Source organism: Schistocerca nitens, chromosome 11 (assembly GCF_023898315.1).
Source record: "Schistocerca nitens isolate TAMUIC-IGC-003100 chromosome 11, iqSchNite1.1, whole genome shotgun sequence".
Taxonomy (NCBI): Eukaryota; Metazoa; Arthropoda; class Insecta; order Orthoptera; family Acrididae; genus Schistocerca; species Schistocerca nitens.
In genome coordinates this window covers 79,974,260-80,046,348 of record NC_064624.1, presented here as the reverse complement: position 1 = coordinate 80,046,348, position 72,089 = coordinate 79,974,260, and the positions used below count along the sequence as shown (strand labels likewise).

The 72,089-nt window shown below is 41.0% G+C and overlaps 1 protein-coding gene across 5 annotated transcripts; it reads right to left on the bottom strand.

Moving 5' to 3' along the window:
- Positions 1–14,813: 14,813 nt before the first annotated feature.
- On the bottom strand, positions 14,814–65,669 carry LOC126213011 (cell division cycle-associated protein 3-like). 5 transcript variants are annotated; one of them, XM_049940571.1, is made up of 6 exons: positions 65,548–65,669; positions 64,882–65,161; positions 50,399–50,521; positions 48,441–48,557; positions 33,172–33,273; positions 14,815–15,923 (listed from the first exon to the last, which is right to left on the bottom strand). In XM_049940571.1, the coding sequence occupies exons 2-6, from the start codon at positions 65,041–65,043 to the stop codon at positions 15,612–15,614; spliced, it is 816 nt and encodes a 271-aa protein (XP_049796528.1). In that variant the 5' UTR covers positions 65,044–65,161; positions 65,548–65,669; the 3' UTR covers positions 14,815–15,611. The 5 variants fall into 5 exon arrangements, with proteins under 5 accessions (XP_049796530.1, XP_049796528.1, XP_049796526.1 ...); XM_049940569.1 differs by lacking the exon at positions 65,548–65,669 and adding an exon at positions 65,263–65,467; XM_049940572.1 differs by lacking the exon at positions 65,548–65,669 and adding an exon at positions 65,263–65,467 and having other exon boundaries at positions 64,882–65,158.
- Between the last annotated feature and the right edge of the window lie 6,420 nt (positions 65,670–72,089).

Sequence of the window (72,089 nt, the reverse complement as noted above, 5' to 3'; positions counted from 1 at the left end):
CTCTTTCCTAACTCTCATAGTACCTGCAGTGGATCCTGATGCAGTTTGGAATTCCTGTGTGATGGTCTGGATGGATGTCTGCCTATTCCACATTACGGCCCTTCTGCTGGAGAAAAACCAACGTTTCGGTCATGGTTGCAGCGGCCTTCTTTTGGGTCTAATGTTGCGTTCTAGCTATGCAGTGTCCTTTATATTTTGTTGTTACTGTTCACTGCACATGCCATTACATCATAATTTTAAAAAGGTAGTTAGTTACATTGGACAGTTAAAGAAGAAGGAGAGGGAACTTTATTTTAATAGTTTATTGCGGTGGAGGGAGAACATAACCTCTGTTGTCTATTGGCTCTTGCGTTTTGTGCCATGATTGGTGGTCACTGTCAAATGAGAAGTTGGCTGCTGTTTACCAACTGCTGGATGTTGGCCGTGCAGCGGCAGTTACTCGCTGGTAGTGCTCGTGCCTCATGTTGACACTGTGGTCTGTTGGGCTCTGCTGGCAGCCAAAATGGGGCAAGCTTGAGTCCATCCTCCCTGTTCATGTTATTAGGATGTTTAAGTATTCTGATGGCTTCTCTGATTTTGCATTTCGCCATAACTAGCTGCTTGGCCAACACACAGGCTTCGCTGAATTTTATTTCTTTTCCACAGTCTTGCTGATGTTCTGCCACTGCAGATTTGTTGTGTTGCCCTAGACAAATATAGCACTCATGTTCCTGAATGCGCGTTGCTATTGGCTACCAGTCTCGCCGATGTACGCCTCTTCATATTCGCATTCCACCTTGTAAATGCCAGCAGAGTGTAATGCATCTACCTTGTCCTAAGTGGAGCCTAGCACGTCCTGGATCCTATGACCACTATAAAAGACAGGCTACACCCAGACGCAGCGAAGGTGTTTGCCTATTCGGTCAGTAACATTTTTCAAATAAGGTAAGCACACTGTTGGCTGCAGTTCGTCTATTTCTTGTTTATTTTTCTTACTTGTATTCATCGCCAAGGCTGTGTGGATCGACTTATGGCTGTAGCCATTGGCTAGAAACGTTGTGCATAGCCTTTTAAGGTCAGGTGTGATGTTTTGAGCATCACTTAGGTGCTGCGCACGGATTGCCAAAGAACGGATGACAGAGTTCTTCTGCGCTGAGTGGTGGTAGGATTGGGCGTGCAGATACCCGTCTGTATGTGTAGGCTTGAGATATACTCTGTGTCCCAGTGTGCCCTCCGTTCTCCTGTATACTTCAACATCTAGAAATGGAATTCCACCATTCTTTTCTACTTCGAGCGTGAACTGTATCTTCCCCTGCATATTGTTCAAATATTCGTGAAACTTGTGTAGCTCCATTTCACCATATGACCATGTAGTGAATGTGTCGTCCATGTATCTGAACCAGTAACATGGGTGTAAAGGAGCTGAACTGAGGGCTGTTTTTTCAAAGGCTTCCATGAATATGTCGGCTGCCAGCGGAGACCCCATTGCTACGCCGTCTGTCGGCTCGTACTATTTTCCTTGCCATTTGAAGTATGTTGAACTTGGGCACAACTCAACTAGGTCGCATCTGTCTGGCGGGACATGCTCCTGAAGGATGCGGATAGTTTCATCTACTGGCACATTCGTAAACAGTGATTTCACGTCAAAGCTGACCATGATGACTGTAGGTAAAATTGTTTCTCCCTTCAGGTGTTCTACAAAGTGCGTCGAGTTCTTCACAGAAGAGTCCGTCGTGCCAACTAGACATCTTAATTTGCAGGCTAGATACTTTGCCAAATTGTAAGTAGGCAAATTGATCCCATTCACTATTGGCCTCAAAGGATAACTTTCCTTATGTATCTTTGGAACACCGCAAATTCTAGGAGAGACTGGTACTCAGGGAATAAGACTCTTGGCTGTGTCAACGTCAATTCTCGAGTCCTTAATCACGGCCTGCCTCTTTCGAATAACTTCACCATAGGGTCCGCCCTTAGTTCTTTGTAGATGGGCTCATGTAATAATTCTTTCATCTTGTCTTCATACTGCAAGGTGTCTAAGATGACAGTGGCATTGCCTTTGTCTGCTGTTAATATCACAATTTCGTCGTCGTTCTTCAGTTTCTTGATAGCTACCCTTTCCTCTTGGTTAAGGTTGTGTTACAGTGGCTTGGTATGTAGTAGAACTCAAACGGATTTCTGTCTAATTTTCTCAGCTTCTAGCACAGATGTGTGCCGGAGTGCTAATTCCATGGATTCGATAATTTCTTACGTGGGAAATCGCTCAGGTGTGACGGCAAAATTTAGTCCTTTAGCTAATGCTTCTGTAGCTGCGTTGCTGATTGATGATATGAAACGTTCACCATTGTTCGATATGTATTCAGTCGAGGTGCAGTGTTCCGTGTCATCTTAGCTAGCTGCTCAAATTTCTTCTTCTAGCAAATGGCAGCGGTTTCACTAGTTACATAAGCTTACAGGTGAGTGATTCTGTTGACGTTATTCCAGCTGGTAGGCGATAACATAGATGATAGCAGAAGATGTATTTTCAGCAACTGTTTGTTGTCGGTTGGTTGTTTGGGAGAAGAGACCAAACAGCGAGGTTATCGGTCTCATAGGATTAGGGAAGAATGGGATAGGAAATCGGTCGTGCCCTTTCAAAGGAACCATCCCGGCATTTGCCTGGAGTGATTTAGGGAAATCACGGAAAACCTAAATCAGGATGGCTGGATGCGGGAGTGAACCGTCGTCCTTCCGAATGCGAGTCCCTGTATGTGGTTGAAGTCAAGTTCTCTCTGCACCAGCTGAATACGCTCCTTCAGAAGAGATTTACTGGCTCACCTGTAGATGCTTCTTGCTTTGTGAGTGTCAATGTTATATTCAAACTGAAGATATTTAGGTACAATGTCATGATCCCAACAACTCTTCAAGTAGATAAGATCGTTGAGAAGTTTCCCTTTCTTCTTCCTGAATGTTTCCAGTTTTCGGATGTTGCTGTGTGTTTCCTGCCCACGCAAGTGGCCGAAACGTTCGTTTTTCTCCAGCAGCAGTAGTTTTTACATTCTGACGCAGTACCAAACCCAGAAAACTTTTATGTTGACTGACTCTGGCCGCGGAAGCCTACGCAATTATATTACGGTCCTTGTTAACTGTCGACGATCTCTGTCAGTCAACAGACGAGATTGGCCTGTACGCTTTTGTGCTGTACGTGCCCCTTCACATTTCCGCTTCACTATCCCATCAGAAACAGAGGACCTACGTATGTTTAGGAGTGTGGAAATCTCATTTACAGGCGTATGACACAAGTTACACCCAATCACTTTCGAAGACCGTGAGTTCCGTGGAGCGCCGCATTCTGCTCTCTCACGATGTCTAACGACTACTGATGTCGCTGGTATGGAGTACCTGGCAGTAGGTGGCAGCACAATGCACCTAATTTGATGATCACATAGTCTAAGTCTTTCTTACCCACAGAAAAGATGCCAAGTTTTTTTGGGATATACAAATGATGGTGAAGGGCCATGACTATATACAGGAAGCTAATTGTAACACCCCCTGGAATCTTCATGAACATTCAAAGCATATCCAAGCCAGCAGTGAGCTTATATGTATGGAACAGTCTCAGTGGTGTCACCGAGGTACGAGTCTTGTTGGGTCCATGTTAGTCATTTCTGATGTATGGTGAATTGGAGAAAATCTTCATATGGATTTTGTTGTGGCCAATGGGAATAACAGAGCATAACTTGGGGTATCTGCAATTCTGTGGATCTGTGCTAATTGTACTTGAAAGAGAGAGGCTGCTTCATCATACCCACCATTAGTTTTCTAATGAAAGAGTGACAGGCACGGTAGCGTCACATGATCCTTTGCCATGTAAAGTGACATAGGAATGCACACTGCACTGACACTGATCTCACTCAGTTCGAAAGATATGTTTGCAAAATTCTTGCAGTATTTGTACTGTGCTGCAGCACCATCTGGGAAGTAATAAATGCACTTGGGAGTTGTGTGGATATCACTAAGTTAACAAAATGACAATGGAAAAGATAAAAACACACAGTGTCATGTTTAGGGCACTCTGATATGATAACAAATGGAATTTAATCAATTGCACGTGTTTCTGGATGTCTATAAAAATAGTGCATTGTTCCAGTGAAACGAACACCTGGACGTCATGCTGCAGAACAAATGCATAAGTATAAGTGAAAGTTGGTAACATACACTAAAAGTAAGGGTAGTGGCTCAAGTTTACAAAAGAATGAAAAGGAATTTCTATCGATAGGCGATATGTCACTGAAAAATGTCACTGTTCTAGGATGCAAAATTGATGTCCATCCTGGAATTAAAATACAAAAACTAAACAAGCATTTAAAAAATATGGGAAACTCAAACAGAATACTGCACAAAATGAACTTAAGCACAACAAGAGTGATGTGCTAACACACATTTGGACAAGTTTGATAAAAAGTAGCAGTGAAGAAAAAATCACCGATGAGACAAGAAATGATTTGCTCAGCTAGAAGTATCTGTGAAGGTTCCAAGCCCATGCTCAATTGAATAATAAAAAGATCTGTAAGTGATAAATATATCTGCAAAATAAACTGTGCCATAAAAGAAAAATGTGATGGGCTTGGAGAATTGTACATAGATCCAAATAAATTCCTAAATGAAAATTGCCTCAGAAAGAATGGTCGCCATCTAAATAGATTGGGGTCTCTGATATTAAGTAGGATGGTTACAGAAGTTTACAAAGAAATAATAAACAAGGGAAACTAAAATAGCCCGATGAAGGTGAAAAACTAAAAAATCCAGAAGTATCATCCAAAAAATGAGGAAAATCAAAATGTGGACCTCAAAACCAATTTTTTAAACATCCAGGGATTGACCAAGGAATTGGTATTGAATGACTTTTCATCAGAGAATAATGTTGACTAGTGTTTAAGTGAACACTGTGTCACTGAAGATGAACTTCCAGTTCATAAGTTAAAAAATTATAGCATATTAAACAGCTACTGCATAAGAGTTCACAAGAGAGGTGATGTAGCAATCAATATTGGCAGATCATTCGTTTTCTCATTAGGTAACTTGGATCTAGAGGATTTGTGTGAAGAACTGAAATTTGAAGCCACTGGTATAGTTATTAGCAGTATGAAGCTAATACTAGTATCATTGTACAGGTCTCCCAGAGGTATTATTAGTGTACTGTTAGAAAAATTGGACATCCTTCTATGTGCACTCACTGAGAACAGATTTACCAACTACGATATAATAATAGGTGGTGATCTTAATTTTGATTTTGACATGTCAACTGATAAGCACAGTGTTGTTGTTGTGGTCTTCAGTCCTGAGACTGGTTTGATGGAGCTCTCCATGCTACTCTATTGTGTGCAAGCTTCTTCATCTCCCAGTACCTACTGCAACGTACATCCCCCTGAATCTGTTTAGTGTACTCATCCCTTGGTCTCCCTCTACGATTTTTACCCTCCACGCTGCCCTCCAATGCTAAATTTTTGGTCCCTAGATGCCTCAGAACATGTCCTACCAACTGGTCCCTTCTTCTTGTCAAGTTGTGCCACAAACTCCTCTTCTCCCCGATTCTATTCAATACCTCCTCATTAGTTATGTGATCTACCCATCTAATCTTCAGCATTCTTCTGGAGCAGCACATTTCGAAAGCTTCTATTCTCTTCTTGTCCAAACTATTTATCGTCCATGATTCACTTCCATACATGGCTACACTCCATACAAATACTTTCAGAAACGACTTCCTGACACTTAAATCTATACTCGATGTTAACAAATTTCTCTTCTTCAGAAACGCTGTCCTTGCCATTGCCAGTCTACATTTTATATCTTCTATACTTCGACCATCATCAGTTATTTTGCTCCCCAAATAGCAAAACTCCTTTACTACTTTAAGTGTCTCATTTCCTAATCTAATTCCCTCAGCATCATCCAACAGTGTTAGTGATTTGAAAATCCTAAAACAACAGTTCATTCTACAGTATTAACTATAAATGCACTAGAGAATGAGCATGCTTAGATAATATATTTGTTACATTTAAATGTGCCCACGCTCGATGTGGTATAACAATGTTCCCTTTGTTTACCACAATCAATGTCGTTACTATATACTAATAGGATCAGCTTACCAGTTTTAGTGATGCCTTGGTCAATTCAAGAATGGTGATCACTAGGTCAATGAGTGATGGAAAAATCGATAAGTTCCAGGAAATCCCTTACCGATAGAGATGGTAATCACTGTCTATCAAATAACGAGACAGCTAAGATATTTTTGGAATGTTTCTAAACTTATGTCTGTAAAAATTTAACGACAGATTTCCCATTAGAAGATGTGAAGTAACAGTGGCTGTAAAAAAGGGTGTCGACACACACACACACACACACACACACACACACACACACACACAAACGATTCTCCCTACATTGTGCTCATTCGACTGCCAGCCTTTTCCCAGCCCAGGGTGGGGTGGGGTGAGGTGAGGGATGGAGGGAAGCGGGAGGCAGGGAGGGGGTACTGGGGAAGCATCTAGCAATTTGTGGGAGGATGGGGAGCCATCCGTGGGCCAGCTAGGAGTGCGGGTAAAGGGGGCAATGGCAGGCAGCTGAAGTGGGGGGAGGGGGGGGGCAGACGATAATACCTTTCTAAATTATGATAATGATCTGAATGAGCTAAAAGATACTATGCCCATGCACTGGGTCAAGTGAGTTCCTCCTGAATGATGACAAAACACAAAAAACCGTATTTAGTCTAAAGAACAAAAGCCTTTTAAAGATCCCAATAATATAAAGTTCTTGGGGGTATACTTAGACGCCAAACTGTCCTGGGAGTAACACACAAAATACATTAGTGCTAAGTTGTCTAGAATAATTTACTTATTAAGATGTCTTATCAAATGTGTATTGGCAGCCTATGCTAAAGTATCTTATTTTGCATTTTTCAAAGTATTATGTCATACGGATTTATTCTCTGGGGAAAGTCTAGCCCTGTTCAAAACATATTACTTCTGCAGAGGAAAGAAATTAGAGTCATTGCATGTTCTGAACATGAAGCACATTGTAAGCCCTCATTCTCTGAATGTAAAATAATGACTGTTATAAATCTGTATACATACCAAGTGTTAATCTACACAAAAGAGAATTTGCACGAAGTAAAATGTAGGAATCATACTCGCAGTCACAACACAAGAAAAAATAAGTCCATACGTATGTCACACCATAGACTGTCAATCAATAGCTATTAGCTAGTAGGCCATAAACTATTTTGTAAGCTTGCACAGATGGAACGAGACCTTCCAGAGTGGGGCATTTAGGAAAGCATTAAATAAATGACTTGTTGCCAACCCTTTTTATCAATTAAAAAGGGTTACTTTGCCTGCAACATGAAATTGTAAGCTAACAACTGACACATAGTACTGTTCTATTTACTAATGTAATGATTACACTGTATAAAAAATTTCTCTATTGCTGTAATGGTTTAATGACAATAAAATTATCTTATCACATATAACAATGTATTCATTGTCAGAAAGTGTCTCTTTCAGACGTTACCGACATTAAGACCGTTGGGCGGTTGTGAAGGAGTGCAGCAGGAACTTTCATTCATTTTTTCCCAATGAGGTTTTGCAAGAAGCCTTTGACAGCAGATGGGCATGTGTGGAGAGTTGACCTATCTGTGAATGTCCACAGTTTGTTTGTCATTTCATCAATTCCGTTTTTGTCAAACAACTCTCCTAAGGATGTCATGAAAGAGTGTATCTGGGCAATTTTCACTTGTTGACATATAACAATTTGGCTGTGCACCATAACAAATGTAGATGTTAAGTTGACAGTCGGCATCATATGTCAACTTTTTCAAACTGGAACCTTCCAACACGAGCTTCACATTTTCGTGAACACTTCAAACACACACACTATGATTACCAGTTGCACCAGCCAGAACAAACTTCTTGGGTCACGACAAAATTTGGATAATTCTACTTTCAGTCCTATATGTGTGTTTTGAATGCTTGACACCGTTTGTTCAGGTTTCCCATCATCAGTCATTTTTTTTTATGAACCCTGGAACCATTTTCCTTGACTGAAATAAAATACGTCTTCCAGGCAAACTGTGACTTTCATAATCTCATTTGCAGAATTCTATGACACAGTTCACAATATGTTCACATAGGACATGTCTAGGTCTTGGGTTATGAGTTACTAAGATACCACATTCTTTGACTAATTGTTTTGCTTCTCTTGCTAAATGGTTTACAGGTCAAAATTAATTTTCAAATCTTCGAAAGCTCAAACTTTTTGGAAGAAGTGTCAATATTTAGATCATCTCACTGCTTGTGTTTCTAGTACTGAATTTCTCTTTCAATTGCATTATAATTTCCATTCCACATTTGTTTCACCCTCTGCATTTTCTTGTATTTACTTTGGAATATTTCAGACAATTTCTTGAACTTTTTCTGTGCATATATTTTCTCTCTCTCTCTCTCTCTCTCTCTCTCTCTCTCTCTCTCTCTCTCTCTTCTCTTTCACCAGTGACTTACCAATGGGCACCACACTGCCATTTAATGCAACTCAATCAATAGCTGGTGCTACAAATGTATCTGACTCATCTGGCGAATTATGCACATTTGTGATTCCTATCCATTTCAATGTAGTTGCTTGAGCCACAGACCCTCATTTCTGTGTCAGTTTTTCCCTACATCTATCACAAATTTTGTGGTCTGTCACCATGCCACTGATCATATCAACCATTCACTTTTTAACTTTGTATATTACAAATGCTTGCTACTAGCCAGTTCATATCACTACCATTCTGTGCATCGCTATCACACTATGTTTTTATCAGTTAACATGTTTTTCGTTACTTTGTGCCATTTTGATTCAATCTGTATTGCTTTACTGAATCGCACAGCTGTTTCAGATGACTCTGTGTTTTAATCATAAGCTGATGAGCCATAAATACAACTTTCCTAATATACACATTTTCTGTTAAAACCAATTACCAGAAAGAAAACAATACAACACACTGTTGCGTTTAAAATCAGAAATATGGACAAAATACTGATACAGTTCATCCTGGATTTTCCACTGTGATTTTGGCTTATGCTTTTTCTTCTATCCTAATGCACTGCTTCTCTTTGTCACTATTTTCTAATGCATTACTATACTCAAGTATCCATCCTCCTTCCCCTTCTTCCCCGTGTTTCTCTTGTCACCTTACAAACTGCACTGCTCTACTTACGAGCCACGGTGATTGTTGGTGCAGCACCTCATGTCCCACGTTGCTCCTGCCGATATCATTACTCCTATACCTTCATATTGTTCACTTTCCCTGTGTCACCTGCACATGTTATTTTTCCCACGCCTTTCCTGTGCCACACGAACATCTCATCCTACCAATTCCTCCCCAGCCCCCAGTCCTTCCACACTATTGCAGTTCACACCTACTAATTTCACGTTATCACTCACATCTGCCGTCCCCCTTCCTCACACCTATTCATCCACAGACCTGCAACTTACATCACAAATATTTTTATTTTTTTATTTGATCTCATTGTGACTTCACGCCAACTTCAGTTGGTTTTTGCCTTTCAATGTTGGCCTACTCCTTCAAATTTCATCTGTTTCATTCTAGTCATGATTCTTCCCACCTGTTTAAGGGCAGTCTGGCTCCAGCTGCCAGAGACTGATCATGTGTGTATGAGTTGCATTTACGTGTGCATATGTTGTCTATTTTTGACAAAGGCCTTGTTGGTCGAAAGTTAACTTTCCAAAGGTCTTTTTGTTGTGCCGTATTGCGATTCAGCATCTCCGCTATATGGTGAGTAGCAACTGTCCTTTTCATAATATAATATTTTCCATTGTTCAATTATTTTGGAAAACTAATATGAGAACATAAGAAACACCAATCAGTTGATATGGTAGGAACCACTAAAGATGCAATTCTGTACCCACAAGAATTTTTTGATTCCTGAATACAGCCTGCTTTCACCCAACAATTTGAGTTGTACTGTACTACTATGCTCTTTCAATCCTCCAAAAGTCTGTAATGGTACCTGTTTGCAGATTAAAACTATGAGAAGTAATGTCATTGAAGCCAGTAACCTTACAGGTTCAGAAGCTGGATAGGTCACCGTGCTCCCCCATATACTAAGGATCCCAACCGATTTACCTATTTCTTTTAAGTGACTTCAGTTCCCAATCAAGGTTTCATTTACAGTAACAATAAACAGGTTACAAGGTCAGTCATTCAAATAAGTTGGAATGATTTACAATCAGTAGGTTTTTCACATGTTCAGTTGCAAGTTGCCCTTTCACAGACCGGTAGTTGAGGATGCCAGTCCATATTATTCTCATACAGTACATAATAACTGAAAAATGTTGTATATCGTGAAGTTTTGTTATTGTACTGTGAACAAAAAATAAAACAAAACCTTAAAAATAATGAAAACCAAAAATGAAAACTAAGGAGTCTTTTTCACACACATTCTAAATGATTTATTAGAATTTTGGGTTCCATACCTACAAAGCAGGCAAATTCACGAGGAGTCGAAAATTCTGACACCTGTCCAAGGGACACTGCAGAGCAGGACGTATATTTGATTCCCATACATTTTTAGCAGTTGCAAAGCATTGCCACGTTCGCTAATATATTACAACAATTTACGTATGTATGTTTGTTTGACAGACACTGAACACTTGTTAATCCACATCACAGTGACAACAGAATAATGTGTGCGACTTTAGACATTTTACTATTTGTACCACCAATTTCTTTACATGCTCCAGGCCTGCAAATTTAGCACAAAGTGTTTTTTATGTGCAATGAATCCCATCTCTTGATTATTTTAATTGTTTGCTCTTTTGCCGTCAATTCTTTCTGTGTGACATTGTGATGATGTTTCATAGCAAATATGAAGTACCTATTGCTTATGCGAATTGAGAATTTTCATCACTCTCTTCTGTCATTACCACTCATTTCAAACAATTGAGACAACAGATCGTTACACTGCCTATTTTTGTACAAAACAGCCACTGGACCTGTGAACATCCTTCATACCACGAAGAAATAGCGAAGGTTAAACAATGCTGACAGCACAATTCTGCCAAACTCAGAGTTGGGCCAAACGAAAGATGCCGCATCACATTAGCAAATGAAATGAGAAGCTGTTCCTTCTACTTCCGAGGAAGACCGAGCAAATCCAAGTGACAGGTCGGGCCTTGGTCTGCCCACAACGCTCATGAGTAAAGTCTGACACAATGAAATACTGATGTAATGCCTGTAAGTGGTTGCATGCCGGGCATCTTTCATACTGCATGATACAACTGTATATGTACACACTTAAAACTAAGTTTTGTGTGAAAAAGAGTGTATCTTTGGACTTAATGAAGCATAGTCCCTCTATGTTTACACTAAATTTCAGATACTCTCACTGATCTGTCACTCCCACTAATCCAGCACCCATGTGTGCAAAGAATGGCTGGATTAATGGAAGTGTAGCATATTCTCCTAAACCACTGTATCAATTTCAACCAAACTTGGTACACAGATAACTTAACATCTGATAAGAAGCATAGTGTGAGCAAGAACCACTTACTATCCATAGGGGTAGAGGGCACAGTTGAAAATGGGAAGAGACAGACACATGACTCAGGAAAGCCTGGAGCAATTTCAAATATAAAAATACTGTGTGGGTAATATACCCTTATCTACCATCCACAGAGGTCGGGGGAGGGGGCGGGGGCAGGGCAGATGTAAAAAATATTTGATAACTATCAATATTAGAATCACCAATTTCTAACAAATGTAGCACATGTATCACTTGCAACCTTGACAAAATTTCTGTGATAGTTATCCCCACACCCCTGCAGTTGAGAGTGTGGCTGGAAAGGGGTGATCAAAGCATAGATCAGGACAGGTGGAGCTATTCCAACTAATCTCGTACATACACGACTCATTTCTTTGTATGAAACTACTGTGGGAATAAATACCTCTAGCGATGGGGGAGGAGAAGTGGGTTATCTGTAAATAGGTCATAAGAAATGTTCTAGGACAACCTACTGGCATTTGTTTCCTGTATTCAGTTGACTCATCCTCTCTGGAGTCATATGGAGAGAGCAGAGAATCAGACATATATGTGTGCAATGTATATGACAATTTTCATACACATATATAGACAATAAAATGTCAGCACCAGTTGCACTTTTCTTTTTGTTTAACAACCATGATCAGTTTTGGCCCACAAGGCCATTATTTAGCAGTGTATGTCAGGTGTCCTGACTGCTGTTCAACGTCCTCCCAGACCACCTGACGTGTACCACTCGCTAATGGCCTTGTGGGCCAAAACCGTTCACGGTTGGTAAAATAAAAAGTGCAAATGGTGCTGCAATTTTATTCAAAAGCAATACTACAGTTTTGAATCTAGCACCAAAATGCACCATGAGCCAGAGAAGAAACTAGAAAGCATGTACAATAGTTACAAGATATAATCAATTTCTTATTCAAGCAAGATTTCATGAAAATTTCATTTCACATAGGATAGCTTTTAGACTGTTAATGATAATGGTTTCTTATGGAAACATTTCCTTTAAAAAAATATGAGGGGGGTTTGAAAAGTTCTCAGAACAGAACAGAAAAAAGTACATACGTCACTGAAACTTTTTTGTTTTTCCATGTAGTCTCCTTGTGGATTAATGCACTTGGTCCAACGATGTTCCAGTGCCTTGATCCAATCTCGAAAATGAGTTTCCTCCAGGCCTGCAAAACAGTTTTTAATTCCAGCTATCAATTGTTCATTTGAAGTGAATCTTCGTCCACCAAGAAAAATTTTCAGTTTTGGGAAGAGACAGAAGTCTGATGGAGCCATATAAGGTGAATAAGGCGCATATGGCAACAATTCATACCTTAGTTCATGTAATTTTGCCATGGTGACAGCAATGTGCGAGTGCGCATTGTCTTGATGGAAGACGACTTTCTTCCTTGCTAAACCTGGCCTTTTTTCGCATATCTTTCGTTGCAATTTGTCCAGAAGGTTAGCACAGTATTCTTCAGTAATTGTTTGCACAGTGGGGAGAAAATCTACAAACAGAATTCCTTTTGCATCCCAGAACACTGATGCCGTGACCTTTCCCACTGAAGGAATTGTCTTTGCTTTCTTTGGTGGCAGAGAATCAGCATGTTTCCACCGCTTTGACTTATTTTGTCTCTGGGGTATAGTAGTGCACCCATGTTTCATCTGTGGTCACAAACCAGCGCAAAAAGTCTTGTCTGTTTCTTTTAAAACGGGCCAAACATTGTTCCGATATGTCCATTCTCATGCGTTTTTGATCCAGCGTGAAGAGTTGCGGCACCCATCTTGCAGAATTTTTCATTTCTAAGTCTTCAGTTAAAATGTGATCTACCCTTTCAGATGACATCTGGCAAGCGTGAGCAATTTCATGCACTTTCAACTGGCAATCCTCCATGACCATTTTTTGCACTTTTGCAATGATTTCTGGAGTAGTGACACATATTTGCCGACCACTGCACTGATCATCATCTAAGCTCTCCTGAACCAATTTAAATTCATTTATCCACTTAGTACCAGTTGAATATGAAGGAGCAGAGTCCCCAAGTGTATTCTGGAAATCGGCATGAATGTCCTTTTCTTTCATACCTTTCTTTACGAAATACTTAATCACTGCTCGAATGTCAATTTTTTCCACCTTCGCATATCACTGCACGGGAACAACAACAGAGCCACATCACTGCCACAGCTCTCTTCCAAGAGCACTGACATGGCACGTGTTTACAGGCAACAGCCCAATGAATATCATGTGAACAACTCGTTGTGCTAGCATTGACCTATCATGGTGATTCCGAGAACTTTTCAAACCACCCTCGTATTTGGGATTTACTGTACAGGCAAATCATGTGAAAGTCAATTCTCAACTTTGGTAATCTCCTTTCATAGCAAACTTCTTCCCCATAAAGTAGTACAGATAATTTTACCTTTTTCTGGTCAAACTGCTATTAGACAGACAGATAGACTTACGTGATTACCTACTGAATCTCTGTATCTTAATAATTTTACCTTTTTTATACACCTAAAATGTAGCAATCTTGTGTTTTGTCAATTTATAATTTTCTGTACTTTGTGTGTATATAAGTGTCACACACAAAGCCTAAACCAGTCCACATTACATAGTCCCAACGTAAACATTGTGTTATCAGTCAGTCAGCACCCTGCAGTCTGAATTTATAAATCTATCTTAGTGAGGATGCAGTTATGAACTCTCATACAATTTATGTCACATCATGGAGACATTATGTTAGTTGATCAGTCAGTCCACTCTTGGGAATGAAACTATAAATGTTACAGGGTTTCCAGAATCTAGTATTTACTATGCAATCCATCTATGGTTTATCATATCCAATTTACTATGTGTGTCAGCTTCCTTACCACTGAAGAAAGTTGTGTTAAGCTATGTATAAATTAGCTAAAGTGCTGACCTGTGATTCGTAACTTTTACAAGTACTGTATACAAGCTGATCATTGTTGGTTTAAAGCAATAAATTATACAAGTGAAAGAAGTGAACTTGACTGTGTTGTGATGTTAAGTCGTCGTCATTTACTGTGACGACCCTATCAATTACCTAAAGAAGGTTTTTGAAGGTGGACATCAATAAGAACCACGACACAATAAAAGGTTAGTGACTTAACAGCCTGAAGTATGCCATTTTGATTTGACTAGAGATAGTATATTTGGGTTGATATAATCTCAAATTAAGCTAGTGAAATTAAATTTCAATGTTCTCACAATTTGCACATATTCCATGTAGCAGAACATGGTTCGCAGTTACTGAATAACGTCTTTATTAAATTATGTTAGTTTTCAATATTATACAGCGCTTTATGACATATATGAAATACAGAATGTAAAGTTCTGGCAGAATGCAAATAATCTAGGAGTGAAGGTGACAAGTCACTACATAGTGGAAGCATTAAGCTGTTGCCAAGCCTCATTTAAAAAAAAATGGTTAGCCTTCCGATGAATCCTTTTTCGAGCCAGAGTACACATACTTAATCCCCTCCTCCCCCTCCCCACCACACACAGCTACACCGTGCTTGAACCACACATAGGAAGGTAGATTGAGGTGAGAGGATATGTCGGATGGAGTGGGTGAGTAAAGAAAAGAGGTTGGCAGCAGAAAGAGGATTGGTGAAAGCCAGCTGGCAGCTCAGAGAGAGACAGCAGGTATCCAGAATAGGAATGCGGGAGAGAGAGGTTGCAGCTCCACAAGCTAAGGAAATGACACATTGGCACAGGAGCCAGGCATTTCGTGCAGCACACGATGACGATGACATGGGAATTGGATTGAGTGGGGCTAACGGAACAGAGTAAGGGCAATGGGAGACATTGAGAATGAGGTGTGGCTACAAGGCGTTAGTGGATATTGAACCCAAAAGGATTACGGGAACAAAGGATGTGTTGCAAGACATCTTTCACACAGATTGCACTTTGATCACCTTATTGCTTAAAACTCCCCTGAAGTTTACAACATATAACCTCCAAAAAATAGAGTCTTTATATCAGACAGGCACAATACGAAGAATAAAAACAAACTATGAGAAAAGTTTTCAATCGATACAGTGCAACTGTCAAAACCGAAGGGCCGTGTCCTTTGTAGGGAGTGCAGGGGGTGCAGACACTTTAATCGGCTGGACTGCTGGGTCGCACTGGGCACCCTCTACATTCGTGGGTGGACAGTTCTCCCCCTCCACCTCCACCTGCGTCCGAGTGAGCTGCAGCACCCGCTTCACGGCCAGGCGCTGCCGCACTTGGAGCAGCTGCAGCGGTGACATCGGCCGCTGGGCTTTCACCTTCGCAGACAGGCGTCGGCCAGGGAGAGCTCCCTGCGATCCGGTCGGAGTATTCCCTCGGACGTGAGACAGCGGTGCACGACTGCGGGCCTGCAGTGATAAGCTAATGTTAAACCTGATGTCACTCAAATGTAGACAGATCATATCTTGTGGTACAAAATAACAACATAAAGGAGAGACATCAGAATTTAAGTATACAGTGAATATTACTCGCACAAGAAATGCAAATGGCATCATTTTCCTCCTTGCAAATATATATTTTTCTAGAGTCCTCCCATCCCTAAAATCCAATTGCTGCATAACCAACAGTAGATATTGGAATGTTCACGTATTTGGCTGGGTGACATAATCCAAATTGAGATATATTTCAGCAAACTGATTTGCTGCTATCTTCACGGGGTCCCGAGGACTGACTGTCCCTTGCTGGGTGCTGTCTTATATACCCTCTCCTGCTGTCCAACACAGGCTGGTGCTGGGCTGGGTGTGGCTCTGCTGCTGAGGTTGTGAGGGAAGTGCACTGGCGGGACATGAGCCAACTGCTGGAGTGAAGCAACTCCTATATGGCGTGGTCCCAGCTCTTCAGTTGGCACGGTGTGAATCTGTCATCCCACAGCCTACAATTCTGCTTTGAGCACGCTCAAGACTTGAGGGATGGGGACGGTGCCCAGCGGGAGACAGACAGTAATAAGGATGGCACGAAGATGGCAACAAGTTTTTGCCAAAGGATAGCTCTATTTGCAATATGTCTCAGGAAAATCAACTGTATGTGATTAACATATCTTCTACGCCTGAGGCACAGGCAGGATTAACCGCATTTCGCCAATTGCTAAGGTGCTATTCCAGTATAGGAGAGCCTCGGCAATAGTGATGTGAATTATTTAGAAGGGAACAGCAATGGGCTGAGGCACAAGTTGGATTTGTATTGGGAAGGGAGATGTACTACAGTATTCCGTGCAGTCGTGGTAATCAGAGCACCAGTGAGGCGTAACACCTACCACATCTGTCTAGTAAGCAAAAGACCTGGTTTCAAATCCTGGTGCTGGTACAAATTTTAATTCATTGCTTTGGCCTACATCATTATCATAAATAAAGATGAGATTCAATATGTCTCTAGAATATCAACTGTATATGTTCTGGCAAAGCTTGAATTCACCTACTGTAACGTCTACAGTTCTTAGTCACAGTAACAGAAGTGTTTTCTGACTGCCTAATGGCACTAAACATACAATAAACAAAGTGGCAATTCTAATAATTGCAATTATTCCCTAGGTAAGTCAACAAATCAGCTACAGCAACATACAGAATTTGAGCATTATTGTTTGGTAGGGTGAAGTTTGCTGCACTTTCTTAGAACTGGCAAATCTCCTCCATCACTACTTTTCTATTTTCGCCCCATGTCCCAATACCAACAGCAATAAAAGTGAAACTTCCTGGCAAATTAAAACTGTGTGCCAGACCGACACTCGATGGTAGAGCACTTGCCCATGAAAGGCAAAAGTCTCGAGTTCGAGTCTCGGTCCGGCACACAGCTTTAATCTGGCAGGAAGTTTCATATCAACGCACACTCCGCTGCAGAGTGAAAATCTCATTCTGGAGCAATAAAATTGGTCATGGCACTGTCAAATCACAGTACGCACGATTCGACCTGAACATTTCTTGTGGAAATGTTGTGCAGACATTACGGTCATCCTACTCAAGAAGCGCAAGCTCTGTGCATGAGGGTGGCAAGTTTGTCATTCGACACATCATGCTGCTCTTGTCACCACCCTCATGCAGACTTCAAGCTGAGTGTTACAAGAAAAGCCTGCAAACTTAGCAATGGCACAGATACTGTGAGTAATAAATGTTACAGGAACTGAGGGTTAGTGCTATTTTAGATTAGGTCTCAGCATTAATGATGATAAATTAAAACAGAGGTTGCAAATAACATGGTCAGACTGTGGTGGTAGTAGTAACAGGAATGAGAGCAGCACATTCACTGTTGTTGGTTGACAAGGTGGTTTTGAAGAAAATTTTCTTTTCAAAACTTTTCCAAATGCACTACAGCAACTGACTCTTGGACAGAGCATTCTAAAGACCAATAAATAAGTGAAATTCATCTGGTAATGTGTGCAGTGCAAGTCAATAAAAAGGGAGGAAAACTATCAGCTCAAAAACATTATGTAGGCACAATTTTAATTTACGCAATATTTACACCACCAGCAATCACATGGAAAGAGCAGAACCTGTCTTCTGATGTTACATTCAGAGGCATCTCTGAATTCTTCAAAACAGCTTCCAAAGACACTAGATTTATGGCACACAGCTCCAGTTTCAAATAAATGAAAAGAAAGAAAGTATATGCAGAAGAAAAATGCTACGAATATCAGTTGTTCTTTATGGTCAAATACTGAATAGTAATGCTACCAACAAGCAAGTGCGCATTATTTTAGCATATATATTGAACAGAAGTCTATGTTACATGGCACATTTCTTTCAGATTTTCAACAAAAACACACAGAAATCTAATTGAATATGCTAAGTAGAAGATGTGCCCACAACACAGGTGCCACATACAGAGAAATTGCTTTATTTTTGGAATTTCCAAGAACGTTCTCAGGTTTGCGCAAATAAAGCTAGTTGGAGAATATACTTAGAGTGAGAACATTTTCAGCTTGAGTAAAGAGATTCACTAAGTTCTAGTCCATATATTATTGTGTAGCTCAAGTTAGACACAGTTGTTAAATGTAGATAGACATTGACAACCATCTTCACTCGTACGTGTTTCTATGTGAATACACTATCACAGGCATCTGCTCTCCGTAGTTGTTTGGATGTTGCAATAGTCAAAGTATAAAAAACAAAGCAGATGGTCTGAAATCATTTACCTGCTTTGTGCCGCCTCTACTCACAACAATCTGAGTGTCCATTGGGTAAAACCATTTGATAAAGAAAGAATTGTTTGATGCTTTTGAGCTGCTATTTGGTGAATTTTCTTTTTAATATGTGGCAGCAAGCAGTTTTGCTGGTTATAACTTCTTATCATCACAGTTTTATGAGGTTACCCCTTGAGTGCCAGTTGTGGCGCTTATATGGCACATCAAATAAATGACACAGGTACTATAGTCCACACCAGTGCCCTATTTTTCTCTCTGCAGAAACTGAATTGGCTCCAAATAAAGTGAATAAAGTGTAATTACTGTATAGGTACACAGCACGTTTATGCAAAAAGTCTTGTCTTCTGCCATTTGCCAGCCACTCCTTGCTCACAAAAAGAAATGTATATCTTCACAGAAATACTGTAGGTTACAAGACATTCCTAACCAAACAGTCCCATAATGTGGAGTTACAAACATCCCAGGATCGTTAAGAATTAATGTAATGTCTTTTTGTTATAGTTCAATTTATTGAGCAACATACTGTCTATAAGGATCCTATACATTTAAAATCACAGTTTTCTGCTATCTTTTGGCATTTTTATTAAGCCTTTTCCCTCTCATGAAGCAGTACACCGAGTAGTGAAGTATCGATAGTCAGCTCCTTAATCCATACTGAGGGGAAAAAAAAAGTTTTTTTCCCCTTAAGAAAGTGTTTGGATTTGAACATATTACATGATCATTCAATTTTTCTTTGTTTTCTCCTTTCTCTCTTCCCAAAAGCTCTCCAGTCTGTGACTGTTCATGTTACCTTTGTTCTGTCCATATTTTCCCTGTTTTCTTCCTTTCTTTTACTCCAAATTTCATTTTCATAAATTTATTTCTGAATCTGTGTCCTCCATTTATCATTTCCCTATTGATTTCTGCTTGTTTTAGGTCTTACATTTTTTGAACTCAACTCTTATTTCGACTGAGCTGTTTACCACAACAAAAATCCTCTTTGTGAATCTCCTGTTCTTCATACGTACGCGCCCATAGAATGTTAGTTGGCCTTTTCTGATAATGTAAGTCAGGGTGTGTGTTTGTATAATTCTAACTTTGATCTCTTCCTCCAGCAATGTTTAATGTATTATGATTGTTGCTCACACGGTGCGTGCACTGAGCTAATATTTGAATTGAAAACACTTGCTCAACAGGGCTCATGAGGTGCAGATGAATTTATGTATGAATATTGGGATAATGGGAACTCTTAAACTGCACCCATTCTGAGATTATGTATGGTTTAACCATTCACTTAGTGTTTACAGCAAGTATGCACATACTGCAGTCTGTGTTCTCGTATCCCCCCCCCCCCTTCTATCATTCCCTCCTGGAAAGGAGGGGCAGGCCTTTGAAGAACTTGGTTTTTTTCAACCATTGCAGGCTAGCTGGCACTGTGGCAGCAGGAACCAAAACTGGAACAATTTTTCCCATGGAATGCTATTTTTGAACTTGCGCATACAGGGAATGACATGTTTCTGTTAAAGGATATTGTCGTAATTACATTTCTTAAACAAAACAAATATCTGTGAAAAAAATTATGTCAAGAATACATATTTTTCTTTTCTCTGTGGCCCTTTCATTGTCTCAGTGAAGGGTTTACAACCTGTATACTTGCAACTTGTCCTCCCTCCCCCAGGTTTACAGTATAACTCAACTTTCAGTCTGAAGCCATTCATTCACTATGTGTGCGCAGTTTGGAAAATTTGAGGAAAAGAGAATTGCGACAATCCCAGTGTATTTTGTGATCAATAAATATTGCCAACTACAGCTCTTATTGTCCATGCCAATATCCTCTTTTTAATCCTAGATAACTAAATCCCCACAAAATTTACAACTGCGCTTGGTACCAATTTGCGTTTCCCACCAATATGCTATTGTCAGTACAGCGTATAAAACTGGGCATTTTGTACTCAATTTGTATGGGGCGTGCCACTGGAGACCGTACAATTGTAAGTAACTAGTGCGTAAACTGTATATAATAACTTCATCTGAATAAAATAGGGAGTAGTAAAATTTATGATGCTTTAGAGACAATATAATATTTTCCCCCTTCAGTGTTCTAGGGGTAAACAATTTGCAAAGCACCATTGAAACTGAGTCAGTAAGTTACATCAATCAATTCTGATCAACTCATCAGTTTGCAAAGAATAACTGAGAAACAGAGGTAGAGAGAAGAAGATAAGTTATGAAGTTTTACAGTTCCCTTTTGTAAAAATCATGTTACAAATGAATGCAAATGATGACATTCACATTCATACCATATGTGACAGTGCAATACTGCATACTGGCTAATTGGTGCACTGCTGCCACAGTGGATACAAATATGAGCGCAAGTGTTGTAACCTTGTGTGTTACAGAGCAATTAAGACTGGAACATGCTACTTTCACATGACACTGAATGTAAGTATCTATCCATATCAACCTAAATTTTATATAAGTTGCTATGGCAGATTTCTTCAAGAGCCACAGGAGCTTGAAACTTCACAGCATTTACCAAGAGAGCATTTACAGAATTTACCTAGAGAGTGAAAAATGTTTGCCTTATCTGAAGCTTGTGAAATGTTTGAAGTTCAATCTGTGTGTTGCATGTTGGCATCTGGGAATGAAATGGTGATGCTACGTATCACCAGTTGTAGTGATGGAACAACTACTGACCTTTGAAGCTTTCAGCAAACACAATAACAGCTGCCTCTATTCCGACATCACCATACTTATGGTTTTCATTCCCAGTCTTCTTGAGTTTAAACACTCATGCAAAATTATCATACAATTTAAGCTTCCACAGCTGGTACTGACTTCACTTATTTAGTGCTTGGTCAATGTATGAAACTTACTCCTAACGTTTCCTCTCCGACTGTGGGGGACATCTACAGAGGTAAAGTGGTAGCGAACTGTAACCAAAACTCTAAGGAGCATCGAATATATAGGCAATGTAGAGGGCACCACAGTCTATCACGTGACATTGGCTACAAGATCATTGCCAGTAATGCCAATATTTTCGCCTGAAAGTAATCAATTGTCATTCTTATGTGGCAATGTTGACACCCAAATTTTATCTAATTTAGCACCTTCCTTTTCTCTGTTAAAATTGTTATGATGTTTATAAATCTCAATAATCCCTCTATACATTGTGCACGATAATAGGAGGTTTTTGATATGACACTTATCTCAGTGAATTTTATTTCATGATCACCTTCTTGGAAAAGGTGTTCCACTACAGCCAATTTATCAGTATGTTCCAGGCATAAATTCCTCTTGTGTTCGACGAGACAGATGTTGACACTTCTTTTTGTGGTACCAATATAAACCAGGCCACAACTACAAGGAATTTTATATACACCCGGTGAAGGTATCTTTTGCTGATCTTAGCTACCTTTAGACCCACAAGGAAGATAAAAGAATGCTTAAGATCAGCAAAATATATACATATCCTTTGGCTACACTGGGTATATATAAAATTCCTTGTAGTTGTGGACTGGTTTATACTGGTACCACAAAAAATAACTTAATACCTGTCTCACTGAACATGAGAGGAATTGCCATTTGGATACACTGGCTGTAGTAGAACATCCTTAGCAAAAGGGTTATCATGAAATCAAATTTACTGAGACGAGTGTCATATCAAAAATGTCGCACTATCATGCGTGTGTGCATAGAGGGGCTATTGAGATTTATAAACACCATAATAATTTTAACAGAAATGAGGATGTGTTAAATTAGATAAAATTTGAATGTCACCATTGCAACGTAAGAATAACGATCAATTACTTTCAATCAAAAATGTTGGCAGGATCAGTGATAATGTCATAGTCGATGACACACGATACACTGTAATGCCCTCTACATTGCCTATATATTTGGTGCTCCCTTGAGTTCAGGTTGCAGTTCACCATTTTACTTCTGAAGATGTCTCCCACAATTGGAGAGGAGACACTAGGAGAAAGTTTTATACATCGACCACAGCTTATTAGCCTGGAATTTTTAAGTGATGAAATCAGACCAAACGGCCATTGTAATACCAAGATAAATGCCTTTCGCCTCTTGCAATGTATCTAACATTATTCAGTGACCTGCCATATTGGTCATTGTCTGCTTCACTTTGGTGAGCAGTGCACCTGAATCACATTGTCACAATTAACACTATCCTCAGCATGTACAAAATACAACTGTCATAAGGAAAATTTCCCTCTCACTCTTGTCATACCATTTCATAATGCCCTAATCTGAACTCTACAGACAAAGGCACATGTTTGTAGCTGCATTCTACATTTTTCTGAACCAAGTCTACTGCTCTCTTCCCATTCTGTTATAAGTTGCCATATAGTAACTCAGGGTGTAAACGTGAACAGGGAAAAAAAATCCTGAGTTTTTCCCTGTTAAAAATACACTTTTTCCCTATTATGTGACAGTACACTTTCCCTCAAAGCTGTAAAACTTATTAGTCCTTTGAATGGTTAAAGGTTTATACGCCTGTGTAGTGAAAAACTGAAAGATCTTTATGTGCAGCAACTTTTATACTATATACTTCTGTATTACAATATGCCGCAAACTTTTGTATTACGACAGTATGTACCCCGAGTTCCCCCAAACACAGCACATTAGTATACGAAGCATTGAAACCGAGATTGCGAAGTGCTCTTGTAAGCCAATCATAGCTTATGTCACATGATCTTGCCACATGATAGCAGATATTGAGAACATAGACCATGTGCTATAGTCAACCAATAGCAACATCACTGTTAAGTAGCGCGAGTGCACAAATATGAGAAATTGATGGTTTAAATTAATATACACACTCCAGCTACAAGAAAAGCTAAGCTTTCACATATCATATTGGTCTTTTTTTGCGAGTGTTACACTTTAAGATACATCACACAAATCTGCCGGTAAAATTTTAAATAATGACAAATGTCTGATCTTCTGGGCTCGAAATTCTTCTAAGTGGCTAGCCATCAAAGTGGAAATAAAATAAAATCAGAAAACTGAAACCAATAACATATTTTAGCCTTCCATAATTAAGTGAATGTATTTTAATTCACTTGATAGCCCCTAGCCACAGAAATCCGTTTTGTTTTCATTTGATGTGAGAGCTGTAAATGAAGAAAAAACACCAAAATCACTAAACGTAAACAACTACTCAGACTGCCCTTCACACGCTCCAATCTGGCAGCCTGGGGGCACCAGAAAAATTTTTCCAAGTATCATCTGCCTGCTTGTTGCTACTGCTGATACAGCTAACGATCACACTTCAGGCAGCCAGAAGCAGGAGAAAGTACTGCTTGTTCGTGACTCAACTAAGCATGTGCACGAGCCCTCTGGCAACTGCTCAAACAAACCTAATGTAAATGTCATGCTAATTGGAAGAAATTTGTTGCTATGAAGTATTGCATCATCTTCATCCTAATATCTGACATTTTGCTGTTGGTAGACATTTGTATGTGCATTGTGTTTTGTTGTTGTAAATGGCACATTTCCTTTGCAGTTTAAGTTTTATTCTGTTACCCCCTTGGAGCTGTAAAAATATCCATTCTTTCAATGGTGGTGGTTGTTGGGAGGATTAAGGGGGACTAAACAGCTAAGGTCATCAGTCCCCCATTCCAGAAACAGGCGAGACAAATTCGCGGAGCAGGTAAAACCCCAAGGGGAAGGAGACTCCCCCCCCCCCCCCCAGGCACTAAAAGAACACAAATTAGGCAACGAACACGACAGACAAGAAGAGTACAGATAAACACCAGACAGAAAGAAAAAGAAGAAAAGAAGATGGCCGGAGACTACTTGACTGACCGCAAGAACAAAAAAAAGGGAAAGAGTCAACCATCTTACGACACACTAAAATCTGCAACCAAATATGAGAGACTCGAGGACAAGAGACACAGAAAGGGAAAGGTGCAGGACCTCCCTAAATAGAACCATAAAAAGGACTACCACGGATAAAAGTTAAAACGTCATCAGCCATGGAGGCATCGTCGCATAAAACCAAAGGCAAAGTGCCCGGGAGATTAAAAGACTGCCGGAGGGTGCGCAGTTGGGGACACTCCAACAAAATGTGGGCAACCGTCAGCCGGGACCCACACCGACACGGGGGGATCCTCCTGACGCAAAAGATGGCCGTGCGTCAGGTAGGTATGGCCGATGCGGAGACGACACAGGATGACAGAGTCCCTGCGAGAAGCCCGCAGGGAGGAGTGCCACACATCGGTCGTCCCCTTGACAGCCCGCAGTTTATTCGGGGCTGTCATGCCACGCCACTCCACTCAGCAGACCACATCCCAAGCACCTTACGGCACAACACCAGCTGCTGATCACAAGCCGTGAGGCCGATCTCCAAAGCTGGGGCGTCGATCCCCCCTTTGGCCAGCCTGTCAACACGTTCGTTCCCCGGGATGCCAACATGACCTGGCGTCCAAACAAAGACCACCGAACGACCAGAACGGGTAACGGCGAAAACAGACTCCTGAATAGAGGACACCAGAGGAGAAGAGGTATAGCAGCGGTCAATGGCCTGGAGGCTGCTCAGGGAGTCACTGCAGATGACGACGGACGTACCTGAGCAGAAACTCATATGCTCAAGATCGCGCAATACGGCCACCAGCTCTGCAGTAAAAATACTGCAGCCAGCCGGCAAGGAGCGTTGCTCAACATGGGCAGCGTGAGCAAAAGCATAGGCAGTGCGACCATCAACCAGGGAACCATCAGTGTAGACAGCCTCACAGCCCGAAAATGAGGTGAGGAGCGCAAGAAAACGGCGACGGAGGGCCACAGGCGGAACCGAGTCCTTGGGCCCCTGTGCCAAGTCCAGACGGACGGACGGCCGGGGCAAACACCAGGGAGGCGTAGGTGCACGGACCCGGAAGGGAGGCAAAAGAGGGAAGGACCCCAGTTCCGACAGCAGGGACTGCACGCGGACAGCTATGGAAAGCCCAGACCTAGGTCGCCTTTCGGACGGATGGAGGACCATGGCAGGGAAAAGCAGGCGATGATTGGGATGGCCCGGCGAGCAATGCACGTGGACAGCATAGTCGGCGAGCTCCTTTAGAGAGCGAAAGGCGGGGGGATAAGTGGCAGTCGCAGAGCTCTTAGCAAAGTGCGCGGCAAGGTGTTCAGCAATGGCGGCAGCGTCCGTGCAGACAGTGCCGTCCAAGGAGATTCCAGGGACACCCATAGGGTGTCTGGTATCCATAAATCCGCCGGATCCAGGACCACACGAGTGAGGGGGAGACGGGAGCCCAAGGATGAGACATACCTCTCCCAGCACTCCTGCTTACGCCGTGCAATAAGACGACGGGCCAAGGCACGGCGCCTCTTAAAGGCGATGAGGGTCTCTAGAGACGGGTGCTGCCTATGACGCTGGAGGGCCCGCCTACGGTCGCGAATAGCCTCAGCAATCTCCGGCTACCACCAGGATACAGCCTTCCTCCGAGGGAGTCCAGAAGAGCGGGGGATGGCAGCCTCGGCCACCGAAATCATTGATGTGGTTAAGACATGGACTACCTCGTCAATGTCACCCTGTGGGGCAGACTCGATGGTTGCAGCGGAAGTAAAAGCCGGCCAGTCAGCCCTGTGGAGAGCCCAGCGTGGCAGGCGCCAAGAAGAATGACACTGGGGCAGTGACAAATAGATGGGAAAATGGTCACTACCACACAGGTCAGGATGCACTCTCCAGTGGAGGGATGGGACAAGTCTGGGGCTGCAAAGAGAGAGATCGATGGCCGAGAACGAGCCATGGGCCACACTGAAATGCGTGGGAGCACCGGTGTTCAAGGGGCTAAGGTCAAGCTGAGCCAACACATGCTCCACGGCCCGACCGCGGTCATCGGAGACAGTCCCACCCTATAGAGGGTTGTGGGCATTGAAATTGCCCAGCAACAAGAAAGGTGGCGGCAATTGGGCTATCAGTGCAGCCAGGACATGCTGCGCGACGGCACCATCCGGTGGAAGGTAAAGACTGCAGACGGTAACAGCCTGTGGCGTCCACACCCGAACAGCGACAGCCTCTAAAGCTGTTTGCAGAGGAACAAACTCGCTGTGAAGAGAGTTAAGGACATATATGCAGACGCCACCAGACACCCTTTCATAAGCTGCCCGGTTCTTATAATAACCCCGATAGCCACGGAGGGCGGGGGTTCGCATTGCGGGAAACCAAGTTTCCTGAAGTGCAATGCAGAAGAAAGGGTGAAGGCTGATAAGTTGTCGGAGCTCAGCTAGATGGTGGAAGAAACCGCTGCAGTTCCACTGGAGGATGGTATTGTCCATGGATGGGAAAGGTGTGAAGGGACTGGGGAGGCAGATTACGCCTCCTGGGCCCCTGCTGCTACTGAGTCACCACCTGTACGACAGCCATCCATTGCGTCCGAGGGACTGGCGAGATCCAGGTCCTCAGCGGACGCCAGAATCTCCACCTCATCTTCGGATGCAGAGTGAGAAGGTTGCGGTGGGACAGGTGCCACCGCAAAGTCAGCATGCTTGGGAGCCTTTTTCTTGGTCTGTTTTGCGCGCTGTGCCCTAGGTTGTTCTGGCTGGGAGGGCCGCACCGGGTCAGTCTCAGGGACTGAAGACGACCGTGACGCCCTACGACCAGCGACCGGTGGTTGTTTCAGATACTTGCGGGTGTCTGCTGTGCCGCTGGTCGGAACTTGCGAAGGGAGGTCCCCAAGGGACCCCTTCCTTGCGAGAGTAGCCGCTTCTCCGGCTGGGAAGGGGGAACTGATGTCCCCGATTGTTGGGGGGGGGGGGGGGGGGGGGTGTTGCTCCTGAAGTAGATGGAGCAGGAGCAACAGGTTGTGAAGTGCCCCCCACAAGCAAGGGGGCTGGTGGATGCTGACCGATCGTAGAGCCGAGTCGTGATGATGGAAGAACCGTCATTGCAGCAGCGGCGTAGGTTGACGTCATTGCCACAGGATGGAGCCGCTCTTATTTCCGTCTAGCCTCGGGGTGGGTCAGGCGGTCCAGGGTCTTATATTCCATTATCTTCCTTTCTTTCTGGAATATCCTACAGTCCGGCGAGCAGGGGGAATGGTGTTCTCCGCAGTTAACACAGATAGGAGGCGGGGCACATGGAGTATCAGGATGCGAAGGACGTCCACAATCCCGACACGTGATGCTGGAAGTACAGCGAGATGACATGTGCCCGAACTTCCAGCATTTAAAACACCACATTGGAGGAGGGATATATGGCTTCACATCACAACGGTAAACCATCACCTTAACCTTTTCGGGTAAGACATCACCCTCAAAGGCCAAGATGAACGCACCGGTGGCTACCTGATTATCCCTCGGACCCCGATGGACGCGCCGGATGAAGTGAACACCTCGTCGTTCTAGGTTGGCGCGTAATTCATCGTCGGACTGCAGAAGAAGATCCCTGTGGAATATAATACCCTGGACCATGTTGAGACTCTTATGCGGCGTGATGCTAACTGAAACATCCCCCAACTTGTCACAATTGAGCAACATCTGGGACTGGGCAGAGGATGCCGTTTTGATAAGCACAGAACCAGAGCGCATCTTGGACAAGCCCTCCACCTCCCCGAACTTGTCCTCTAAATGCTCCACAAAAAACTGGGGCTTGGTTGACAAACGATTCCCCATCAACTCACGTACACACAAGGAACCGGGGTGAATATTCTCCACTGCCTTCTTTTGCCATACGTTCCTCCCATGGAGTGGCCAGGGAGGGAAATGATCGTGGTTCATATTTCCTGCCGTTGAGGTTAGACCTCGATCGCTTAGAGACTGCTGGTGGAGGCCCACCAGCGAGAGATGATGTACCACGCTTCATTGCGGGTCATCCGCCCTGATGCCACCTACTCCGACCAAGGGCCCTCCCCAAGGGCGCCACCCAGCCGCAGCAATAATCACCTGGCAGGATGGCCATTGCCGGGAGTCCTGATGCCCCAGAGAGATGGGCATCTACTCCTTGGCATACGTGGGGAGTTAACGGCGCAGGCATCAGTAGAGCGATCCCTGTGTTGTCAGGGGGCTATAACCAACAGGGTACATGGCAGTCCCACCACAACGGACTGGCTACCGTGCTGGATCTTAGGTGCAATAAAGTCCAAGGTCGTTGTCGCAGTTAAAAGCAACACTGCAGAGTGCAGCGTGGTAATCGTACCCAAGAGATGGAAAACGAGCGGGACACCATTGCAACGACGAAAAAGCCAGCTAAAGGTCTCAACGCACGACGGATACAGTGCACCATGTAAGGCGCCCTTCCCCAATTGGCTCACTCTTCGGAATAATTTAGAAAGATGGAGGTCAAACCCGAGAGGGGACCATCACATAAGGCCGAAACATTTGAGACTCCTTTTAGTCGCCTCTTACGACAGGCAGGAATACCGCGGGCCTATTCTAACCCCCGAACCCACAGGGGGATTTCTTTCAATGGTAAAGGTTTTATATACAAGTGTGGGCCTTCAGAGAATGAAAAAACTTGCAAAAAGGTTTTGGAAAGATTTTTGATGTGCAACTACATTTACACTGCATACTTTCATATTACAATACACTGCATATTTTTGTATTTTTATTACCAAAGTACAGAAACAGCACGTTGGTTTCCGAAGCATTGGAATTGAGACTGAAATGTGCTTTTATAAGCCAATCATAGCTCATGTCACGTGATCTCGCCAGCCAATGACATCAGATATTCAGAGCATAGGACATGTGACGTACTCAGCCATCACTGTTAAATGTGCGAACAAACACACAAACAGGAAAAGTTAATGGTTTAAATTAATGTATGTGGTGTAGCTACAAGAAAAGTTAAGCTTTCACATGTAATATTGCTCTTTAAGATTGAAAGCAACAAGAAAAACTAAGCTTCCACATATAATATTTCTGCGTGTGTTACACTTCAAGATACACCACACAAATTTGCTAGTAAAATTTTAAATAATGACAATGCCTGGCCTTCTGGGCTCGAAATTCTTCAAAGTGGCTAGTCTTCAATTTGTTAACTTTTGAATGAGTAAGAGGCCCTGTGATTTAAGAAATTTATTGCACACTTGCACACATAGCACAATTGATCTTGCGTAAAAGGAAATTTACTTTGAAACTAACACTTTTCAAAGCACCATTTGCAAAATTCTCCTGTGAACTGTTAGATATAGCTTCATTTCAGCAGTTGCCAGAGAGCGCCAGAAAACAGGCATTACTGCGTGTGGGCAGCTATGAGGACGTAGGATGCCCATATGTTCATACATTATAGTATCAAGAGATCTTACATGATGTCATAAAAGAAACAGAATACTCAAAGAGCACTGGAATTTCTTAAATCATACTAAACTGCATAACTTGGCTTAAAGTGCAAATTCATATGTCCAGATTCACAATGAAGTAGGCCCCAACCTAATATTAAGCTTTTCAGTGAGGTTTTGTGGAATGCAAATTTTCTTTGAGTGCCAGTACTGTATTATCTGTTTGGTTCTTTATTATGGCATAATGTCATATGTGCCAGAAGATAAAAATGTACACTTGAAATTCAGTGAACAGTTGAAACTAGCCAATGGCTTGGAATGAAACACTTTGTTTCTAATAAACTGACTGCCTCTGAGGAAAAGATTAATAAAAGCCACATTTATTTAGCCAATTGACGAAAATAACTTCATTGTTCTGCAAGGTGATTGACTACCAAAAACTTAAAAATAAAATCAGAAAACTGAAACTAATAACATATGTTAGCCTTCCATAATTATGTGAGTGTATTTTAATTCACTTGATAACTCCTGACCACAGAAATCCATTTTTGTTTTCATTTGATGTCAGAAGTGTAAACAAAGAGGAAACAGCAAAATCATCAAACATAAACACTGCTTACGTGGAAACTAACACTTCCCCACTACAACCCAGACTGCTATGCACTTGTGCGAATCTGGCAGCTGGGGCATGCCAGAAAAGTTTTTCCAGGTAGCATCTGGCTGCTTGTCACTACTGCTGATACAGCTTACAGCCACACTTCCAGTAGACGGAAGTAGGAGAAGGTACTGGCCATATGGAACTCAACTGTGCATCCGCGCGAGCCCACAGGCAGTGGCTCAAACGAACTTAATGTCAACAGCTCAGCGGCAGCAGTTTATTGTTTATAAAAAGTATTCCATAGTCTTCATTCTAAGGCCTTTGACACATGTTGCTGTTTATCAGTTCTTACCAGTCAAAATTTAAAAAAAATTAATGTAAGACTAAAAAAAAATTCTGGAATGCTAAAAAATTCCTGGGTTTTTTCCTGTTTTAGATTCCCATCTCCACAGAAAACCAAAAAAGGGAATTGAGCTAATGGGTCAGAAATCAGGAAACAGCAGCACTTAGATCAGACAAAAAATTATTGGAAATACCCAAAGTTTAATCAGAAGTAGTTAGTTACGTGCCCCATAGCGACACCAATTTGAGCAAGAATAATAAGTTAAAAGAGTGACATCTCCCCAAGGCAGTGTGCCTAGTCTGTGTGCAACACACACAGTAAGGGAGGAGGGATCAAAAGACAGCAAACTGACAGCCTTGAATGTCTTTTCCTCAGCACACCAAAAATGTGGAAATCTTATGGGGAGAGACTGGGGCTACATGGGGGATGTGCCCACCCACATTGACAAAGATTGTTTCGAGTACGCTGCATAAGTTTTGCTGGGACACACTCTTACATCCTCCATATACTCCTGATCTTTCCCCATGTAATTTCCATGTTTTTGGAGCCATGAAGAAAGACATATGTTGCTGTCAGTTTGCTTTCTGATGGAGAACTGCATGCCTCAGTACAATTATGACACTGTAGCAACTGCAAACATTTTTCTATGAAGGCATTGACCATCTTATCTCACACTGGGGTCAATGTATTAGTTATGGTGATCACTTACCTCTGTTCCATCTGTGTCTTCTCCATTTGAGTGGCCCTTATAGATACTGTGCTCTCTTGTAGCACGATTGTAACTGTTATACATAGCAGATACAGTTGAGAGATAAAACCTGCTCTTGACCAGATGTGTCAATGGCCAGGTATCACAACCAATTAAATCACTTCTAAACTGTCACAGTTATACTGAAGGATGTCATATCACAATATTAGAAGTGTACATTCCATCTGGGATAAGGGTACACAGAATTCTTTTCGGGACAGTTTTTGGGGAATGTGGAGCATGTGTGGAGTAGATGCTTTAGTGGAAAAGATTAATGTAAGGGAAGTGAGTGATTTCTAAATGTGTCCTGTGATCTTTCCCCAGAGCTGTAAATATAAATTAATTACAGAAACTCATGCAGTCTGTGGAAGAGGAGGATTTGGCAGAGCACACTGTGGCAGATTAGTTTCGTAGACACTATAGCCACCGTTCGTAGTCATTATACAAGTGTGCATGATAGCTTCTGACAGGTCGCTTACAGGATCAACATAAAGTAAATAAAGAACAGACAACTGCTTTTTGTGATATCAGCCCATATGGATTATCAGAATCATAACATCACTCTCACTAATATTATGCATGAATATAAATTATTTCACAGAACATTTTTTAAGTCATACTCCACCGCCTTTAGAAAAGACATTTTCATGTAAAACCACCAGGTGCTGCTAAATTTTTTTATTATTCTGCAGCTAGTTTTGACATTAATGTCATTCTGTACTCACACAAAGATCACCAAAAGACTGATCCAAAATATCATGGCAGGAACTTTCATATATCTGGCAATTTGCCAGAAATTACATCAAGCATTGCTATCACTTGGCAGACTTTATATTATTTTTATGGTGTAGATATCTGATTTCTATGGGAAAAAATCTTCCACACATTGACACTTATGTCGACAGTAAATGTTGGTACCAGTTTGAACTACCGTGATCGGTGGTTTACCATCTCTGTGTGCTTGTAGACTGAATAAGGGAATTAGGCTTGTCTCAGCTTGATGTAATAATTTATTAATGAAACCCTGCAGTCGGAACAGACAATAATACACTGCAACCGATAATTCGTGCGAAGGCGTGAGAAAAGTTCAGTAGAGTAAATTATTCCATATCTAACACATCTGGATTCATGCTTTCACCAAGGAGTAGAACATGGGACAGAAATCAACTATCAAAGAGTAAATCACAGAACAAATGTCACTTGTTATAGCGTCTCTGGCGTCCAGCGGAAAAGTTTTGCGGCACTCTACTTTCAAACACCTGCACATGTCACAGCACAGGACGATGACAGAAGATGCCGCACTAAATAATATAAAAGTTTTAGTATCTTGTTGCAGTTTTACATCAAAATGTTCTATAAATATATTTCTACATGAATACTTACGACTGAAGACTAAATTTTTCAAGTGTTTGTCCTACATTCCTTTCAAACCATCCTAGTGATTCAATGTGCATCACTTCTATTGTACAAAACTGATAGAACGTATCAGTAATTTTCAGGTGTGGAGCAATTGAGAGGAACAAACCAGACGGAAGTTAAATTCTTAGCAGTTTCACGTACCGTCACTGTTACTTCAGCTGTTTTTACTTTCCTTGGTGACGGAGATACGTCAAATGTCAGCTTCTTTGCAACTGCTACAACTTTCTGGGGAACATCACAGGGCTGTAAATAATAGTCTGCATTAAGCATCATATACTACACCTCTTTTCATGTGTGTGTACTAGAATGTATAATACTACTGACAGACATTTAAAAGTAAAAAGAATGTACAAATTTGCAGAGTGACATCATTCCTGAAAAAGAATAAAACAAATAAATTGTGTAAGAAGTGCCAAAAACGTGCAATTGAAGGAATACTGTGTGTTAAATGCAACTGCCAAATACATGAAAACTGCACCAAAGTATGTTTAAAATGCTTTAAGTGAGCATTTACAGTGGCTGTGTTCCCACTGTTTAGAAGAAGAAAACACGTGTTTAGCATCGGCAGTGGAGACCAAAGATGAAATAACAGAAGAGTTGGTAAGTGATACAGACTTTCTTACTGATGGAAGAAAATAAAGGCAAGAAATGTCGAAAGAATTTAGTTGTGTGAAAACACCAGTTGTTGCAGACCACCAACAACTAAATGTGCAAAATATTAGTAATGGACAAAGATACGAAAATCTGTGGAGTGATACAATTTCTCATTCCTCGAAAGTACTTGTAGCAGTTGTGGAACAGACTGAAGACTGTAAATCAGTAAATAAATATAAATGGACTAAAGTAACATACAACACAAGAGTAAATCAAAAACACTAATATTGTCAAAGAGAGTTTCTCTTTACAGGTGACAGTACACAAAAAACAAACAATCGAAGTAGCAAATGCAAAAATTGATATGCATTCAGGCATCAAATCTCAGCAAATGAATAAACACTTGAATAATGTACTGCACTCAGAATAATTTATCTGAGATGAATCCAGTTCAAACTGTGAAGCTGTGTTCTTACGCATGGGGACAAATTTTCTTCGAAACAGCAGCGAGGAAGAAATATTAGTGAGACGAAAAATTTAATTTTAACAGCAAGGCACCTCGACAGAGTGACGCTTGTAATAAGTGGCATAATATACAGGAGATCAGTAAGCAAAATGTACATAGTGAGGATAAATTGCAATATGAAGGAACACTGCAACAGATCAAGAGCTGTATTTATAGAACCTAATATCTTAACACATTAGGTTCCAAAATGCTTAGCAAAATGTACATTGACACCTCTCATATAATATAAGAAATAATGGAAAGTGTTAAGTGCTGATGGGGGTATTATAGAATCTGAGACATTTTTCAACCAATAGTAAGATTAAAACTATAAATAAACCTGGGGGGAACGAGAACTTTGAGAGAGCTACCAGCCTTTGTAGGAAAGATAAGTCACGAGAAGTTCATTCAGATTTAGATTACCATGTACTAACTTTAAATGAAGAGAGTATTTTAGAGGGTTGATACGTCGAGTTAAAGAACCTAAATGTTGTTATGTATCTATGTATAGAATCCCAGGTAAAGTTACAACCGAGCATTTCCACTGTAAATTTCAGTTTTTTCTAGAACAACGCAGTACCGAAAAAAGAAAAAAAATAATTTCTGCTGATTTCAACATCAATGTGTTGAGTAAAAACTATGACGCATCTAAATTCATTGACTTAATAACAAAATACAGTTTCAAATTAATTTTTTTTTTTAATTTACAAGAGAAAATGCTCAGTCAGGAACATGTACGGACGATATTTTAATGAGCTATGTTTCTGATGAGGCACATAAATTTTGTTCAGATTTCGGAATTTCTGATCATTCAGCATTATTCATTGAGGATACCAGATCAAATAAGGCAGTTCCACATAAAAAGTCTACATGAAAAGTAACTTTAACTAGGAGAACAATTTTACTTCACATGAAGCTGATGGCACTTTGACCGAAACACTTCAAGCATTGCAAATTATGAAGCATTTTAAGTAGCTTTTTTAATGTCTTCAATTAAACATTTCCACCTGTTTTAATAAAGCAATAAAAATAACTGGAATGGATCACTAAAGGTATAACAATTTCTAGTTCTTAGTAAATATTACTATAGGCATCACATAAAACACTTTTTTTAAAAAAGAAATTCAGTGGCTTCTTTCTTTAGCTCACAAAATTGCATTAAATATGTATGCCATGTGGCCATTTAAGTTTCTTTTTAGAGAGGCACCACAGAAGAGTTAAAAACATAAACATTGACTACGGCAGTTATTTTGTGCTGATGGTAATGGAAGCTGTTACCAGGCCAAAAGGTAGTTTGAAAACCAGTGTTTCTTTCAGGCAGTCCTATCAGAGATTGTACGGCTTGATCTTACGCCAAGCTCTGAAGTTACTCAGCTAGTTACACAGGAACCCACAGTTTAACAGGGACTTTCAACTGTGCTGCAACTTGGGATATTTCGTGTACAAAAATCACTGTCCAAAGTAAAACACACAATTTTTAAAAAAATCTTGAACCAACAGTACACTGAACCATAGTCCAATGGATTTGTAGTGAGGCACACGCCCATCAGACTATACTGATGATGATGATTTGACATTATTTACTGTCCCTTCCTCCGTCTGAAATTCAATCTTTGCCACTGAAGGTATGACTCCATTTTGTTCTTGCCACCCATTACCAGTCACACTCCTCCAGTGACTGAAATGAGTTAATACTTGCATTTTTCTGTTTGCATTCCTTTCTTTTATTACTGTGATCACATTTTGCTGTGTTTACTACTCTTCTACAGTCTCTCTATATGACTAAGTTCTCCGTGCGACACGTATTTAACTGGGGTTCATCTATACGTATGTTGTTGTTATCTTCAGTTTGAAGACTGGTCTGATGGAGGTATTCATGCTACTCTATCCAATGCAAGCCTCTATCTCCAAATAATTATTGCAACTTACATGCTTCTGCATCTTCTTACTGTATTGATCTCTTGGTATCCCACAATTTCTACCCCCTCCCCCCCCCAATTCCCTTGAATACTGAATTGGTGATCCCTTAATGTCTCAGAATGTGTCCTACCAACCGATCTATTCTTCTATTCATGCTGTCCCACAAATCTCTCTTCACACTAATTCTATTCAGTACTTCCCCATTGGTTACATGATGTAACCACCTAATCTTTGGCATTCTTCTGTAGTGGCAGAATTCGAAACCTTCCATTCTCTTCTTGTCTAAACTGTTTCACTTCCACACATGGCTACACTTCATACGAACAAATACTTCCTAACACTTAAATCTATATTTGATTATTTGATGTTAACAAATTTCACTTCTTCACTAATACTTTTCTTGGCATCGCAAGTCTTCGTTTTATATCATCTCTACTTCGGTCATAATCAGTTATTTTCTGTATATATAAACAAAACCCACCTACTACTTTAGGTGTCTTGTTTCCTAACTTAATTCCCTCAGCACCAACTGATTTAATTCAACCACATTCTGTTATTCTTGTTTAGCTTTTGTTGATGTTTATCTTGTATCCTCCATTCAAGACACTGTCCTTTCCATTCAACTGCTCTTCCACGACCTCGGCAAACCACCAAGTTTTTATTTCTTCCCCTAGAACTATAATTCCTACTCAAAATTTTCTTTTCATTTCCTTATTGTTAGCTAAATGTACAACTGAATAACACTGGCGATAGGCTACAATCTTGTCTCACACTCTTCTCAGCAACTGCTTCACTTTCAAGTATAATTCCCGTAAAAAAAAAAAAAAAATGTATTGTAATATCTGTGTAACGCGAGTTCTTCATATCTTCGTCATACGTGTACAATTGAATCTTTGGACAGTAGAACAAAGGGTGCTCGTATGTCACAAAAACTGAACCTATTTTTTGTGTGTGTGTGTGTGTGTAACCACATTTTTGTAAATCTTCTACACTTTTTAGTCTGTTTTAAATAAATAATCTTAACAGGTTATGGGCCCATACCGCATGTGAACAGCCACGAAGTAATTGTTATCGCTCATGACTAAAATAACATGAATTTGCCCATAGTTTGTGTGTTCGACAAAAATGGCAGCCAGTGTTGGTGAATACAAAATGCAAATGGAAAAACTGTAAGCACCTGAAGACTGGACGAAGTGGCAATGGTACGTGTCAATGGTGCTGCGAGCATATGTGCTTGAAGACACTGTAAATGGTACTTACAAGTGTCCTGAAGTGCCACACAGTGCGTCCACGGAGAAAAAGGGGACACACCAGCAGTGGTTGAAAGACTATGCAAAAGCAACATTAACATGAACCCACGGAACAAATTTGCAATAAGTTACATGAATAATTCCAACAAAGCAGTACACAACGTCTGAACATGTTGACAGAAGCATTTTTTCGTGTTCAAAGTGACACCAAAGAGAACATTAACACACATATTGCGAAACTGCAGAGCTTTTCATGGATTTGAATGATAAATTGCAGAAGCACAATGAAAAGAATTTTAAATGGCCCAATTCTCTCCACTCTAGTCAAAGAATATGACAATTTCAAGAATCTGTGAGACACGAGTCCATCTGAAAAACAAAGTGTGACCCTTTTGACTGAAAAATTTGCAATTGAATTGCATGATCAAAGTATGGTTGAGCTAGCTGTGTTTGTTACACCCAGTTGCCCTGAAAAGATAATTTAGCAAAACAAGTGACGATATAGGTAGCAAAAAATCGAAAAAGGATATCGAACGTGCAAAACAAAGATTCCCTTGTCACAAATGTGGCCAGGTATGCCACTGGGAAGCAGAGTGTCCAACGAAAAAGACATAACATTCACATCAATCATTCTGAAAAGAACCTGGAAACGAGCGTTGCATTTTTTGTCACATGTTTTTAGTGCTTCAGCCAAAAGCTGTGTTGGAATCAACAGTTGATACTGTGACAGTGATGCCACAAATCACATCACTGGAAATAAATAATATTTCATTTCACATACGAAATTTGCCATCACTGAAACGATTTCTATTGGGAAAAGAGGTGCAAGCATGTTGGCTCAGGGACAGGGAACTGTGAAAATTCAAATGCAGTTGAATAATGCCAAGAAACTGGTGAATTGGAAGAGGTGGTGGTGGTGGTGGTGGTGGTGGTGGTGGTGGTTAGTGTTAAACGTCCCGTCGACAACGAGGTCATTAGAGACGGAGCGCAAGCTCGGGTTAGGGAAGGATTGGGAACGAAATCGGCCGTGCCCTTTCAAAGGAACCATCCCGGCATTTGCCTGAAACGATTTAGGGAAATCACGGAAAACCTAAATCAGGATGGCCGGAGACGGGATTGAACCGTCGTCCTCCCGAATGCGAGTCCAGTGTGCTAACCACTGCGCCAACTCGCTCGGTTCGGAAGAGGTACTTTATGTTCCTGAAGGAAGGGCTGACTTGTTCTCTGTCAAAGCAGCTGTGTGAAGAGGTTTCTGCATTAGACTTGATGACAAAAGTGTTGAAATTGAAGACAAAGTGACTGGGCAAACAATGATGACTGGTCATGTCAGCCACGGTCTCTACGTTCTTGACGTACGTGTCGTTAAACCAGTACAGCCAGCTCAAGTGAGTTTGGTGACATCGTCAGATATGCTGCAAGTTTACCGAGAGAGATTTGGACATCAACACAAACAATATGTGAAATGTATCTTTAAGCAGATGAACATCAATGTGGATGGGTGCGACGAAGAATTCCGTGATGGATGTGCAATTGGAAAAATGCATAGACTCCCATACAGGATTAGAATGAACTGACCAATGGTTACAAGTAAACAAATCCATGTTGACGTAAATGGACCTATGTCTAAAGTCTCTCTCAAAAAAGCTCACATTACACATGTTTGAAAGATGATTTTAGCAAGTTCTGTAAAATTTTCTTTCTTAAGCACAAAAGTGCAGTCAGCACAGTCCTGGAACATTCTTGAATGAATCCAAGACAAATGGTCATGCTGTCAAACAGTTCAGGTGTGATGGAGGAAGAGAGCTTGATAAGAAGAAAGTGTCAATTGCTGGCAAGCAGAGGCATAGAGCAGTGCATCACTCCACCCTACACACCACAGCAAAATACTGTTGCAGAAAGAGAAAACCACACTATTGCGGAGTGTGCACGTTCTATGTTGAACCCCCAGTGAACTGCCATAGGAACTGTGGGCAGAAGCACGCAATACTGCTGCATATCTTCTTAAATTGCACTGTGAAGTCCTCTACTGAAAACAAACTTTCATATGAACTGTGGTACGAGCAACCAATAGGCAACCTGGATCATCTGAGAATCTTTAGAACAGAAAGTTATGTGCATGTGAATAAGAACTTTTATTCAAATTTCGATGACAAAGTTGTGCTTGGACATCTGGCAGGGTATGTAAATGACAGATGGTTTTAGGGTCTGGATTCCATCTCAAAGAAAAGTTGTACCAAGTCACAATGTAAAATTCAAGCCTGAAGTTGTATGCAATCTGCATACAAGTGCTGCTGAATTTGAAGTTGCTGGTGAAGACACTGTTCAACAGAGCCTAATTAGACTTCTGATGAGAATAAGGACTCAGAAGCTGTCAGCCATGACGAGAGAACAGAAAGAGTAAGTGCTGCGGAAGAAGACTTGGAGACAACGTCAAGTTCCAGAGGAGTACTAAAGGAGGAAGAAACTTTGTATATGGTATTAATTTCTGGAGGACACAAAGTTTTGAGTGCGAAGCGAAGAAGCAAATGTGACAAGAAGAAGCCATCATGGATGACCAGAACATGGCTGGAACTCCTTTCATCAGGGACAAGGTCCAAGTGCGTATGCCAAAGCTTTGCAGTCTAGCAATAAAAATCAGCAGCTGGAGACCATTCATGAAGAATTAAAGTCTCTGAAAGAGAATGTTGTTGTTGTTGCGGTCTTCAGTCCTGAGACTGGTTTGATGCAGCTCTCCATGCTACTCTATCCTGTGCAAGCTGCTTCATCTCCCAGTACCTACTGCAACCTACATCCTTCTGAATCTGCTTAGTGTATTCATCTCTCGGTCTCCCTCTACGATTTTTACCCTCCACGCTGCCTTCCAATGCTAAATTTGTGATCCCTTGATGCCTCAGAACAGTCCTACCAATCGGTCCCTTCTTCTTGTCAAGTTGTGCCACAAACTTCTCTTCTCCCCAATCCTATTCAATACTTCCTCATTAGTTATGTGACCTACCCATCTAATCTTCAGCATTCTTCTGTAGCACCACATTTCGAAAGTTTCTATTCTCTTCTTGTCCAAACTATTTACTGTCCATGTTTCACTTCCATACATGGCTACACTCCATACAAATACTTTCAGAAATGACTTCCTGACACTTAAATCTATACTCGATGTTAACAAATTTCTCTTCTTCAGAAACGCTTTCCTTGCCATTGCCAGTCTACATTTTATATCCTCTCTACTTCGACCATCATCAGTTATTTTGCTCCCCAAATAGCAAAACTCCTTTACTACTTTAAGTGTCTCATTTCCTAATCTAATACCCTCAACATCACCCGACTTAATTCGACTACATTCCATTATCCTCGTTTTGCTTTTGTTGATGTTCATCTTATATCCTCCCTTCAAGACACCATCCATTCCGTTCAACTGCTCTTCCAAGTCCTTTGCTGTCTCTGACAGAATTACAATGTCATCGGCGAACCTCAAAGTTTTTATTTCTTCCCCATGCATTTTAATACCTACTCCGAATTTTTCTTTTGTTTCCTTTACTGCTTGCTCAATATACAGATTGAATAACATCGGGGAGAGGCTACAACCCTGTCTTACTCCCTTCCCAACCACTGCTTCCCTTACATGTCCCTCGACTCTTATAACTGCCATCTGGTTTCTGTACAAATTGTAAATAGCCTTTCGCTCCCTGTATTTTACCCCTGCCACCTTTAGAATTTGAAAGAGAGTATTCCAGTCAACATTGTCAAAAGCTTTCTCTAAGTCTACAAATGCTAAAAACATAGGTTTGCCTTTCCTTAATCTTTCTTCTAAGATAAGTCGTAAGGTCAGTATTGCCTCACGTGTTCCAGTATTTCTACGGAATCCAAACTGATCTTCCCCGAGGTCGGCTTCTACTAGTTTTTCCATTCGTCTGTAAAAAATTCGTGTTAGTATTTTGCAGCTGTGGCTTATTAAACTGATAGTTCGGTAGTTTTCACATCTGTCAACACCTGCTTTCTTTGGGATTGGAATTATTATATTCTTCTTGAAGTCTGTGGGAATTTCGCCTGTCTCATACATCTTGCTCACCAGATGGTAGAGTTTTGTCAGGACTGGCTCTCCCAAGGATAGCAGTAGTTCCAATGGAATGTTGTCTACTCCGGGGGCCTTGTTTCGACTCAGGTCTTTCAGTGCTCTGTCAAACTCTTCACGCAGTATCTTATCTCCCATTTCATCTTCACCTACATCCTCTTCCATTTCCATAATATTGTCCCCAAGTACATCGCCCTTGTATAGACCCTCTATATACTCCTTCCACCTTTCTGCTTTCCCTTCTTTGCTTAGAACTGGGTTTCCATCTGAGCTCTTGATGTTCATACAAGTGGTTCTCTTATCTCCAAAGGTCTCTTTAATTTTCCTGTAGGCAGTATCTATCTTACCCCTAGTGAGATAAGCCTCTACATCCTTACATTTGTCCTCTAACCATCCCTGCTTAGCCATTTTGCACTTCCTGTCGATCTCATTTTTGAGACGTTTGTATTCCTTTTTGCCTGCTTCATTTACTGCATTTTTATATTTTCTCCTTTCATCAATTAAATTCAATATTTCTTCTGTTACCCAAGGATTTCTACTAGCCCTCGTCTTTTTACCTACTTGATCCTCTGCTGCCTTCACTACTTCATCCCTCAAAGCTACCCATTCTTCTTCTACTGTATTTCTTTCCCCCATTCCTGTCAATTGTTCCATTATGCTCTCCCTGAAACTCTGTACAACCTCTGGTTCTTTCAGTTTATCCAGGTCCCATCTCCTTAAATTCCCACCTTTTTGCAGTTTCTTCAGTTTTAATCTACAGGTCATAACCAATAGATTGTGGTCAGAGTCCACATCTGCCCCTGGAAATGTCTTAAAATTTAAAACCTGGTTCCTAAATCTCTGTCTTACCATTATATAATCTATCTGATACCTTTTAGTATCTCCAGGGTTCTTCCATGTATACAACCTTCTATCATGATTCTTAAACCACGTGTTAGCTATGATTAAGTTGTGCTCTGTGCAAAATTCTACCAGGCGGCTTCCTCTTTCATTTCTTAGCCCCAATCCATATTCACCTACTACGTTTCCTTCTCTCCCTTTTCCTACACTCGAATTCCAGTCACCCATGACTATTAAATTTTCTTCTCCCTTCACTACCTGAATAATTTCTTTTATTTCATCATACATTTCTTCAATTTCTTCATCATCCGCAGAGCTAGTTGGCATATAAACTTGTGCTACTGTAGTAGGTGTGGGCTTCGTATCTATCTTCGCCACAATAATTCGTTCACTATGCTGTTTGTAGTAGCTTACCCGCATTCCTATTTTCCTATTCATTATTAAACCTACTCCTGCATTACCCCTATTTGACTTTGTGTTTATAACCCTGTAGTCACCTGACCAGAAGTCTTGTTCCTCCTGCCACCTAACTTCACTAATTCCCACTGTATCTAACTTTAACCTATATGTTTCCCTTTTTAAATTTTCTAACCTACCTGCCCGATTAAGGGATCTGACATTCCACGCTCCGATCCGTAGAATGCCAGTTTTCTTTCTCCTGATAACGACATCCTCTTGAGTAGTCCCCGCCCGGAGATCCAAATGGGGAACTATTTTACCTCCGGAATATTTTACCCAACAGGACGCCATCATCATATAATCATACAGTAAAGCTGCATGCCCTCGGGAAAAATTACGGCCGTAGTTTCCCCTTGCTTTCAGCCGTTCGCAGTACCAGCACAGCGAAGCCGTTTTGGTTATTGTTACAAGGCCAGATCAGTCAATCATCAAGACTGTTGCCCTTGCAACTACTGAAAAGGCTGCTGCCCCTCTTCAGGAACCACACGTTTGTCTGGCCTCTCAACAGATACCCCTCCGTTGTGGTTGTACCTACAGTACGACTATCTGTATCGCTGAGGCACGCAAGCCTCCCCACCAACGGCAAGGTCCATGGTTCATGGGGGGGGACTGAAAGAGAATAATACTCAGATATTAGTTGAGTGACCATACAGTGATGCTCATTATGCTGGTGACAAGGACACAAGACACTCAATGAGAGGTGTTGTCACAACTATCAGTAATGGAACAGGCAATTAAAAAAGACAGTGGCAACATCTGCCATGGAAGCTGAAATAATATCAGGCAGTGCAGGAGCAAAGGAGCTGATCTGGTTAAAAAGGTTGTATGAATTGATTGGAACTTCCCAACAGGTGAAACCTCCACAATGTGTGTGTTTGACACTGCAAGTACAGTAAAAACCCAACACACCATAGAAAATCAAAGCACATAGAATTACATCACTTCTGCATCAGGGAAACATTCTTGAATGGTGATCTTGAATTAGAACACACTGATGGGACCAACCAGTTAACCGATCTGCTAACCAAGCCCCAGGAAAGGGTTTGACTCGAGATGCTGCATGAAAGAATTGGAGTGCAGAAGATTAAATCCATGTGAAATTCAGTAGTCACCTTTTATTTTTCTTTTGAGGATGTGTCAATATTGAAAGAAAAAGAAAATGTGTTGTAATATCTGTTTAACACACGTTTTTCATATCTTTGTCATATGTGTACAATTGAATCTTTGGACAGCAGGACCGAGGATGCTTGCCTTCGTCACAAAACTGTAACAACTCTCTCTCTCTCTCTCTCTCTCTCTCTCTCTCTCTCTCTCTCTCTCTCTCTCTCTCTCTCTCTCTGTGTGTGTGTGTGTGTGTGTGTGTGTGTGTGTGTGTGTGTGTGTGTGTGTGTGTGTGTGTAACCATGTTTTTGCAGATCTTATGCACTTTGTAGTCTGTTTTAAATAAATAATCTTAACAATTCCTACTTCAAATTTTCATTTCACTTCCTTATTGTTGGCTAAATGTACAACCGAATAACATTGGCGATAGGCTTCACCCCTGTCTCACCCGCTTCTCAACCACTGCTTCACTTTCTTACCCCCTCAACTCTCATAACTGCCACGTGATATATCTGTAGAAGGTGTAAATAGCCTTTCACTCCCTGTATTTTACTCCTACTACCTCCAGAATTTCAAAGAGTATTCCACTCAACATTGTCGAAAGCTTTCTTGGAGGCCACAAATGCTATAAATGTAAGTTTTCCTTCTCTTAATCTATCTCCTAAGATAAGTCTTAGGATCAATATTGCCTCATATGTTCCCACATTCCTGCGTTATCCTAGGATTTCTACTAGGCCTTACCTTTCTTGCTATTTGATCCTCTGCTGCCATCACTATTTCATCTCTAGAAGGCACCCATTCATCATGTACTGCATTCCTTTCCCCTGTTCTAGTCAGTCCTTATCTAATGCATCCTCAAACTCAACAAATTCAGATTCATTCTATCTATCCAGGTCCCATTCCCTTAATTTTGCACCTTTGTACATTTTCTTTATTTTTAATCTACATCTTTATGCATACATGAATACAATCTTTATGCATATGTTTTTGTCATAAGAGAAAATAATGAGAGCTACAGTACTACCTCTTAACAAATATAGGTGCATTTACTAAAATCTTTCATCACTATATGAAATGTTCACTGAGTATAGGTCTCCATTCAACACTTTCATGTGATGGCAGTTTGTTCTCTGAAAACTTTTCCAGAGACAGATTGATTTCCAGGGAATTGCTGACATAACGTTCATATAAGTGCAAGGATGTAGTCAGTGTGTTATAATGAAGTTATCAACTTATTTCTGCCATTAACAAGCAGTATGTCATTCCACATAAGATGATGATAAAAATGAAAATCTTAATGTCATCAACTGCACACAGATGAGCCAAACCCATACTTCAGGAAAACAGAGAAAATCAAAACAGCTGTGAAATAAAACTTACAAGTAACATTTTACTTCTGGAGTTGTCATTCGCCCAAGTCACCTGCTGTCCTTTTAATTCGTTACGGGTATTTAAATTTTGAAGGTATGTAAGTTCAGGTAAGCAAAATACTCCCTCTTGCTTTGGCCAGTCAGCTGAATTTCCTTTAGCATTAACTCTTGTTCCTCAATACCCTGTAAAACCCTAACTCAAGATGTGGCAGCATCAGAACTGTACATTTAGACTGTCTTAAGATGTCAAGAACGAAGAGTTCGTAATAAAAAGGGTGTAAGACAGGGATCCTGTCTTTGCCTCTACTGTTCAATCTGTACACCAAAGAAGCAATGATGGAAATGAAAGAAAGGTTCAGGTGTGGAATTAAAATTCAAGGTGAAAAGATATCAGTGATGGACCCCACAATCCAGAGCCAGCAATGCTAACCATTAGACCAAAAGCTGTGGAAGAAAGTGAAGAAGAATTACACGTCTGTTGAATGGAATGAGCAGTTTGATGTGTACGGATTAGGAGTAAATTGAAGAAAGACTAAAGTAATGAGTAGTAGTACAAATTAGAAAGGCGAGAAACTTATCACAATAGGAGATCAAGAAGTAGAGGAATTCTTCTACCTAGGCAGAAAAAAGCCCATGATGGATGGAGCAAGGAGAACGCAAAAAGCCGACTAGCACTGGCAAAAATGACACTCCTGGCCAAAAAAGGTGTACTAATTTCAAATATGCCTTAATTTGAGCAAGAAATTTGTGATAATGTGAATTTGCAGCACAGCATTGTATGCTAGTGAAAAATGGACTGTGGGAAAACCGGAACGGAAGAGAATCTAAGGATTTGAGAAGTGCTGCTACAGGTGATTGTTGAAAATTAGGTGAACTGATAAGGTAAAGAACAATGAGGTTCTCAGCAGAATCACCAAGTGAAAAGAATATATGGAAAACAGTGACAAGAAGAAGGGACCAAATGGTAGGACATTTGTTAAGACATCAGGGAGTAGCTTCCAAGGTACAAGACGGAACAGTAGATTGTAGAAACTATAGAGAAAGACAGATTGAAATACATGTAATAAACGAGGATGCAGGTTGGAACTTGTATCATGAAAGTGCAAGGCTTCCAACAGAATGACATGTCATTTGCAACAGTATTTTTGTTTTAGTACTATTCAACTTTATAGGTATTAGTATAATTACAATGGTGACCCCTCGACCAAACACTGGCACCCACAATTCCGCAAAGAAGTCTGGCAAACTAGAAAACTACTTATTATGTTTGAGACAGCAACAGAAACCACAATTTTGAAACCAAGCAAAGAAAGAATTAGGAATGCTAACTACTATTGAACCCCTCCCCATCACCCTGCCCCCCCCCCCCACCCCCACCCACCTCTCTACTTGTGATGACACAAATTATGGAAGAGGCATCCAAGATGCCGCCCATTTATAAAATAATCTGTTGAGCAGGCTGGTCCTTAAAAATATCTGGAGTTGCTGTAATTAGGTGCTAATGCAATATAGGTGGAATGTGGACCTGAGAAGTGCATGAAATTGGCTGTAGGTTTAGGGTATGTCACTGCTGTTTACAATAAAGCATGAAGAGAAGGCCTGATTCTCAAGTTCATTTATGTCATAACCTAGTAATTTTACTCAAAAACATGCACTGACTGATGTTTTTCACTTTTCTGTGTAGAAGAACTAGCACATGGGACAAGAGCCTGAAGGATATTTTGCCTCAAGGACCAAACCTGGCTTGAATTCTGTGGAATTAGTATATCTGAGACATACCAATTACTGACTCTAAACAAATCCAGTATGCAGGTAACCTGGTATTAACACACCAGAACAAATATATTGTGCAGTGTGAGAATACATTATCAAGTGACTTTACCACAATGAATGAGAAAAATGGAGACTCCAGTCAAGTCAAAGTAAAACACTTCTCTGCTTTTCCAACTCCATAATAAATGAGTTATACACAACGTTATATTTGCTACTTGATAGGATCAAAGTTTCATGAGACTACTTTGCTCATTGACTAGGTGTTATCTTCTATCTGAGAACACGACAAACAAGTTTAAATTAGGAGGAAATCTATTAAACAAAACATGAGAAATCAATTGGGCAGCAAATGCAGTTATGACACAGAAGGCTGCAATTTCTCTTACATATTCAGATGCTGAATACTGTGGCACAGAACCTGCATGCATACAAAAAATGATCAGTTTACGACAGAACGCAGCTATGACAACCATTACTGATACTGACAGTTTAACTCCTAACGAATGTTTGCCTGCATTATGCAATACTACTACTCCAGAGCTTACAAGAACTGAGTCTGGCTTTCAAATTTTTAACAACACAGCACCATAAGAATGTAGCTATATGCCCAGTCATACAGCTAACTCTGAAAGATACTCAGCACACCACTCAAGGGCCTAGCAAATAAAAATGGGACAATAGAGATGTGACCCTAGCAGTCTTGTAGTGAAAGTGCTGCACATGAATGAATTGGAGGAACATAGGCATTCAAGGGCAGCCTTTCAAATCTTACAAAAACAATGAAGGTAAAACATTTTTGGTACAGTTTTATTGTTTCAAAACATTCATCTTTGAAATTTATACTCTTTTTCATGTGTTAAAAGCAATTCTGAAACATTTTTTCACTATCATGTAGAAGCACTGGTTTAGAGAGATTAACTGTTTATTGAGGTGGGGAAAATACTGGTCCATGCATTTTTAGTCTGAATGCAGCATTAACTCCGTTTACGGTGTTATACAATGTTATACAATATTCCTCAAATCAACTGTGAACAGTATTTTCTGAAACTGACTGATTGTCAAAAGCTGAAAGAAGCAATTTGAGCCATTCTTGTCGAGTTACGCCTTTGAACGAGTGGGAGGGGGGGGGGGGGGGGGACTTAAGAAAATATATGATGAAAACCTTCAGCACACTTTCTTTAAAACTACACTGCCAGTTTTTCAGCTACCACTGTTTTAACAATTACAAATAATACATTTTAAAAAATATAATAATGTCACACCTGAAATGACTCCATCTAGGAGTCATTTGTAAAACCATGAAAGGCAATCCTTATATTGTGCAGAACTGTTCAGTCCCTGTATTTACTTGGGCTCTGAGAAACTCTCATTAAGCCACATGAAATGCTTCCATTTCATTGAATTACTTAGACATTTGCTAGTAAATACCTGTTTATAAATATATTCTATAATGCCATACGATAATACTAAAATAACGAACTTGAAAACTGAAGATCCATTTGTTACATGTGAGGCCAACATATTCTTACCAGAACAGGAGTATCTATGATGGCAGGCTCTGGAAACTCTTGTCTATCATCCACACCAGCAGAATCTTCCACAGGGGCCTCAGCATTGTCACTGTTGAGCTCCAATGGGCTTTCCACCTGCAAGATACAATGGTAATACAGTGCTACATCACTCATAGCATGCCCCCTGGATGAGGGTGTACATGCCTTGAATGAGATACTGTGATCAACAGTTTTCTTTATGCCTTTTTTAAGTGCTAATGAAGGTATCATACACGTGAGGCTTCAACTAACATTGTTGAAGTGACTTTATTGCTTTGTGCAGTTTTAATATTTTATTTATTTTTACATCAGTATCAGGGAAAGATTGCTTAACACTGTACTAAAAAAAATGCATATATGCTCATTGAAGTCATTCCCATGCTGTGACTTGTATTATAGGTAACTTCTATTGTTTATATACCTTGCGTTTATAAGGTAGGACTAATAAATATGTAATTCAGTTTTGATACCTGCACCAGAACAACATACTGATTGACAGTTAGCATGGAATTGGGGGGGGGGGGGGGGCAGGAGGAGGAGGGGGGGGGTTACCATCACTTCGCCATTAGGCACAAGCACAATATAGCTCTGTTGGCAGCAGCTGCGTAGTTGTGTAGTGAGTACATTCACATGTTAACGTGCAGGTAGAGTTTGCTTTGTACAATCCTGAAAATCTTATCAATTTCCCAAACAGTTTCAGAGTTAGTTTAACACATTCTGTAAAACAAACCCAACACACAGAGAAAAGCACATAAGGACAAATCACAACAATTATGTCAAAAATCTGAATTGTCTGCAACTGACAGGTAACAGAAAGCTAACGTAGCAGAGTAATACGAGATCAAACAAAGGAAAATCCTGGATCAACTTTCCTTCTCTAATAGAATAATATGAGAACTGCGTATGCAACAGCAAATGTGAGCAAACTTGTGGTCTGACTGGTTTTTGCTAAGCTAGCATTCCTGTAAACAACCAGCTACCAGTTACTTTGTTATTCTGATCAAGGTAAAGTGATTCTAATACCTCACATTTGTTTTTGAATGAAAGTACTGGTTTCACAGTTCATTGATATTAGTCTTCATGTATTACAATGTTCTTGGCTGTGCATTTAGAGACCATTTTTTCTCCATCTTTAAATTCAAAGCATTGTTTATGAACACACACAGGAAAAACTTTCTTTTTTTTCCTTTTGACAAAAAACAGCATGTGTGTTTTTAAGATTTACCAAAGTAGTAAAATCAAGCATTATAATGTTAGACACCAAAATAAAGCTTACAGCAAGGCACCTACAATGACAAATTTCAGGTTCCTAGCATCAATAGTTTCGAAATTAAGGATATTATTCTTTAATGCCAGTCTCAGAGAAATTAGCAGTCTTCATTTTCTCAAATTTTGAGAAAAAAATGATGTGTATCATAAGAAAATGAAATTTGATACTTTTTTCTTATTCGGTGGGTACCTAAAATAATAAACATCTGACACTATAAGGTCCAAACCTTCGGCTGACTTGAATTGGACTGACCCTTTATTCATACATAGTTACATAAGGGAAATATTTTCACAAGCTATGCATCCGCTCCCCCTCCTCCACTATACAAATTGTCCGCCGCACTTTGGACCTTCCATCACTCACAAGGGCACCTCATAATAAGAGTAATAAGATTGTATTCCAAGAACAAACACGGCACAAAGAAATTAGCACTATTATCTCCTATATTATTTCTGCAGCTGGTTTTTAAAGCAGTTCCTTCAGACATGCCGAGACAGCAAGATGGTCCACACGTAGCATTGCAATCTTTTACAAGGAAGGGAATTATGGAATGTTGTTTATTTTTTCTTATTCCAAACACAAAAATTCTGCCAATTCACATTGTGATTGTTTAAGTTTAAGGCAAGTAACAGCTGTGTCATAAATATTCAACTTTCATTTCACTCACCAAAATAGGGGTTCTTGATATGCCAACAGTGGCGGACCTGGGATCATTCAACAACCTTCTATGGTGGTGGGTATCATCCGTTATCACTTCGTCTGTCTCATCAGCACTTGATTTGAACAGAACCTGGAATCCAGATATTACAGATTTATATCAAACTGCTCATAAGAGTTGTGAAAAATGGTGAATAATTATTATTCTTCATTTGTATAACAATAATGGAAATTCCTGGATGGAACATCACTAAGAATAAGGGAAAGGCAGCCAATCATCTACAGTAGACCAATGCTTTGAGCAAAGAACCCTGTGACAGAAAACAGTGTTCACACTAGCTCTTCTTTGGACTAAAGTACACACATTCCCACACAACAACAACTCAAATGTACACTCCCATGGCCATAGCCAAATTGGTTATTGATGTTTTATTACTGCTAAAAGTTAACTGAGCTGATGAAGGTAGGGAAGGTTAAAGGAGTACGCGAGGAAGGGATAGTGGGAATGAGGCAGGTCTGGAGAGGGGAGAGAGAGGGGGTGTAGAGGGGAGAGAGAGGGGGTGTAGAGGGGAGAGAGAGGGGGTGTAGAGGGGAGAGAGAGGGGGTGTAGAGGGGGGAGAGAGGGGGTGTAGAGGGGAGAGAGGGGGGTGTAGAGGGGAGAGAGGGGGGGTGTAGAGGGGAGAGAGAGGGGGTGTAGAGGGGGGAGAGAGGGGGTGTAGAGGGGGGAGAGAGGGGGTGTAGAGGGGAGAGAGAGGGGGTGTAGAGGGGAGAGAGAGGGGGTGTAGAGGGGAGAGGGGGGGGTGTAGAGGGGAGAGAGAGGGGGTGTAGAGGGGAGAGAGAGGGGGTGTAGAAGGGAGAGAGAGGGGGGGGCAGAGGAGGAGGACGAGGTGGGCAGAGGAGGAGGAGGAGGTGGGCAGAGGAGGAGGGCGGGGGCAGAGGAGGAAGACGAGGGCAGAGGAGGAGGAGGAGGAGGAGGAGGAGGAGGAGGAGGAGGAGGAGGAGGAGGGCAGAGGAGGAGGAGGAGGAGGAGGTGGGCAGAGGAGGAGGGCGGGGGCAGAGGAGGAAGACGAGGGCAGAGGAGGAGGAGGAGGAGGAGGAGGAGGAGGAGGAGGAGGAGGAGGAGGAGGGCAGAGGAGGAGGAGGAGGAGGAGGGCAGAGGAGGAGGGTAGAGGAGGGGAGAGAATTGGGGGTGGCGGGTGGGGTGGTGAGCATTTTGCATGTGTGTAGGCAAAACATATTGATCTGTTGACCACAGATCCCTCAGTGTATACCATGTTTAAGCCTGGAAATACATGTACGTCCAGGAACAGGCAGTGAAACTGAGTCTTTTGGTTCAAAGGTGAGGTCAAGACAGGACCGAGGTTGGAGTACACATCGTGGGGATGCATGCTATTTCTTTCTGAAAAGATGCGACAGTGGGAAAAGATTGAGTTCAGAGCAGAGGCTGTATATGAATTGAAATCTTGACTCCAGACCTCAACCTCTGTTGTGGGAGAAGACACGGTAGTTCGGATGTTACGTTGGCAATCCACTGACAATGTGAGCATTTGGCTGTGGATGCAGTCTGGCCCTGGAGCTTGTCAGGGCAAAGGCCTGGTGCACCGAGTAATTCCCACACACCGAATGAAACACTATATGGCTCCAGGTGATGTGTTGTAAATGGTAAGTGAAGACACTCTACCTGGTATTTGAGGACAGAAAGTAGAAGCTGATCATTCTCAGGTGCGGAGACTCTAGCGAAATGAAAAAAATGTTTGGCAGCAGCATCTAGATCAGTGTAGACATCATCATTCACAGAGATACCAGCGATGCAGGCAGGGTACTGGTGTCCATAGAGGTGATGAATCTTCGCACTAATCTGTGAAGGAGGGGTACATTCCAGTGGCAGCAACATACTGCTCCCAGCACACTCGTTTCTGTTGTTTCATGAGGTCGCGGACTTGGGCACAGAGCCACTTAACAGTAACAAGTTGGTCCAAACACTGACGTCACCTATGGCATTGGAGAGCCAGCCTGTAAATTTCTAATTGTCACAGTGATTTCAGTGGTCCATCAAGGAACTGACTACCAACAGGTGGATCCCAAAGAAGAGGGGATCACCGAGTCAGCTGCTCATACAATGGCTGCAACTGTGCTCTGGACAACTGCACCAATACCTCCATGTACTGGGATGTGATGGGCAATGGCAGTCGTGAATGTATTTCAAGCAGCTTCTGAGAGAACCCGTATGGATGGAAGCCCAGACAAGTGACGCTGAGGGAGGGTCAAAACAATAAGATAATGGTCACTGCTGCACATGTCATCATGGAATCTCCAAAGAATGGATGGGAAAAGATCTGGGCTGCAAATGGAAAGGTCAATGGCCAAATGAGACTCATAAGCAACACAGAAGTGTGTGGGAACACCAGTATTCAAGAGGCAAAGATTGAGCTTTGCAAGCAAGTTTTTGACAACTTTGCCACATCCAGCAGTCTTAGTTCTATACCACAAAGGGTTGTGGGCACTGAAGTCACCATTAGGAAGAGTGTGTTACAGATGGCAGATTCTGGAGATATCTTCACACGAACAGCCACAACTTTCGTAGTCGTGTTGAGTGGTACGTGTTTGCTGCAGACGGAGTCTAAAATTCTTAAAATAACTCCAAAAGTCGCAGGGAGTAGATGTCTGCACTGCTGGGAAACAAGTTTCCTCGAGAGCCATGGGGAAAAAAACAAAAAACAACAACAACAACAACAACAACAGGGAATGTGCACAAAGGATGTCATAGCTCACCCAAGTGGCGGAAAAAACAGCTACAGTTCCACTGGAGGGCCACACTACCAGGATCTCGTGGGTGCATGAAGAGACCAAAGAGGCAGGTCATGCCTCAATGCCACCTGCTGTGAAGATACACCAGCAATACACATTTGTTCCAAAACAAAGTGCACGGAATGGTCATAGGGCCCACCAGGAACACTGCTTCGGATACAGAGGTGGAACACACAGGATCTGGCGGCATGGGGGCCATCAGAATCTCCCCCTTTTTGGAGGACTTCAATGGTTTAAACTTTTGCAAGGGCGCACCTCCCTCAGATTCTGGGACAGAGGAGGAATGTGAAGTCCTACGACCTGTAAACTGTAGCTCCTTCAGGTCAGCAGAGTACTGGGAAGGGAATGCCCCCTTCCTGGTAAAGGGTGCCGGAGGGTGTTGCTTCTCTGGTTGGAGGTTGGGGACTGATGTCACTGCAGACAGGGAGTTGACATTCCCAAGAGAGCTGTGGGGGAAGAAGTTGGAGGAGGAGCCCCAAAAATAAGATGTGCAGGTGTAGTTGGGTAGCTCCTAGGGTCAGACATAGAAGACACAGAGCAATGGCACAGTCACTAAAGTGGATGACGCCATCGTAGCGGTAGCACATGTCACTGTCATAGGTGTAAGGTGTAGGTGACCATATTTCTTCTTGGCCCTTTTATATGTGGGGTTGTCAAGGGTCTTTTACTCCTCAATTTTCCTTTTGCAATTGAAAACAGTGCAGTCTGGGAACACCGAGAAAGGCATTCTCCAAGTTGACACAGATTGGAAGGGTGGGGGATGGGTGGGCACAAGGAGCATTCGTGTCAACTGATGGCCACAATCCCTACAGACTGGGCTAAAGTTGCAATGCGAAGACATGCACATCCGAATCCCATGCATTTGCAACACTGCATAAGAGGAGGAATATACCGCTTTACAATCACAGTGTTACATCATACCTCAGGCAATGAGTCACTTTCAAATGCCAATATGTAGGCTCCAGTATCCACTCTGTTGTCTTTTGGTCCTCACTGGACACAATGGATAAAATGTGCAACTTGTCGCTTCAAATTAGCAAGCAGCTCGACACCAATCTGTAATAGGAGGTCTTGATGGAACATAATGCCCTGTATCACATTCAAACTTTTATGAGTGGTCAGAGTGACAGGAATATCATCCAGCTTGTCGCAGGCAAGTAGTGCCTGTGACTGAGGCTGTTTAACCAAAATGGAGTCACTCTGAATTTTTGAAATAGCTGCCACTTCCCCTACCCTATCCTCGAGATGTTAAACAAAGACAAAGGCTTTGCAGTCAAAAAGGAATCATCGCCCACCTCAGAACAAACGAGGTATTTGATGGGAGTATTTCTCACCTTGTCTCTGAGTACTACACTCCCCCATGGCATAACCACAGGAGGGAACATTTTGTGATCATACCTCTTTGCATAGTACTACATCTGAGCTTCAGAAGAGACTGCTGTGCAGCCATCAGCAAAAGAAGGTTTAATTTGCCTCATGTGTGAATCTTCCAGCATGGTACCAACTACTCTCAATGGGTGTTCTCCCCATAGGTGCCACCCACCCACAGGAGTGGCTACCTAGCCAGTAAACTGCTGCGCAGAGCCCCTGTGCGGCAGTCATGATGGGTATATACTCCTCAGCCTGAACGTGGAGTTTCCAGGTCAGGGTACCAACAGTGCAATCCCTGTGTGGTCTGGGGGCTACCACTGTGCAGGTACTTGATCAACCCCCCGCCCTCTCCCACAACAGAATGGCTACCGTGCTGGGTTTTGGCCATAGTACCATTGCAAGAAAGAAGTATATAAAGAGAGAATATATGCCGTATATGCCATGATGGAGGACTTTCCCTGCAAGATACACATTTTTGTAAAATTTAGAAAAGGAGTATCAATTCAGATCCAACAAGGGTACCATACAATTAATATCGAAAAGGCGCTGAAGGTAATAAAATGAGTCAGTGAAACACAAACCAGATCCAAGCACGATTGGCACAAAGAAGACCATTCAAAGGAAAGGCAAAGAGAAAAAGAAGAGTAGTATAAACATAGACTTGCAGCATGTAACTGAAAGTAGTGCTGCAAGGGCTGGGGCCACATGGTGGCCAGGCATGTACTCAGAAAACGGGATGTGAGCCCCTAGGGGGATAACAAGAGGTAGTCAAAGCCCGGCAGAGGCTGCAGTTAAGATTTCCAAGGCCAAGGTGATACTGGGTGACCAGAGCAATGTTGGTTGTGGCTGTTTGACAGGTTTACTGCTGTCAACAGAGCAGATGGCATGGGAGATTCGTTTATGGATGAGCTAGATAGGATATTGTCTGTCAGTAACGACTATGGCAAGATTGTTGGTATCTTTCGACAATCCCCGCTTTCCACTGCAGACATGCCATCTGTGGGTGGTGAGGCTGTAAGGAAAAGATTTTTTGACATGAAATGGGTGACAGCTGTCAAAGTGGAGTTGGTGGATGGTGTGCTTCATATGGGCAGACATATCTATGAAGCCATCTGAGAGGTGGGTGGCTACATAGAGGAAGGTGGCTCAGTGAGTTGAGAAGGACCAGATGGAACGGCTTGGGGAAAAAGTTTGACGGAATGAAGAGTAAAGACTGTCCTTTCCATGTCGAGTTCGTGAAAATGTCATCAATAAACCTGAACCAGCTGAGATATTTCAGGTGTTGACTGGATAGGAAGGATTCCTCCTGTTCGCCCATACATAAATTGGGCAGGGTGGTGCCATGCAAGTACCCATGGCAGTACCATGGATTTGTTTGTAGATTTGGCCTTCAAAAGTGAAAGAATTATGGGCCAGGATATGGTTGACTAGGTGCATTAAGAAAGAGGTGGTGATTTTGGTATCAGTAGGGCATTGGGAAATCCAATGTTCCACAGCTGCAAGGCCATGCGCATGGAGGATGTTGATGTACACGGACATCACATTCACAGTGACCAACAAGGAGTCTGGTGGTAACGGGACAGGAACTGTGAAGAAAGTGAGAAATGTCTTAAATGCAGGGTGGAATGTTACAGACAATAGTTTGAAGGTGTTGGTCAACAAAGGCAGAGGATTGTTCTGCGTACCAAGCCACAATGGGACAACACGGTAGGGAGATCTGAGGGGTTTTGTTTGTAAAATTGGTAAAAGGTATGAGTGCAAGAGAGGGGGGGGGGGGGGGGGGGGAGAGAGTCAGGAGGGAGATGGATTCAGGTGTCAGGTTTAAGATACTGAGGAGCCACCTGAACACCTGTTGGACTTTTAGATTTGGATCACAATTGTAAGTTATGTATGTAGAGGTGCCAGAAAGTTGGTGAGGCCCTCAGCCACGGTCACTATAATTCATGATGACTATGGTGGAGCCTTTGTCTATGAGCAAAATAATAATGTCCCAATTGTTTTTCAGGTTTTATTAGAAAACTAAAAACCCACCTCGATTGTGAAAAAAAGCACCTAGTGTTAAGTGTTAACCCAGGTTTCGGTGTAGATAACTACACCTTCTTCTGAACAACAATAAAACCCACAAGTGCCTAAGAAGACCTTTGTCAATGATTAAAAGAACACCGAAACCTGGGTTAACATTTAACACTAGGTGCTTTTTTCGCAATCGAGGTGGGTTTTTAGTTTTTTAATATGTTGAAGGTTCTTGTTTTTCAGGTTACGATCTTATCCCTCACAACCTTATCATCCTTCCCACAGACAAAGGCAGCACCACAGTGGTCATATTTCTTAGTGACTTTGTGGCTGAGGCTCAATCAACTTCCTGGCACCACTGCATACAAACCTTACAACCATGATCCCACCCCAAAAGTCCCTCAAGCAGTTCCTCAAGGCCTACCGTCCACCCCAAAATGTGACACCTGAACCCATCTCCTTCCTGACATCAGCAACCCCCTGCACTTCTATATTTTCCCCACTCCCTGAACTCCACAAACCCAACTACACGGATCTCCCTACTTCTTGTACCATGGTGGCCGAGTAAAATGCTCCCACAGAAAGAACCTCTGGCTTTGTTAACCAACATTTCTGAATCACTTTCCTTAACCTCGCACCCTACATTCAAGAAGTTGCTCATCTCCTTCACCACCTCTCCACAGTTCCTGCCCTGCCATAAGACTGTGTGAGTTTTACAGACCAATTGTTTCATTTTCACTTTTCATTTATACTCTAATCATTATTATTACCAGTTTGTCATATTTAAACATATTTCTTGTCTAGAAGATTTTCTATAATGAGTTATAGAAGCTTGAACAAGGCCAAAATTTTTGCTGAACATTAAGCAGATCCACATCTGCATCTATATTCTGCAAACCACCATAAAATGCGTGGCAGAGAGTATGTTCCATTGTACCAGATATTAGTGTTTCTTCTTGTTCCATTCATGTATGGAACATGGGAAGAATGATTATCTGAATGCCTCTGTGCACGCTGTAATTATTCTAATCTTATTCTTACGATCACTATGCGAGTGATATGTGGAAGGGCGGGGGTTGCTGTATATTCCTGAAGTCAACATTTAAAGTTAGTTCTTGAAACTTTGTTAGTAGACTATCTTCAAGAGCCTGCCAGTTTAGTTTCTTTGGTAGCTCTGAGACACACTACATGGATTAAACAGACCTGTGACCATTTGTGCTGTCCTCCTCTGTATATGTTCAATATCCCCCATTACTCCTATTTGGTATGGGTGCCCCCCACACTTGAGCACCATTCCAGAACTGGTTGCATGACTGATTTGTAAGCAATCTCCTTTGTCGACCGACAGCATTTCCGCATACTCTACCAATATACCAAAATCTATCACATGCCTGCTGCAAATTATCAAATTCAGTGATTTCTAGTCAATGAATAAGTAGAAGATGATTCAAATGGAGAAGAAATGAAGGACAATGATGACACAAATCATGCAGTTCATGCTCCAAATAAATATGTAAAAAGTTCTGGCAGAGTATCTTGCAGAAGCTCCTAGGCATTGTAAAACAGATTTTGCTAACATAGGCTGCAAACTTCAGGGAATAATTACTGCCAGGAAAATAATTCAAGGAATTTTTCACGTGTGAAATTGTTGGGAAAGTTGTCGACTATACAAATGAAGAAGATAAAAGAGAAAATTTATCTCTTACTAGTGATTCTGAAATATATGGTTTGATGTGAATTTTAATGGAGTTTACTGGGGCAACAATACTTCGCTACCTTATTTAGGGTCAAATTTATTAAGAACAGCAGTATATAGAGGAACTATGAGTTACATACGAGCTTGTCAGCTATTGAAAAATCTTCCTTTTGATGATAAGGGCACCAGGGCAGAAAGATGTGTAACTGACAAATTTGTGCTGCTGTGTGAAGTGTTTAGAAAACTGAGAAGTATTTCGGAAGGGGTATTTCATGTGAAATCAACCAATAAAAAGAAAAAATTAAACCTTGTTTTACAATTTTGTCTATTTTGTCATATTATTCTATCTTAAAATGGCTATATCTAAAAACTGTGACATACAGACCTGAAATTTATAGTTTTATGTAGTTTATTATAGGCTTTAGAATTGTTTTACTTGACCAAAATAATTAAAACACAATTTTTTCCAAACCAAACTTCCTTTAAATGCTGAAAATTTCAATATCATTTTCTTTTTCTGTTTCGAATATAAATCTTTGGCAACGGTCTTGCCGCAGTGGATACACCAGTTCCTGTCAGATCACCGAAGTTAAGTGGTGTTGGGTGTGGCCGGCACTTGGATGGGTGACTGTCCGAGTCGCCATACGCTGTTGCCATTTTTCGGGGTGCACTCAGCCTCGTGATGCCAATTGAGGAGCTACTTGATCAAATAGTAGCGGCTTCGGTCACAGAAAACCATCATAACAAGCGGGAAAGCCCCTCCTATCCACACCCTCAGCTGAGGATGACACGGCGGTCAGATGGTCCAAATGGCCTGACGACGGAGTGTTTAATATAAATCTTTATTACTCATAAACTATTTCTTGGATTACATAAGTGTCCAATTTCACCCATCTGCTTTGACCCATGACATGACCATTTCAGCATCTACAATATGGCGCCTATGACATCACTACATAAGCACGACAACAAAAATGAAAATACATATGGGGGTGGGGACAAGCTAAATATAAACATACAGACACGCACACAATGATCAACAACAAAAAAAAAATAAAAATAAAAAATAAAAAAATAATGAGAAACACAAAATTCCCACATTACGCTACACCCACAAAATCCATAGGAATTGGTCACTTCCATTCACCTTCATAGCTCAACCGCAAGTGTCAATAAAAAAAACACCTAATACAAAAATTGGAATCGGGCACTTACCTTGACCAACACCTAAAACAACAAAAATTGGAATAGGATACTTCCCTTAACCTATACAGGTCAACCATAGGTGACGATACCAAACACAAACACCTAAAACTGTGATAAATGAAACCAGACCCACAACACCTCAAAACCCCACAAAACATCACAACTCACAAACAACAGACCCAAAAAAATGACTATTTACCAACAAATTCCAGCACTACACACTAAGTTGGCGAACCCCCCCCCCCTCCCCGAAAAAGGCCATAAATAAAAACCACAAAATAAACGAAATTCAATCACACATTAAAATTCAAAAACAACTGCAACAAGAAAGATCCTCTGCAACATAATCATAAAACAACCCCCCCCCCCCACATACCAAGCCACTCAACTAACCACCCTTGGCCTTTACACCTTACTGCCCTCAGAAAAACACTAAAAATACATTAATCCCCAGGGACACTCTTCCAGCAATACTCATCTAAATGAAATTGCATGTTAGAAGAGAGCCTCTTCTCCCTCCCTATGACTGATTTAACCGCCCCTCCCCAGCATCTGACACTGAAGTACTACCCTCTATACACTCTTCAATTAACCCCACAAATTCCCTCTTAGTACGCCCCTCCGAAACCCTGAAAACAGAATCACCATTCCCAACCCTCAACATAACCCCCCCCCCCCCACACACACACACCCATAAACCAACTGGAGGCTTATGCCTCTCATACTCCCTCTTCCCACACTGTGATTAGCCTATCTCAACCACCACCCAGGGCCCGCCCAAATTACCCCTATACTTCATACTTAGAACACACTTCCTACAAAAAGAAAACAATCTAACACCGCCCTTTCACTCAGTCCAGCCTCATGCACACAAAAACTAATCGAGGACCCGTAACAGAAATAGTACGTCATCAAAACAATCTCTCTCATGCATAATCTAGATTTCTCGAACCAGGTACTGATCTAATGGAGCGCCGAAGGTTGTCCTTTCGACACCGCTACATGTACCCGTCCCTGGTTCGATACGCCGAAACTCTCGCCTACCTGGTATTTTCTCTGCAGGCACTACATTTGACATTCCCTGCTATCAATCCAAACATCTGCAGAAACTTAATCATATCCTCCATTTCCGCCCACAACCTTGCGCTACTGAACTACATCATATCCATACCTAACAAAAGAAGCCACACAAATTAAACGTCTTACTGCACCATAAACAACAAACCAATAACACGTATCTAAAACACAAAAAATATAAATTTGGTAACTCACTGAAAAGAGTTTCAATCCTTCAGTCACAGCCCACAACCACAGCGAACAACTCCACTCTGTCAACGTCAAAGCTCAAAATGAACCCAACACAACACACACATACACATACACGTACACACACACACCAGAGGGCACCATCAAGCACAACAAGACGACATCTACAAACACAACCAAATCATAAACTAAACTCTGGGCCGTAATGACGCCACACGACCCTTGTGTCACGGGTCAAAGCAGACAGGTGGGATCGGATGCCTCTGTTGACCCCTATTTCCTAATATGTACGCCAAATTTTATGATGGTATTCCGAAGGGAAAAATTCTCTTAACATTCATCACCAATGAATATAAATACCACAATCTGGCAGTAATGGTGTCAGTGGAAAGACAGTGAATGAGATACAAGTGCAAATGTGCGGAACTGCAACACTAGTGCTGTAGTGTTGGCAGAATGAAACTGTACTTACTTTCCGAACATGCCTCATACCTGGTCGTAACAACCTCTCTTTGAAATCCTATAGAGGTCTAGGAAACCTCATGTAGGTCCTAGCCTCTATGAGGGGAAACTTATTATCTATTTCCCTGTGGTAGAGGGACTAACATAACTTTACAGTGAAGACATTAATTCATTTCTTATAAAGTTCTCAACCTATTCCTCAAAAATGTTTTTATAATATAGAGCTCGTTTGAGTTTAACTGAATATCCTGATAAATTTTCATCTAAAGTGTCTATATCATTAAAAAAAATCTAAGGCAAGTCAGTTGCACCAGTCCCTGACATGTAAGATTTTCATGTGTACCAGTCTTTTACACCCATCAATGAAACTAACACTTTCTACAACATCCATTATAATACTATTACAATAGTAATATATAAATGTTGTACATCATGTGTTAAAGAACAGCCTTAACATTTGTTGGTAAAAGTCCTTCACTTAACGACCAAGAGCAAGTGTTTGTATACATTTGTTAGTGCTAACAGACAAGCAACACTATGTGAAGTAACCACAGAAATCAATGTGGGATACCAGTGAGGACAGTGCTGCAAAATTTGGTGTTAATGGGCTATGACAGCAAACTACTGGCATGATCGCCTTTGCTAACAGCACAGCATCGCCTGCAGTGCCTCTCCTGTGCACATGACCATATTGGTTCGACCCTACCCAAAAGCAATCAAACAGCTGAAGTAATCACTCACTGGCTTGAACTGAACAGGGTAGTTCTCAGTTATGAGAAATCTAACACAAAATAAATGAAGAAAAGCAAATGAACTGACCAACTCTGGATATCTAGAAGTAAGAGTAGTTGAAAGTATAAGATTTTTAGGGTAACTGTAGGCAGTTGTTTTGACTGGAAAAATCAAATTGCCAACATAAGCAATAAACTTACTCAGACAAATTAAGTCACTAATAAGTGGAGATGATCTGCACATGGTGTACTTTTCTCACTTCAATGCTATAATGAGCTATGGTATAGAAATCTGGGGTCACTCAATTGATGCAGTTAAAATATTCAAATTACAAAAGAGAGCAATCAGAATAATAGAAAACATAATAACAAGAGACTGCTGCATGCCTCTAATCAAAAAACAGAGGATTCAATTTTTAAACAGTTTGTATCTATACAAAATTTGATAATACAGAAGCACCCGATTCTGCCCATCTGCTTTGACTCATGACATCCCTATTCCCAGTATATACAATACCATAAAGTCACTAAATACACCCACGAACACAGATATTTAACCATAAGAACTATTTCACTTCAATAATAAAATGGAACTAATGATGAAGTGAAAAGTAGAGGGTCTTGGGTGGGGTCAAGCTGAACATACAGTAAGAATGTCAACACGCCCCCTCCCCCCCCCCCCCAAAATGGGGGTGGGGTGGGAGAAGGAAAAGTGGATGGTATGAATGTCAATTTCCAAGCACTGATGATACTTCTGTTAATCGGCTGTATAACTAGAGAATTTTAATTTTATATGCTACATTGTCACACACAGCAGCAACCAATCAATGACTAGTAAAATTTGTTGTGACATCCATATATACTAAAAAAATTTCAAACCAGCAACAACATGACAAACTAACATTTTCAAAACCAAAACTACATCGGTAGCCAATGACTAACAACACTGAAATAATACACGACCAAGACAGCAATAAACGCCAACAACATCAAATAACATGAAGTGCTAAGGTCAATACTGCATCAATATCATTCACAAATAATTTGGAAACAAACACCATACACTAGAGTGTGCCACCACTTATGCCAACATGCTATTTGCAAATAAAATCCATTTCTAACAGCTTCGCCTCAATGACGTCACACGACTGAATGCAGTTACGTCATGGGTCAAAGCAGATGGGTGGAATCGGACCTTTCCATTGACATCAAAATTTCGCAACTTGCTTGGGACCATAAAGATAAATTCCATAAAAACCAAGATATACACCACCACCACATTAGAAACCACACAAAATTATGATTTCCACAGAATAACAACTTAACTTGACAGAAGCAGTGGTTACATGGCAGTAAAATTTTATAACTGTTTACGACTGGACATCACTAATGCCAAATCGAAAGTTAAATTAATATATTTCATCAAACAGTTACTACTAGAAACCCCTTTATATTCATTCAGAGAATTTATGATGAAAATAACTGAAACAGGCAGAGTTTTGAAATAAAAATGTACACAGGAAGAGAGGAAAATGAAAAGCAAAACGAGGTGACTTCTAAACAGCATTACTATAGGCCTACCTAAATATCATAACTGTGGTGGATTATAGTAAGATTGCATTCAATTGTTTTAATAATGTAAACAAAACCGGTGTTAGCACACATATGGATTGCTTTACGATCTTATGCCTAACATCTAAAATGATGTAACCATAGTATAGAAGTATTACTATTCGATTTTCTTTTTTTTATCTTTTTTGGCTTTTTGCATTTAAATTATGTAAACATTATGTAAATTTACAGAAGTATTGTGGCTAAATTTATTAGTTACCTAAGCAAATCTGCATTTTGGATTAGTAGAATTATGTTCTTTAGACTGACGAAGTAAACATGTTTTTGGACATGCTTCACTGAGACACCATAAGCTGCTTCTAAGTACATAACTTCTGCTGGCAAGACACCCTAGACCTCTGGCTACACGATAAATGGGATCAGTCTGTCAAAAACTTTATATAAGTGCACAAGAAATAATGTCAGTTATGTTCATTTTCTGTTTGTGCACATGTGACATCACACGTCATTACATTACAGGATGAAGGTGACATCTGGTATTGGCACATTCAATTGATCCAAGGTTGGATCTGCGTATTACATAATGCACTGTTCCTGAATTAACATTCCTTGATGTGTTATATAAAAACGAAAGAGCATTAATTTGGGGAGAATGTTCGATATGATGAAACTGAGTGAAATTTGTAAAAGACTGAACAAATCAATCACAAATTAGATCTCTTATATGCTGTCATGATGGGTGTGAAATAGGGAACAATTATTGACATATCATGCAGGCTTCTGGCAAATGAAATCTGTTGCTACTTCTACTTCACAATAAGATTTATGGGCTTTGCCATCAAATTACCCGTCATTCTATAACAATCTTGAAACAGCTAGGTACCTTAAGACATATGATTCGTTATATAATGGGCAAAGTTTGCTCATTAGGTCCCCTACTTCGAATCTTAACAGGAATGTCGTAGAAGTATATGCTCAAACCATCATAACCGTTACAACTACAATTATCTGATGCTCCAATATGTAATTAACTCTTATTTCCGCTGTCAAACAGTATTCGCCAGTATACTCTCGAACATGCTGATAAACTTCAAATACGCTCTCGAAACAAGTGCGTATTCAGAATTAGAAAATCTGACTGTATGCTTCGGTGAACAACGATTTACTTCTTATTACTGGTAATAATTTGCAGACATCAACCCCCTCTTGCACTGCATTCAAAAACACACAAAAGGGGAAGATCAAATAAGTATGCCAAGCGGTACCATACTAGATAACAGTCCCAACAAGAACACTTTGAACGTGGCAACGTAATGCAGAACAAGAATCAACACGAAAGCAATACGTAGAAAAGATTAAAAAACGTACCTCGACGGGTGTTCGTTCTGCGTCTACCAATGGAGATCTCGGATCGATGAGTGTAATCCTGTCTGGTGTACCACTACTTACGGGTGCAGCATTCAGTTTATTCTCATTCGAAATAACTTCTTCAAATAACTCTTTGAGGCTGCTAGATGGACAATTGCCCATTTTCCTTCTCGTCCTCTTCCAGACGAAAGAGAACGTATCTTGCAGTTTCCGTTTAATTTTATCGGCACTGAAATTCTCACAACGTAAAACTGTCCTATTGCTTTAACATGCTCGTCTTCTGAAAAAACAGAGTAAAAAGTAATTAAAATGTGCCGGTGTCACTATACGCTATCACGGAAACTGCAAACGCGGTAGACTTAATTCATTTAATAAACTCACAAAGCACTTCTAAATAAAACTTCTCTTAATAATAAAAAGAAAATAGATTTCAAACTATATCACAAAATATCCACGATCTTTTCTTTACGTTACTTAAGACACTCGTTAATTCAATGAAGTAAGAACATTCCCTTTAAATTAGACAGTCAAAATATTTTTCTTGTCCAACCGCCACGGTTTCAAATTTTACGCCAGAGACGTAATACTGTAACAGTAAACAACCAAAGATAGTTAACAACACTAAGTGTGCAATACCAAAGCTGTCAAGCGGAACCATATTCTTACCTCCATGAGCGGAACCATGACGGTATAAAATGATTTCTATGAATGGAACTACAAGGAACAACGAAATATAAGCAATTTTCAGTTTGTAAAGTTGGATTTCCACATGCAACAAAAGTGATGCCACAGCAAGTGACATGACGGCTGATGCGGCAGAGGTATCGTCTGCTGTCTTTAAGGTTCGTATGAGCAGTTGCCAGCGGGCTCGTGCGCATGCGCAGAGCTGAATTCGCATATGAGAAGTGCCTTCCTCCCGCTTCTGGCTACTTGAAGCGTGGCTGTTTGCTGTATGAGCAGTAGCAGCAAGTAGCCAGAAGCTACCCGGAAAAAATTTTCTGGCGTGCCCAAGCTGCCAGATTCGCGCATGCGCAGAGCAAGCTGAGTTATAGTGGGGGGGGTTCTTCCTCACGTGACCCGTATTCCGTGTATTTGTATATGTTTCGTGTCTTCGTTTACACTTTACAGCTCCCACGTCAAATGAAAACAAAACAGATTTCTGTGGCCGGGGGCCATCAAGTGAATTAATATATATTCTCATAACCATGAAAGACCAAAATAAGTTAACAGTTTCGATTTTCTGATTTTATATTATTTCCACGTTATTAGCAATCAACCATTAATGTCTTAATGAAGCTATTTCTGTCTGTTTTATAGAGAAATTTGCTTCAGTTAATTTTTTTTCCCCTGAGGCAGTTAGTTTATTTGAAAGGAAGTGTTTCATTCCGCACTATTGACTACTTTCAACCTCGTTCAATTTAAAGTGCAAATTTTCATTTTCTGGGAGAATGACGTTATACCATAATAAAGAACCAAACATGAGAATACAGTACTGGACCTCCAAGAAAATTGGTATCACGAAAACCACATGAAAAGCTGAATATCACGTACTTCAGAGTGCATCTGGACATAGAAATGTTCAATTAGAACGGAATGAAGCATTTTAGTATGGTTTATGAAATTCTGATGCTGCTGGAGTAGTCTCTGATGTCCTTTTATGACACTGTAAGATCTCTTAATGCTATATACATACGTAAACATTGACTTGTAGCTGACTAAATAGGCAAATTTTTTCAGTAGTTTTGAACTAAATATTTTGTTTCAAATATGACAGCTGTAGCAGAATTTTACAAATCTGCATTCTGTGAAAGTGTTTTTCGATCACAAGGTACTTGTCTAGTACTTCCTTTAGGCCTGAAGTTATTTCTTAATTTGCGTTTACGTCTTAAATTTATAGAATGACATTCTATGCTAAATTTTAGACTGGCAGCATACCGTGTTTTATCGTTTTAACTCCCCACATGGCTTCATATTTATTCCTAGAGTAGAATATAAACTGTCAATTGTACAGTTTCTTTGCCTCACAGACAACCATGTCAGTTTTTTCACATTTTGAAATAGTCATGAAATTTATTGTCCTTTATTCCGGTGTGAGCTACCCAAGAAACTGTCTCTTTTTTTGTTGCAAGACATTTGTATTCCATCCAACTAGCTTTTTGCAGTGCTTTGTACATGTAAACCTGTAGGAAATGGTTCATAAGAATATTGCAGAGTACGAATTAAAAAAAAAAAAATCTGTCAGTCACCCCTTAGCAAAATTTTATGGTACTGCGAGCTGTGGAGTCTAATTTTGAAATGATATTTTGCCAAGAACTGCTTCCATATTTGCATCCTTTATCTGTGTGGGATATGATAAAACAATTAGTCTAAGTACAACTCAGTATGTCCTCTCAACAACAGGCCGCACGGCTACACATGGTCACATGATGCCCCACCAGAAATACGACGAAAAGCATATGAGCAGAGCAAGCACCAAGCACGGGCTGCCTACGTCATCGTAGCTGCACATGTGCAGAACAGCCTGTTGTCTGGCGCTGTCTGGTAATTGTTCAAACGAACCTTCCCAAATCTCTCCTGTCAAAATCGCAGTAGCGCTGTTTTCAATATGGCGTCAGTTTATGGTATTAGAACTAAGCCTAGAATCCAAGAAGAAGAAGAAAAGAAAGCACAAATGTTTCATTAGAAGGTGGAATTTATGCATAAATAACACAAAGGCACCAAACAAAGTAGCTTATGTAGCATTCAGAAACGAAGACCCATATGAAAAACAATTTCGGATAATTTGTAGAGCCGTAATTCTTACTCTGTTAAAAAAAGTCTGATACATTAAAGATACATTCTTGGCTCAAGTAAAACTAGTAGTGGCCGGCCGAAGTGGCCGTGCGGTTAAAGGCGCTGCAGCCTGGAACCGCGAGACCGCTACGGTCGCAGGTTCGCATCCTGCCTCGGGCATGGATGTTTGTGATGTCCTTAGGTTAGTTAGGTTTAACTAGTTCTAAGTTCTAGGTGACTAATGACCTCAGCAGTTGAGTCCCATAGTGCTCAGAGCCATTTGAACCATTTAAAACTAGTAGTGACATTTCGATATTTGAATCTGGCGATTAATGTCCATCTTTGCAGTAATTAGGGTTCTTTCAATTCTCAAAAGTACAGTTTCAAAGTTTTTGAGTGTTATGTTAGATACTATTTACTATGCCCTAAAGAATAATTTAAGAACTAGTATATTCACTCTTGCACCCCACATCAGTTAAATACTACGAAATATTAATCTTATTGAATCCCATAACGAATTTTGGAGCTACTCTTTGTGCATCTGCACTAAGCGACACTGTAATATAGTTGATTTCCTTTATCGAAACCTACTCGAAGTCTGAAATAACACCGCCACCAGGAACCTTGCAACTTCATTTCTGAGCCCATTTTTCTTTCCTGTATTGTTATTTTATCGCCCTCGCTCCATATTGATGGGGGAGGGGGGGGGGAGGCCTGCCAGTGGCACAACATTCCGCTTTTCAACCAATAAAATTAAAAAAATATAGATGGAGAAACAAAATTTGGGGCTGTTATTCTATTTTAAATTAATTTATTCTATTTAAATTAATTTATTATATTTTATATTAATCAATGACAGACAACCAAAAAAGGAAAATATGTACATTTTAAGAACACATTGCAGAAATTTGAAATTCTTCTGATTAAAACACTGACACACTGCACTTTCTCTTAAAATCTGAAGGACCTGCACTGAGTGAGACGTATTGTCAGGGGAGAGAATGTGTTCCATAGGGTTGAGTAGAGTAGATAAAGAGATGGAGATTGTTAGGTAGAGAAACGATGGAGATGATAGGTAGGAGGTGAGGCAGATAGTGGGTATACAGACAGTGGGAAAGACAGAGGGTGAGTATTAGTGTGGTGTGTGAGAGGGTAGTGGTTACAAGAGGAAAGGGATAGGGATGAATGGAGAGGGAAGTGAAGAGAGGGGCCCTGATGTGGAGTGGAATATGTGGGGAAGAGTTCAAGTTTTTAGGAGGTATGAGTATTGGGATGGATGTCATTGTCTGGGTGAGGGACATGGTTGAAGTTGCATTGAGATAGGATATGGAGCATGTGCAGATGTATTCATGAAGGCCTGGCAGCATCCCAGGGTTGGTGGTCAGAGGGGAGGAAACGGGGTTATTGGAATCTAGTTTGCAGATAGCACAGCAGATGTGGAGGTGTTTGATGTGGGTGAAGAGGTGTGGAAATTTGATAAGATGGTAGGGGATCCATGTTGGGGGAAAGTAAACAGATGTAAAAAAGCGAGATGGAGTGCATGGCATTCAAGGATTTGGAGGGACTTGTAGAATTTTGGTGGGGTGGAGATCCATACAACATTTACTTAGCAGAGGATGGGTTGGATAAGGCTGTGGAGATTCTGGGCTTTCTGCTGGTTTCTTAATAGATGAAGTTTGCACGTAATTGCCGGTCAAGGGTTAGTACAAGATATTTTTGTATGTTAGTTGGGTAGGACGCTCATAAATAGTAAGACAGAAGTCATGGATATGGGAGGTACAGGTGGTTCATCCTATAATTATTGCCCGTGTTTTGGAGGGATTGATCTTGACAAGCCATTGGTTACACCAGGACGTAAACTGACAGGTGGATTTGGAGGAATCGTTGGGATTTCTGGAGTGTCAGGCGTGGAAAGTGGTGTCATCAGCATATTGATGGAGGTGGACTGGTGGAGGTGGTTTGGGCATATCAGAGTGTAGAGAATATAAAGGAAATAAGAAAGGATGGAGCCTTGTGGCACTCTTACTGTTGGGATGGAAGCTACAGGGGTTGGTATTGCTAATAGTGATAAAAAATTGGCGATTAGATAGGAAGGATACAATATGGTGGACATAGTAATTTGGAAGTGTGTATGTTATATTTTATGACATGCTTCACAACCATGAGACTTATTTTTGGGTCCATGGAACAAAAAATGAATCTATTCGAACCTAATCTGGAGTTTGAAAAGGAGACCAGAATGTCATGCACACTTGTAAGCTTACTTTAGATCGATGGAGACAAAAATAGCGGAATTATGGAGTTGAGTTCCTGGGACAGGAGATGAGTGAGGTGCTGGAGCTGGTCGTCAGAGGAGAAACGTGAATGGAAGCCACACTGGTTAAAGGGGAGCAGATAGTTTTGGTTTAGGTGGTTGTGGGTGTGTAGGGTGATGATGCATTTGCAGATCTTGATAAACGATCCCCTCAACAGTTTCTTCTTATATGGTGGAAGTGGTAGCAATAACGAAGACCATCAAGTTCTAGGTAACCCAGAATTACAAGAGGCAGATAAGGCAGTAGGAGGAAGTATCAATAGTAGTTGGACGAGTTTTCATTTATTTTACTTGGCCCTTAGGAGTATAATACTACTTAGCCATGGAGAGGTGCAGTAACTATGATACAACTGCATCTTCTACACAGCATTTTAGTAAATATAGACACTTCAGAAAGTATAGTTCACTTGCAATCAATTATATAGGGAAAATAGTCATTACACTGTTTTTATAAATCGTTGGTCAAATTTTCATATCACTCCTTAAAATGAATCTTGCAAAACTTCGAAGCACCATGCGAACTTTGCTTATTGTGGGCTAATAATACTGAAAGCGAATGGAATCCCAAGGTGTCCCAGCTCAGACAGGAATTTTTCTCTATGTTGATCATACTTTTGGCAAACAAAGATCAGATGATTTATGTCCCCCATATCTGAGTTCTTGGCATCACAGGTGTCCAGAGGCCTAAGATGAAGGTGGCATAAATGAACAGGAAAGCTTCTGTGACTGAATGTCATTGTTGTAATTGTAGAAATCACTCTTCTGTGTACAGACATATCGGGAAACTTAGGTAATATTGGTAAGTGAGGTTGTATCCATTTATATTATTTGTCTTTATGTGCAGATGCTTTCCATTCCTCTTCCCACTGGGATCCGATTTCCATTTTTATGTGATGAAAAAGGTCAAAATAAGGTAGCTGAATATTTAAGGTTTCAGAGGTTGCAGCTCCCTTGGTTGGTCCATAGATTCATTGTAGAACATACACTTATGAGCTTTGATTTACAGGAGAAGAATATACTTGTTACATCGAGATCTACCAAGGAGACTGCCTACACTATGCTTGTCTGTCCTCTTTTAGAATATTGCTGCGCTGTGTGGGATCCTTACCAGATAGGACTGATGGAGTACATCGAAAAAGTTCAAAGAGGGGCAGCACGTTTTGTATTCTCGTGAAGTATGGGAGAGAGTGTGACTGAAATGATAAAGGATTTGGGCTGGACATCATTAAAAGAAAGGCGTTTCTCGTTGTGACAGAACCTTCTCACGAAATTCAAATCACCAACTTTCTCCTCCAAATGCGAAAATGTTTTGTTGACACCGACCTACATTGGCAGAAACGATCACCACGATAAAAAAAGGGAAATCAGAGCTCGTACAGAAAGATATAGGTGTTCATTCCTTCCGAGCGCTATACGAGATTGGAATAATAGAGAATTGTGAAGGTGGTTCCATGAACCCTCTTCCAGGCATGTAAATGTGATTTGCAGAGTATCCATGTAGATGTAGATGTGGATGTAGAACATACCGTTATATTGCGGGCTATGTCTATGACCATTTTGCTACTGTGCTTGTCCCAATTTCTGCTCTCTATGGCAGCAAGAATGCTCAATCAGTCCGAGATAGTTAGGATCCTTTTGTAATTCTGGGTTACCAAGAACGTGATTGCCTTCATGATTGCTACCGCTTCCGCCAATAAGAAGAAGCTGTCGAGGGAAGCTTGTTTCTATTCATAGTGACCCGTTTGTAGACATTCGATTCATGATCCATCAGTGTAAATTTGGAGAGCATTGCTCGAAGTTTCATGGAGGTATGCACTTGCTATTGCATTGTGGTTGCTGCTACAGCAATTACCAAGCTACAAGTAAAGCACTGGAGCACGGGATGAGCACACTCAAAAAGGTCACTCATACATAGGAAGTCTTCTTGATCTTTTTCAGCGAGAGAAAACTTCTAAAAAAGTCTCGTGGGCAATGTAAGACTCTGTTGTTCAAAATAGTGTGTAGCCTATCACATTTATTGATTTCCAGGTGAGATCTGAGGGCCAACCTCTTCATTATATATCTTGTTAGCGAGCCACTAGAGCGAAGATGTAGAGTTGATCTCATTGTTCCTAAACAATTC

What these genes read in the sequence shown, in the direction of transcription:
- LOC126213011 (XM_049940571.1), bottom strand. Translation starts at nt 65,043, where the DNA reads ATGGGCAATTGTCCATCTAGCAGCCTCAAAGAGTTATTTGAAGAAGTT. An exon ending in CAGAACGAACACCCGTCGAG is followed by an intron (nt 50,522 to 64,881) that starts GTACGTTTTTTA and finishes TCTGGATTCCAG; the next exon opens with GTTCTGTTCAAATCAAGTGC. An exon ending in CAGCTGAAGTAACAGTGACG is followed by an intron (nt 15,924 to 33,171) that starts GTACGTGAAACT and finishes TTATCACTGCAG; the next exon opens with GCCCGCAGTCGTGCACCGCT.